A 72,089-nucleotide genomic window follows, 5' to 3' on the forward strand; every position below is an offset into this window, starting at 1 on the left:
AAATGGCAAGGATTAAAAAGGATTTGCCAGTAGACTTGATTCATAATTATGACTGCTAGCTAAGATTGTGAAAGTAAGATGTTGACATGATCAGTCCAATCAAAGCTACTGTACATATAACGTGATTTGACGGCATTTCAGTGGCCAATGACCTTAATATAATATAACTCTATGGTAGGACCCAAAGGGCTGAAATTTTACCATTACTAAAGGACTGAAGCTAGGCGATTGCGCATTGTCCCCATGAGTGAAAGAAAACCGACGCAATGCTCCTATTTTCTGCTTGCCCACCCCACCACCACAGAAAGCACTGAGCTAGGCTGAGACACCTGGATTTTGGAGCTGCTTTAAAGAGACCATGGTTGTATGCAGCTTTATGAACTCAATTATACATATATATATTTTTTACATTGTTTAACAAACTGATATGTGACACGTATTAATGCCAAAATAACATGCAATTGCTGTTGTTGTTTTGTTTGTTTTGTTTTTGTCTTGCTTCAATACACATCTCACCAGAGATGAGGATTAGCCATCTAACTCCCTGACCCTGTAACTCTGCAGTGAGATCGCCAAGATGATAAGCCAATTTGCAAAAATGGTTTCAACTGTGTGTTGTTATTCTCTTTGACATTTGTCTGAGAGTGAGCTGACCTTGGTGCAGCTCGAGGTTGAATGTTTGAAGCGGTACGGGACTATAAAAAGTTTGGGAACCTCTGCCTTACGGGATACAGTTATTTCCTTATGGAGTTATCAAGAGTTGTAATTCTAATTTGATTTGTTATTCTAATTCATTTATTTTTCATTTAACTGACAGGGGTTTTTAAGAATATTGGTAGAAGTAACAATTTGTCATACAGTGAAAAGTTTGTCTGGATTTCCTGAATCAGAACTGCCCTAAACTAAATTATTGTTCTGGTCTGTCTTCTCTGTCTTAATAACAATCTTGTATGCCATCTGTAAATACTAATAAAGTGGTTAAATTACGAGCTTAGTTGGTTTAGCTATGGAAAACGTCAGCAACCTTACCGCTAGCCATAATTGGCTGAGATAATGAGTGGGCTGGACATGCCGAGAGGTGAGTTCGGATTGGTCTGCCATGTAGCAGGTTTCTGTCAATAATATGAGCTGGTCAGTATGTGTATGTAATGCTTTCTAACACGGCTTTTATGAAAGATATCACATAGTAGAACTGCATAAGTGTTGCTATCCACTTTCTGGAGGACCGCGTTTTGAAATATGTGTAATTAGAGTATGATAGCTAAGGAGATGGAGAAAATTATGTTGTTTGGTTGCAATTATGCAGACTGAGTCAAAAATAGAACATACAGAAGGCTCGGGATTATATCTTCAAATTAAGGGCAACAATGGCATCTGTGACACAGAGGGAGAAGCATCCATCCATGTACAGTACCTATTCAACCCACTTGGCCTTTTTCCTATTTTGTTGGTGTCCTGCCCACACCATCCAGAGGATATTCACAGTCTTCCCACGTGGCCCTCCTGTGCCCTATTCTCTCCTGAACTTGGCCTATGTCCCCCCGGTTTCTTTAATACGTTCAGCCCTTTAGTTCCACTTCATATGACCTGATGTGCCAGGACTCCATGTGGCATCCCTGGTGTGAGGTGACAGGAGCACTCTGACAGTGTAACAGTATAATTTTAAACTGTCCCCTCGCCCATACCCAGGCGCGAACCAGGGACCTTCTGCACACAACGACAACAGTCACCCTCGAAGCATCGTTACCCATCGCTCCACAAAGGCCGCGGCCCTTGCAGAGCAAGGGGAACTACTACTTCAAGGTCTCAGAGCAAGTGACGTAACCGATTGAAACGCTATTTAGCGCACACCGCTAACTAAGCTAGCCGTTTCACATCCGTTACAACAGCTTGGCCTTGTTTTATTACAGGCGGATGTTTTGCATGCTGGTCATAGTAATGTTTGGACTTGTCCTGACATGCACAATTCTGTGCCTGAACATCCCTAATGACCTTTGGTGCGAGGAGATTGTGAGTTGTTGGCAACAGAGAGCGGGTGCGTCTAGACATTAAGCGCTGTACAGGACTGCTGCCGAAGCCCTCTGTGGGAGTATTTATACATTCCAAAATGGCTTGCACACATCTGTGCCTTCCTGCATAGCCTTTGTGATGAGAGTCTTTGCTATTTTCAATGCTGACTCAGACTGACCGTTACTCTTACTGTGGTACGGTAAGAAGGTCACATGATGGAACTCCCAGGCTTTGCAAAAAAAGTATTGACTCGTGAACTGGGGCCTGTCATGCCAAATAATGTCCCCGGCCAAAAGTGACCCCCTCTGTGTCACAATGGGATTCAATAAACTATTAGCGTCCGTTTCTATATCAACGGTGTGATGACGTAGTCATTACAGCCTAAATTATGTTATTTTGATCATTGCTATGCTAACAAGGGGGATTGCCCCCACAATCTCACTGTTTAAAAGTTTTGTTTAGCTAATAAAATTAAAACGTTACTTCAAACTACTTTTGGGTACCTTGTTAACATTACAACATTGAAATCCATGTCTTAAACTTTGCTATGTTTCAGACATGGCAAATAAAACGTGTGATCTGCTTGACACTGTAACGAGTGCGCTGAGAGTCGGGAAGCAAGTACAGGGAGTGTTTTAATAAATAAACAAAACAAAACAATAAACACGAAACACAAACAAAACAAAACAAAACAAAACAAAACAAAACAAAACAACGCACCGACATGAAACAGAGTCAGTAACACCTGAGGAAAGAACCAAGGGGAGTGACAGATATAGAGAAGATAATCAAGGAGGTGATGAAGTCCATGTGAGTGTCATGAGGTGCAGGTGTGTGAGACGATGGTGACAGGTGTGCGGGATAATCAGCAGCCTGATGACCTAGAGGCCGGAGAGGGAGTATAATCAGCAGCCTGAAAGTGATAGACACATTAAAGTTACTTACCTTACAGATCACGAAACAGCTAATTTCCTATCCATTCATATGCAAATCCATTTGATTCATAAACTGGCTTGTCTGGCTGTCATGTTTTTATTTTCACCTGCCCTTCCCTTATCTACACTGAAATAATATCATTTCTGTAGTCCTCTTGTTTAAAATATATACTTCTCACATTGCTCATGTGAATACATAGGATACAACAATGAATAATGTGGAACAAATAAATACCATCAAAGGATACCTTACAACTTACAATAATTAACACATTGTGAAACAGTCGTGAAACCCAACCTTGCAATATTTAAGATTTTAATACATAAACGTTGATATTTTTTGGTAAAGTTGTGTCATTCATTTATTTTCACAGATTTTGTTTTACACTTGACAATCATAGACTAAAATACTGAATTCTGGTGTATCGAATTTTGACGAGGTGGTTGCTGTGTCGGATTTTGCTGTGTCGGATGTTCTGCCTGTCACTTGTTGTTGTCACGTTCTGACCTTTATTTCCTGTGTTTTGTATTTAGTTAGTATGGTCAGGGCGTGAGTTGGGTGGGCAGTCTATGTTTGTTTTTCTATGATTTGGGTATTTCTATGTTTCGGCCTAGTATGGTTCTCAATCAGAGGCAGGTGTCATTAGTTGTCTCTGATTGAGAATCATACTTAGGTAGCCTGGGTTTCACTGTGTGTTTGTGGGTGATTGTTCCTGTCTCTGTCTTTGCACCAGATAGGACTGTTTTGAGTTTTCACATTTCTTGTTTTTTGTAGTCAGTTGTTCATGTGTACCTTGACGCATTAAAAAGAACCATGGACAATTACCACGCCGCGTATTGGTCTTCTGATCCGTTTCGCCTCTCCTCTTCGGAAGAAGAGGAAATTCATTACAGAATCACCCACCCAACTCGGACCAAGCGGCGTGGTAAACAGCAGCGACGGCAGCAGCAGCAACAACAGCGGCCAGCATCAGAGCAGAATCTGGACTACACAACTTGGGAGGAGATAGACAGGTGGGCGGTCGACCCAGGGAGAGTGCCGGAGCCCGCCTGGGATTCGATGGAGCAATGCAAGGAAGGTTACAGGAGAATGAGGTTGGCGAAGCCGGCACGGCAGTGCGACAGGTACGAGAGGCAGCCCCCAAATTTTTTTGGGGGGGGGGCACACGAGGTGTGGTACTAAGCCAGGTAGCAGACCTGAGCTCACTCCTCGTGCTTATGATAAGCAGCGCATTACTGGTCAGGCACCGTGTTATGCGGTTAAGCGCACGGTGTCGCCAGTGCGTGCCCATAGCCCGGTGCGCTATAGGGCAGCCCCACGAAAGTGCCATGCGAGTGTGGGCATTGAGCCAGGGTGTATGGTGCCTGCTCAGCGGGTCTGGTCGCCGGTACGCAGTCTTGGTCCAGGTTATCCTGCGCCGGCTCTGCGTGCTGTGTCTCCGGGGCGCTGGGAGGGTGCAGTGCGTCCTCTGCCTGCGCTCCGCTCGTGCCGGGCAAATGTGGGAGTGGAGCCTAAGGGAGAGGTGCGTGTAGTAAGCACTAGATCTCCCGTGCTTACCCACAGCCCGGTTCAACCTGTGCCTGCACTCTGGAGGGTCCGGGCTAGAGTAGTTGTCCAGCCTGGGGAAGTGGTGCCAAGGTTGCGCACCAGAGCTCCAGTGCTCCCCCACAGCCCGGTCCTTCAGGCTCCTCCTAACACCAAGCCTCCTGAAGGTCTCCCCAGCCTGGTGGTTCCTGTGGCAGCCCCACGCACCAGGCTGTCTCTCTGTCTCCTCCCTGCAGGTGGTCCCGCCTGTCCGGCGCCGCTGCCGGAGCGTCCCGCCTGTCCGGCGCCGCTGCCGGAGCGTCCCGCCTGTCCGGCGCTGCTGCCGGAGCCGCTGCCGGAGCGTCCCGCCGGAGCCGCTGCCGGAGCGTCCCGCCTGTCCGCTGCCGGAGCGTCCCGCCTGTCCGGCGCCGCTGCCGGAGCCTCCCGCCTGTCCGGCGCCGCTGCCGGAGACTCCCGCCTGTCCGGCGCCGCTGTCGGAGCCTCCCGCCTGTCCGGCGCCAGTCCCCCTCTGCCCAGAGGCGCCAGTGCCAGTCCCCCTCTGCCCAGAGGCGCCAGTCCCCCTCTGCCCAGAGGTGCCAGTCCCCCTCTGCCCAGAGGCGCCAGTCCCCCTCTGTCCAGAGCTGCCCCTCTGTGGGGTCATTGATAAGGGTGGCCATGGTGAGAAAGCCACGGAGGCGGACAATAAGGCGGACTAAGACAATTGTGAAGTGGGGTCCGCGTCCCGCGCCAGAACCGCCACCGCGGACAGACGCCCACTCAGACCCTCCCCTATAGGTCAAGGTTTTGCGGCCGGAGTCCGCACCTTTGGGGGGTACTGTCACGTTCTGACCTTTATTTCCTGTGTTTTGTATTTAGTTGGTATGGTCAGGGTGTGAGTTGGGTGGGCAGTCTGTTTGTTTTTCTATGATTTGGGTATTTCTATGTTTCGGCCTAGTATGGTTCTCAATCAGAGGCAGGTGTCATTAGTTGTCTCTGATTGAGAATCATACTTAGGTAGCCTGGGTTTCACTGTGTTTGTGGGTGATTGTTCCTGTCTCTGTCTTTGCACCAGATAGGACTGTTTTGAGTTTTCACATTTCTTGTTTTTTGTAGTCAGTTGTTCATGTGAACCTTAACGCATTAAAAAGAACCATGGACAATTACCACGCCGCGTATTGGTCCTCTGATCCGTTTCGCCTCTCCTCTTCGGAAGAAGAGGAGGAAATTCATTACAGTTGTCAACAGGCAGCCAGTCTCGGAAGGGGGACTTGAAGAGGGAGACTGCAAAGTCCAGACACTGCTGCTTTCTTTGTTCTGAGTGTTTGCAGTGCTAGTGTTTTTAGTTAATCTGTGTATCTCACATGTTATGTGCACAGTAAGATAGATAATGACAACATGACGATGATATGGAGCTGTAGACAATGTAATGATAAGTTAGAGGGTGCCTGGTAATGGAGGACATCAGGTGGATCGACATCTGGGTGTTGGGCATAACTCCTAGGTCCCGGAGAACAAGAGCAGAGTTAAAGGGAACAGGGTAGGAGACAGAGATGTAAACAAGCAAACACCCCGGTTATACTTATAAAATTTGATGGCTTAGTGCAGTGTTATAAATGGGAGATTTTTTTTCCAACACTATTTTTCAACACTTTTGGAAGGTATAGTCTACATCAGGCTGGTACCCCTCCGACTCAGAGCACAGAGAATCAGACTGATCCGAACTCACAGGTTCTGGTGGATGGGATACCTCCTGGGGCACTTGGACAGTCGATGGTCCTAAAGCCATTTGGAGCGGTAAACTGAAGAGGTACATTTTTATAAGTTCAGCATAACTACCATTTCTTGCTTTCTCAAATGTCAACCACAGCTTGACATACTTTGTCTATTGGGCTTCACCGAAATGTAGGGCGTCAGTGCTTTCAGTGGTCGACCGTCCAACTGCTCCAACTGGAGAATATTGTTGGCTTCCACCGAGGTAACCCTAGGAAGATAAAGAAAAATATCAGTGTTAAGGAAACTAAAACTAGCTTCAGGTTATTTTGTGTGCAAATGCAAATAGTTATTATCTGAGAGTTGTTATATTCACTTTACAGATGGTGAATCCAGCTAGGAGCGAAAGAGCAGTGAGGTTTCCCAGGTCTCGCCTTCCTTTCGTGCTTCTTCTAAACCAAGTAATTCGCCCAGATGTCGTAGCATATGGTCCCCTTGATTCTGCTCCAGTAGCTCTGTTTCTCCTGCTCCTTGTCGATGTTCAGTCTCACCTTGACTGATAACAGGAATAAATGCAATTATATTTCATATTACAAATACATTTCTTATATTTCTCTTGAAGGGCCGGAAAATAAATGAACAGAGAACAATCCTTTTTACCTGGTCAAAAACCTCCACATCCTTCTCAGTCCGTTTAAAGAGTTAGAGAGAAGATTGCTTTTTTTCTTACCTTTATCTGTGTCATACAGTATGAAGATTTTCATATGTGTAAAGATACTGACACACACACACACACACACACACACACTATAATATTGAACTCAATATATTATATCAGCATTACAAAACAACATCTCAGGGCAAAATTTGAATTGTTACACTTACCGATCATGTGCCATGGTGAAACAACTTGATGGGCTTCAACTCCGGTGCCACTGTGGCAGCTCAGAGGTGAACTTTTACCATTACAATAATTTATTCTCTCTGTGCATTAAACACTGGACTAACAAGAAGTTTCCAAGATTGAAACTATTTTAGGCAGCCAGACAACTTTAAAGCTGATTTCCAAACTGCATAAAGAGTTGATAGAGGCTTTTTCCAGATGACAAAAAACATGTAAAACATACATGTGAGGAAGACCTGGGAGATGCTATTGAAGATGGTGAATGGATACAAATATGTTATATATTCCCAGTCATGTTCATATAATCTCAGACATAAATTACTCCAGTTTAAGACCATCCATAAAACATACTATATGCCAGTGAAACTGAATATCATGCACTCAGAAATGTTATTCTTCTGCTGGAGGTGTATAACACAAAAGGGGACACATTTGCATATGTTATGCTCTTTGTGAAGGCTGGCGGAATTCTGGCAAAGAGTTTATCTCAGCATGTCTACAGATTCTTCCTTCTCCCTGTTTGCTTGGAAATGTTGATACTGGAGACTGTTATCATAATACTGATTATTAACCTAGCATTTATAGCGGCAAAGAAATGGAATGCCATTAATTGGGAAAGTTGGTTATCCTCCTACAATGGATGGAAGAAATGTCAAGTTATGTATCACTAGATCATATTTACTACAAGATTAATGGTATACTGTAAAACCTTCCTAAGGTCTGGGGGCCTTATATGGATTACTGTATGACAAAAGGAGTTTGTGTAGAAAACATGCCCATGTCTATTTAGGAAAGCCCTGGGGGTCTGCCATACTGTTGGTTGTCACTCTGGCCTTGGCCTAACACACCTGTAACCAATAATGAATGTTTCACTCAGATCCTGAAGCTGAGCGGGTGTGTTGGGTTGGGGCACTGCAGGGCCGTGGACCCCTAGGGGTATGATAGGGTGACCCAGCTATATTGTGTACAAGTAAAAAGAGCTCTACAATAGGACTCTACAATAGGACTATGATATGAATTACACTGAACAAAAATATAGTTCAGTCTTATAAACCACTTAAACATATTCAATAATGATCTCTTACCTAGCTTGATGACTGGGCCATTTTTGCATACTTTTTGTCATTCTAAATAGAAACGTTTAGAAGGGCCATGGTTCATATTAGATTGTGTAGAAATTGATGAAATTAGCTTTAGATGCCCACAAACAATGGTAGTTATGTCCATTTCTAAAAAGTTGCACACCTGCTTATATCTATTCAGGCCAGTGTATTTATCTCCTGTATAGCATATTTATTATCTCTCTGTCTCTATACCTTTCCAGAACCATACCCATGTTGCTCTTCATCAGTGTGTGTAAATAAAGTCCCTGGGTGTGTTTACACTTGGGCTGCCTTATACCCCTCTAACCGGGAGCAGTGTTAGTTGGTCACAGGTCAGAAAATACGTACATCTGGGTGTCCTATCACTGTCAACTGCATTTATTTTCAGCAAATTTAACATGTGTAAATATTTGTATAAACATAACAAGATTCAACAACTGAGACATAAACTGAACAAGTTCCACAGACGTGACTAACAGAAATGGAATAATATGTCCCTGAGTAAAGGGGGGGTGGGGGTCAAAATCTAAAGTAACAGTCAGTATCTGGTATGGCCACCAGCTGCATTAAGTACTGCAGTGCATCTTCTCCTCATGGACTGCACCAGATTTGCCAGTTCCTGCTGTGAGATGTTACCCTTCTCTTCCACCAAGGCACCTGCATTTTCCCGGACATTTCTGGGGGGGAATGGCCCTAGCCCTCACCCTCCATCCAACAGGTCCCAGATTTGCTCAATGGGATTGAGATCCGGGCTCTTCGCTGGCCATGGCAGAACACTGACATTCCTGTCATGTAGGAAATCACGCACAGAACGAGCAGTATGGCTGGTGGCATTGTCATGCTGGAGGGTCATGTCAGGATGAGCCTGCAGGAAGGGTACCACATGAGGGTGAAGTTGGTCTTCCCTGTAACGCACAGCTTTGAGATTGCCTGCAATGACAACAAGCACAGTCTGATGATGCTGTGACACACCGCCCCAGACCATGATGGACCCTCCACCACCAAATCGATCCTGCTCCAGAGTACAGGCCTCAGTGTAACGCTCATTCCTTCGATGATAAACGCGAATCCAACCATCACCCCTTGTGAGACAAAACTGCGACTCGTCAGTGAAGAGCACTTTTTGCCAGTCCTGTCTGGTCCAGCATTGGTGGGTTTGTGCACCGCCAACATTGTTGCTGGTGATGACTGGTTAGGACCTGCCTCAGTGTCAGATGTCTGGTGAGGCCTACAAGCCCTCAGTACAGGCTCTCTCAGTCTATTGCGGACAGTCTGAGGACTGATGGGGGGATTGTGCATTCCTGGTGAAACTCGGGCAGTTGTTGTTTGCCATCCTGTACCTGTCCCACAGGTGTGATGATTAGATGTACGAATCCTGTGCAGGTGTTGTTACACGTGGTCTGCCACTGCAAGGATGATCAACTGTCCGGCCTGTCTAGCACTGTCTTAGGCGTCTCACAGTACGGACATTGCAATTTATTGCCCTGGCAACATCTGCAGTCCACATGCTTCCTTGCAGCATGCCTAAGGCACGTTCACGCAGATGAGCAGGGACACTGGGCATCTTTCTTTAGGGTTTTTCAGTCAGTAGAAAGGCCTCTTTTGTGTCCTAAGTTATCATAACTGTGACCTTAATTGCCTTCCGTCTGTAAGCTGTTAGTGTCTTAAAGACCGTTCCACAGGTGCATGTTCATTAATTGTTTATGGTTAATTTTTAAACCCTTTACAATGAAGATCTGTGAAGTTATTTGGATTTTTTATGAATTATCTTTGAAAGACAGGGTCCTAAAAAAGGGACATTTCTTTTTTTGCTGAGTTTACATGTACATATTAACTCAAATACCTTAACTAACCCGTATCCCCGCACATTGACTCGGTACTGGTACCCCATGTATAAAGCTTTCTTATAGTTATTTTATTGTGTTACTATTTTTTCTTTAGTTTGTTAAGCACATTTTTCTTACTTTTTAAAAACACTTCATTGTTGATTAAGGGCTCATAAGTAAGCATTTCACGAACACTTGTTGTATTCGGCACATATTGTATTGGGCTCCCGAGTGGCGCTGCGGTCTAAGGCACTGCATCTCAGTGCAAGAGGCATCACTACAGTCCGTGGTTCGTATCCAGGCTGGATCACATGATTGGGAATCCCATTGGGAGGCACACAATTGGCCAAGGTTTGGCCGGGATAGGCTGTCATTGTAAATACGAATTTGTTCTTAAATGATAAGTCATTTAAGAACAAGTTAAAAAACATTTTTGGGGGAGAAATAAAACATTTGTTTTGATTTAATGTCAATAATTTCTTTGAAAGCGCTATATAAGTTATTATTGATATTAATTGAGAGATTCCACTCAGCAGAGGTCGATTAAACAAGGGAAAACGTTCACAAACGCTAGCTAACAAATACAAAAGAAACGTTGTTAGCTTGCTGTTGGCTGTGAACGTTTGCCAATATTAGCTAACTGTTTGAAAAGGTTGTGTGTGGCGAACAAACATTTTGAAAATGGAGTACAGCGGAAGCGCTACTGGTGAGTAAAGGCACTATTTTCCAATTAACTTGTAATTAAACGCTAGCAAATCTTGCATGTTGTTAGTTATGATGCATTTTATTCTGTTTCTCAATTCACTTTTTTCATATTTAGCAGAGAAACTAGCTAGCTATGTTAGCCAACTATAAACTTTAGCAGCCTCGTCTTACTAGCTAGCTAGCTAGCTAGCTAGCTAGCTTAGCTGGCTAACATTAGCTAACCTAGCTAGGCAAACTGTTATCTAATTACATGTGTTTTGTTGTATTTTAGTATTTAACTAGACCTACTCATCTGTAATGCTGCTGATTGATACATAGAGTAATTCTAAAGACACATTTGAGAGCCACGTGATCAAGAAGAGAGAGGCTTGGGAAATTGTAGCTTGAATGCTGCAAGTGAAAAGTTATACTGCAACCTGTGAGACATGCGATGCGAAGTGGAGGAGTCTGAAGCACATGTGTGTGTTGCTATGTATCATCAACCTTTCTTTGTCTTTCTCCTCTCTTTCCTTTCTCCTCTTTCTTTCCTATTGTTGGCTTGTTCGCTCACTATTTAAATTACACACACACACACACACACACACACACACACACACACACACACACACACACACACACACACACACACACACACACACACACACACACACACACACACACACACACACACACACACACACACACACACACACACACACACACACTGAAAGTGAGATAGCAGCTGGTTTTGCTTAGTGTCAAGTAACTATTGTTACTGTTCACCCATGATGCCAAATTGTGTGTCACACAGGAAAAAGGTCATCATTGATGGGCATCAGAAGATGGGGCAGGGGAGAAGGAAGTGGGAGTTCGACACAATCATGGAGGTGGCCCTCTTTGGTGATCCTGCGTTGACCCCCGCAGTCATTATATCATATTTTCCGACACGTAACCCTCACACTGTCACCCACAACACCCACACCCACCAAAACATCACTACATACACACACAACATACAGCATACAATGCTAATTACACTGTCACTAAACCCAGCACCTCCACAGGCACCCCACACAGAGCTCGCTAACACCGATACCATCTCCATCAACTACAACACACACAACGCCTAGTTAAATAAAGGTAAATAAAAAAATAAAAAACACCACTCCCCACATTCAACCCCAAAAGTAGAACATTGCCATTGAGGCAAAACTGGACAATATCCTCGCACTTCAGAAACAAACACTTCAAGCACAGCATGAGAGGAGCGATATTCTTAAACGGTTTCCCACTGCAACACAGAATTTCGAAAAACAGTAGCCTAAATCGTTTTATTTATTGTACACTAATAATTCATTCTCCTGAGATTTTCCTTGATTGTATGTTTAACTGAATTCTGTAATAACTAATTGTCATGGCTATTGTGATTGGTTAATTGTACACCAATAAATCATTCTCCTGAGATTTTTCTAGATTGTATGTTTAACTGAAATCGTTCATAACTAATTGTTTTGGAACATGTTTTATTCAAATGGAATCTTAAATAACTGGGTTTGTTACCTTGGGTGTGTACACAAACATTTTTGTAATGTATTCCAATATATTATTGATTAAATGTTGTTATGTACCACTAATTTTGATAGGTGAACGTCAGTGATGGGTGGGTGTGTGCAGTTGAGTATAATATGTGTCTTTGATTTTTAGATGTGTATTGTATAGCTCAGGTTGTCTCTCTTCAGCGTTGCTGCCTGTCAAACGGCTGCCATTGGGGGTCTAGTGCATGGTCAGGGAAGGGGTCAATGGGGGCCTCCACTGGTATTTCCTCTGTGATCCCTTCAAGGATCAGGACCAAGTTGTGGAGAACACATGCACTGGCAATCATATAGGGTACTTTGTTTAGAAGGAACATGTCCAAGTGCTGCAGTCTCCTCCACTTGAGTATCCCAAATGCCCTCTCACTGTGTCCACCCGTTGAACTGTGGACCTGGTTGAAATGCTTTATTCGTCTTCAAGGTGGCCGTTGTTTCTGATTGGGACAATTAAGTCCACACTCAGGGGGTACACAGAATCCCCGGGCAGATGGTATTGGGCCTTGAGGTCGATGGTCCTGTACACTTTGGCATCGTGCACAGACCCAGCAATCCCTGTGCAGATGTTTGTAAACATGAGCTGGCTGTTGCACACTGACTGGAGTTGTAAGCTTAAGATTGAGTGTTCTCAGCTGAAAGACAGAGCTAAATTATTCTTAATTTTCTTTGTTCCAGATAGTGTGTGAGGACTTGGCTACTCTAGTTCCTCATAGAGGTAGACCCATTGGATATAGGGTATTGGCCTCCCTGTGGATGATGGCCAACCAAGAACGTTTCAGGGGAGTGGTGGACTGTTTCATCTTCCACAAAGGAACATTGCATCAACACTTCATTCAAGTGGTCACAGATCATACCTAGCTGGTATCTGATTATGTGAAGTGGCCTTCTGTTGAGCAGCTGCCAGTGGTAGAGGCCGCATTTGAGAGAAAGGCGAGGTTCCTTGGGGTGATTGGGTGTATAGATGGCACCCAGATTACCGTCAGGGGATGCCTACATAAACAGAAAGGGCCATGCCAGCAAGTAATCTGTTATTCATTGGTGTTGTTGCATTACTGCACAATTACAATGCAACATTTGCCAGTAGATGGCGTCATTAGCCTATTGATAGGCAGTAGGTTTACAGTGCAGTGTCTTAATATTTTAACTTATGATGATGGTGTTACTAAATTAATGAATTATTGGTCATTTATTGGCAAATCACTACTTTTTACATCTGGAAAATGAAACCATGTATTGATCTATATTTTGATATACACTGCCCCAAAAAATAAAGGGAATACTTTAACAACACAAACCAAACTGTCCACTTAGGAAGCAACACTGATTGACAATACATTCCATATGCTGTTGTGCAAATGGAATAGACAACAGGTGGAAATTATAGGCAATTAGCAAGACCCCCAATAAAGGAGTGGTTCTGCAGGTGGTACCACAGACCACTTCTCAGTTCCTATGCTTCCTGGCTGATGTTTTGGTCACTTTTGAATGCTGGCGGTGCTTTCACTCTAATGGTAGAATGAGACGGAGTCTACAACCCACACAAGTGGCTCAGGTAGTGCAGCTCATCCAGGATGGCACATCAATGTGAGCTGTGGCAAGAAGGTTTGCTGTGTCTGTCAGCGTAGAGTCCAGAGTATGGAGGCGCTACCAGGAGACAGGCCAGTACATCAGGAGACGTGGAGGAGGCCGTAGGAGGGCAACAACCCAGCAGCGGGACAGCTACCTCCGCCTTTGTGCAAGGAGGAGCACTGCCAGAGCCCTGCAAAATGACCAGTAGGCCACAAATGTGCATGTGTCTGCTCAAACGGTCAGAAACAGACTCCATGAGGGTTGTATGAGGGCCCGACGTCCACAGGTGGGGGTTGTGCTTACAGCCCAACACCGGGCAGGACGTTTGGCATTTGCCAGAGAACACCAAGATTGGAAAATTCGCCACTGGTGCCCTGTGCTCTTCACAGATGAAAGCATGTTCACACTGAGCACATGTGACAGACGTGACAGAGTCTGGAGACGCCGTGGAGAACGTTCCGCTGCCTGCAACATCCTCCAGTATGACCAGTTTGGCGATGGGTCAGTCATGATGTGGGGTGGCATTTCTTTGGGGGGCTGCACAGCCCTCCATGTGCTCGCCAGAGGTAGCCTGACTGCCATTAGGTACTGAGATAAGATCCTCAGACCCCTTGTGAGACCATATGCTGGTGTGGTTGGCCCTTGATTCCTCCTAATGCAAGACAATGCTAGACCTCATGTGGATGGAGTGTGTCAGCAGTTCCTGCAAGAGGAAGGCATTGATGCTATGGATTTGCCTGCCCGTTACCCAGACCTGAATCCAATTGAGCACATCTGGGACATCATGTCTCGCTCCATCCACCAACGCCACGATGCACCACAGACTGTCCAGGAGTTGGCGGATGCTTTAGTCCAGGTCTGGGAGGAAATCCCTCAGGAGACCATCCGCCACCTCATCAGGAGCATGCCCAGGCGATGTAAGGAGGTCATACAGACACGTGGAGGCCACACACACTACTGAGCCTCATTTTGACTTATTTTAAGGACATTACATCAACGTTGGATCAGCCTGTAGTGTGGTTTTCTACTTTCATTTTGAGTGTGACTCCAAATCCAGACCTCCATGGGTTGATAAATTTGATTTCCATTGATCATTTTTGTGTGATTTTGTTGTCAGCACATTCAACTGTGAAGAAAACAGTATTTAATAACAATGTTTCATTCATTCATGTTCCCTTTACTTTTTTTTGAGCAGTGTATGTGCAAATATATACACTACCAGTCAAAAATTTGGAGACATCAATTCATTCAAGTGTTTTTCTATATTTTTAAAAACGATTTTCTACATTGTAGAATAGTAGTGAATACATCAAAACTATGAAATAACACATATGGAATCATGTAGTAACCAAAAAAAGTGTTAAACAAATCAAAATATACGTAATATTTTAGATTCTTCAAAGTAGCCACCCTTTGCCTTTATCACAGCTTTGCACACTCTTGGCATTCTCTCAACCATCTTTATGAGGAGTGCTTTTCCAACAGTCTTGAAGGAGTTCCCACATATGCTGAGCACTTCTTGGATACTTTTCCTTCCTCCTTCCTCCAAAGACACAGCGGTTGGAATGAAAAATCTAAAATTTGGACTAATCAGACCAAAGGACTGGTCTAATGTCTATTGCTTGTGTTTCTTAGCCCAAGCAACTCTCTTCTTCTTATTGGTGTCCTTTAGTAATGGTTTCTTTGCAGCAATACGACCATGAAGGTCTGATTCACACAGTCTCCACTGAACAGTTGATGTTGAGATGTGTCTTTTACTTGAACACTGTGATCCATTTATTTGGGCTGCAATCTGAGGCTGGTAACTCTAATGAACGTATCCTCTGCAGCAGAGGTAACTCTAGGTCTTTGGCTGTCCTCACGAGAGCCAGTTTCAACGCTTAATGGTTTTTGCAACTGTACTTGAAGAAACGTTAAAAGTTCTTGAAATGTTCCAGATTGACTGACCTTCATGTCTTAAAGTAATGATGGGCTGTTGATTCTCTTTGCTTATTTGAGCAGTTCTTCTTCAACTGACCAAACACAATGAGTATGGAGATGGCAAAGCTGTGGTTGGCTAGCTAGCTAAATCATTGAGGCTGGGAATTGAGGTTGGGCTGTTTGTATTATGATTGATTTTCTGAAGAAAATCAGACAGTATATCATAAATTATACATCTGATACAAAGTACAATATGCAAATACCCATCTGTATATTGCAAATTACCTGGAAGGTCTCCCGACCCATCTGAAAGTGAGCCCGAAAGGAGAGGTATGTCTGGATCACCTCCTCCATATAATTCAGTATTATCCCGCATTTATCTTCAATCCCCTCAATCCATTGACTGCCAATAGTGGAAGCAGTACTTCAATAGCATCGGGACCAAATAAAAAAAATCTTCCACAATTGCTCAAGGTTCAGCAAGCACAGCTGCTCTTCTTGCAGCATCCATTTCAGTTTTGACAAAAACTAACAAAAATGGAATGTTCGTGTTAAAAACGTTTAACAAACTTTAGTGAAAACAAACATGGTTTGACGCAAGCGTTTGCAAACAGAAGCCTTGTTGAAAGCACCTCTGGTGTCACAAGTCTAAAACAGTTGGCGTTCCAAGCTGCGGCATTGCAGACGTGTTTTGCAAATTATTAACAGACCTGCTACACTTGACATGTGATTTTTGCCCAGTCTGAGCCACTAATTCTGCAATTTTTATTTAGATCTGAGGCTGATCAGATCTGTATCAGATCGCTGCAAATGCGGAAGTAGCGTGACATGGCAGGAAACCGACCTATTAGCGGGATAATGCAACGCGTCTACAGTAGTCACTGCCTCTCACAATAACACACACTCTGTGAGCAAACTAACCGTAACATTTAATAAAGGTAAAATTGTAATCTGCAGTACGATTTATGTTGTAACTTTTCTTAAACTATGTCTATGAAAAGGAGGCATTGTTTAACCAGTTTAAGTAAACAGTGCAATAAAAGTGGTGCACGCAGTGCAATGTTGAGGTGCAGCATTAGGAGTTCCTATCCAAAAGCATTATGGTTCATCAGCGAAAAATGGCTTCCCATGAGTAAAGGTGGGGAACTAGCTGGAGGGACAGATTTGAGTAACCCCATGGAAATAAATGTGTGACCCAATCAGTCTTTCAGACATTCTTACTGACCACACTCTTTGATACCTGTTACTGTACCTCACGACCACAAAAAGTTGGTGGCACCTTAATTGGGGACGACAGGCTTGTGGTAATGGCTGGAGAAGAGTCAGTGGAATGGTATCAAATACATGGTTTCCATATGTTTGATGCCAATCCTTTAGTTCCGTTCCAGCCATTATTATGAGCCGTCCTCCCCTCAGCAGCCTTCACTGCTCACTACGTACTACTACATACCTCCGATACAAATCATTTGATATCTTTGATTTAAGACAATATGGGAGAGGTTTCATCTGTTAGACTTTATAGGTATTGTCACACCCTGACCATAGTTTGCTTTGTATTGTTTCTATGTTTTGTTTGGTCAGGGTGTGATCTGAGTGGGCATTCTATGTTGGATGTCTTGTTTGTCTATTTCTATGTCTGGCCTGATATGGTTCTCAATCAGAGGCATGAGTTAGTCATAGTCTCTGATTGGGAACCATATTTAGGTAACCTGTTTGGTGTTGGGTTTTGTGGGTGATTGTTCCTGTCTTTGTGTTTGCACCAGATGGGACCGTTTTAGGTTTTCTCACGTTTGTTGTTTTTGTTAGTTATCTCATGTGTAGTTTCTTTATAAATTAAAGAACATGAATAACCACCACGCTGCATTTTTGTCCGCCTCTCCTTCAAGTAAAGAAAACCGTTACAGGTATGTAGCCATGATTTCATTAAACTTCAGCTATAAATACTCCAAGTTTCCATACAGCTAATTACCATATTGTACTTGACACCTGTGTGTCACACCTTCATCTGTTTCACTTGTCTTGTGCTTGTCTCCACCCCCCTCCAGGTGTCGTCCATATTCCCCATTATTTCATGTGCATTTATACCTGTGTTTTCTGTTTGTCTGTTGCTACCTCGTCTTGCCTCGTCAAGGACAACAGCGCGTTTTTTTCCCCGTACTCATGGTTTCGCTAGTCCCTATTTTCTAGTTCTTCTGGTTTTGACCATTCTGCCTGCCCTGACCCTGCCTGCTGTTCTGTACCATTCTGAATCTGCCCTGGATTGCTGACCTCTGCCTGACCCGAGCCTGCTTGCTGTTCTGTACCTTACCGACACTGTGCTGGATTTGCCTGCCCCGTTTGGTCAATAAACATCTGTGACTCGAATGGTCTGCATCTGGTCTTATCCGGAGTTGTGATAGTGTGTCAGCTTTGGAGGATCAGTCAAAAGCAAAAGGTGCAAACCTGCACATTGTTTTAATATAGGGAATACAATTATCCTAATCTACACTAATTTGTGTAAGATATGTACACAATGCAACCTTGGTTCATACTGCAGGAAAAAAAGGACAAAAGACAAGTGTAATAGCTAACCCAGACATACTTTTATAAAACCGTAAGCTACACACAAGGTTAAATTGTTCTATCTATATCCATATAAAAACAATTAGGATATTGATTGTAAGATGGGAAAATTGACATTGAAGTGTGGAGGGAGAGCATTGAATACATTCATTCAATTTGGATTGAATGTTTGAGAATAGTGAAGAGAGACAAAGAAACCAAAAAAAAAGCAGCCTTATTGTTTTTTATTTTCTTCACTCAAGTACAGTGCAAGTATTTCTACATTTTCTGTATTCTGAAAGAAAAAGATCGGGAAACGATAACTTATAAGTCGCTTTGGATAAAAGCGTCAGCTAAATGGCATATACTATACTTAACGCCACATTTTGACCAGCGGCATTGAGCTATATTAAGGTATTGAAACATTGAATTAAATATGAGTATGTTGGAAACATACGTTTAAGTTTAAAAAATATAGAGCAGAATGGATTTTTTTTGCCAAATAAATATTGTTCAAGTGATAGTTTTCCAAATTGTAACCCCAGTATTATATGGAACAGTCAAATAAGTCAAACACAGATATTCTTGGGTGATATTGTTGTAATATATGTTAGTTTTTAGGCCAATTTTGAGACATAGCCATGGAGTATTTTTATGTGTATTTCTACTTAAAAAAAGGGAACATAAAGTCAACTTCTGCTGTAAGGTATATATTTGCTACTTCTGTAACCTGTGGGAATTGAATCCGGGTCGCTTGATTGCCAACCACATGGTGAGGGGTCGTTCTTAAACAAACCACTCTTTTTGAATGTGTCTTTTTGGTGAATGTTTGGAACCAAAAAGTGTTTCATTCATTTATCAATATTTTTGTCTTTTGCTTAAACATAATACACATATCAAGATCCAAAATAATTAACTTCTTTCAATTCTGAATGAAACAGCCACTGTTGTAGGTACTGTACATGCAGTAGATGTCAGTAGGATAGATTCTGTGACCCCAACTCTAGACTCAATTCAACAGTATTCAATTCAAAAAATGTTATTTATCTCTGATGGGTAATTACTTTACCACATACAGCAACGTGACACCCATCAGGTGAGATGCAGTGTAAGAGAGTCGTGTCACAGAGTGTAGGATAAATTATGGCAACTTAACCAACTTAAAGGATGCTACACATTGGTAGTGGAAAAGGTGAGAACCTCCAGCACTAGGTAAGCGTTATGTAAATGCAGTCCATCCACTTTAAAGGCAGTAGCACTGAAATCTCTCCCTGTGTGCGAAGTAGCTCTTGATAGCATTGATCAAGTCAATGGAAGTCTGGGTTTCAAGGCTTCTTCCTGTGCATAAGAAACAGTCATATTTAGGCATATTTTATTACATACTGTGAGTATGATGGATGAATGGATGGATAGATAGATCATGGTCTACTTATAAAAAAACATGCACAGATGTGGTAAGATATATTGTCACCATTGTACTGTACAATGGAGTGCAACGGAGCAGAATGTTCCATTTTTTTTATTTTCAAAACTGTCTGGAGGCTGTTTTTACCTCTAGGCACCTGTACTATACCATAGGTGAGATAAATAAATGAGAATCAACACAATAAATGAGAATCATTGCCTCCAAGCTAATTTTAAACAAGGCAACAATAAACTTGTCGTTCCCCACGAATGATCCAGAGCCACCGCCCCCTTGGGCCAATTTAAATATTGTGTGTAACTAACGATTTTCAGTTAATTACTATACTGTAGCTCCCGCCTTGGGCCAATCATTGTAATTTTGTAAATGTCTGATCTCTGTGGCAAGATGTATCATTCACCCAAGTTTCATCAAAATTGGGCTAGTGGTGTCTAACGAACGGATGGAGATCGATCCATTTTCTGGATTTGAAGTGAAAAAAATCTCAATTTCAGTTTAGACATTTTTTGTTGTTGGTACTTTGCTATTGTAAATCAAACAAATGTATTTTAGAAGAAATAGTCAATCATGAAAGGGTGCCAATATATTTGACTGCATCTGTATTTAATTTTTATTGTGAAATGTGAAAACATAACTAAAAAACATCTGGTTCTTGTATTCTGCAGACAAATATATTGGCACCTTTGCACTTTTTTAATTCCCTATTTCTTTTAAAATAAGTTTTAAAAAATTGTTTTGTCTCCATACCTTATGGTATTTTCACACATTCTTATTGCAGCATTGCACTCCAACACACCTTGATAATCTAATTTCACACATTAAAGGCTCTCAGTACCAGTGGCAGAAAAGCTTATAATTGATTGTAGGGAACGTGTTATTTTCTTTGAATGCTTCATTTGGTTGTTGGTAAACATAGGAAGACCCCACTACTGAAGGAGGCACAAGAAAGCCTGAACAAACCCCTCAAAAACTCACTTATAACTAGTCAAATCCCGGGGACAATGTTCTGCAGACCAGTTAAACAAAGTTATAGCTCTTTGGTGATACAAAACAGTGTTTACTGATGAGAAATTAAAGCATTCAATGAAAAGAACATCCTCCCTACATTCAAAGAGAGGGGAGGTTTGATAATGCTGTGGGATTGCTTTGCTGCGTCAGGTACAGGGGGCATTGAATGTGTGCAAAGCATAATAACATAAGCAGATTATCAAGTGTTTTCTAGTCCAATGCTCAAGCCAGTGTCTCCATTGAAGGTTGTGGGTTTTCCAGCTGGAGAACGACCCCAAACAACACACATCAAAAAGCACCCAAAAATGGTTAAGAAGTGATGCTGGACTGTTCTTGTCTCTTATCTGTTTCACCTGTCTCTGTGATTATCCCCACACCCTCCAGATGTCGCTTATTTCCCCCAGTGTATTTATACCTGTGTTTCCTGTCTCTCTGTGCCAGTTCGTCTTGTATGTTTAGTCTAGTCAACCAGCGTGTTTTTCCCCCCGTACTGCTTTTCTATTATCTTTTGTTAGTTCTCCTGGTTTTGACCACTGCCTGACTCTGGACTACTTTCCGCCTGCCTGATCATCCTGCCTGCCCTGACCTTGAATCTGCCTGCCCTTCGGTACCTATTGGACTCTGAACTGGTTTTGACCTTTTGCTTGTTTTTTATTTATTTATTTCACCTTTATTTAACCAGGTAGGCAAGTTGAGAACAAGTTCTCATTTACAATTGCGACCTGGCCAAGATGAAGCAAAGCAGTTCGACAGATACAACGACACAGAGTTACACATGGAGTAAAACAAACATACAGTCAATGATACAGTATAAGCAAATGAGGTGAGAAGGGAGGTAAAGGCAAAAAAGGCCATGGTGGCAAAGTAAATACAATATAGCAAGTAAAACACTGGAATGGTAGTTTTGCAATGGAAGAATGTGCAAAGTAGAAATAAAAATAATGGGGTGCAAAGGAGCAAAATAAATAAATAAATTAAATACAGTTGGGAAATAGGTAGTTGATTGGGCTAAATTATAGGTGGGCTATGTACAGGTGCAGTAATCTGTGAGCTGCTCTGACAGTTGGTGCTTAAAGCTAGTGAGGGAGATAAGTGTTTCCAGTTTCAGAGATTTTTGTAGTTCGTGCCAGTCATTGGCAGCAGAGAACTGGAAGGAGAGGCGGCCAAAGAAAGAATTGGTTTTGGGGGTGACTAGAGAGATATACCTGCTGGAGCGTGTGCTACAGGTGGGAGATGCTATGGTGACCAGCGAGCTGAGATAAGGGGGGACTTTACCTAGCAGGGTCTTGTAGATGACATGGAGCCAGTGGGTTTGGCGACGAGTATGAAGCGAGGGCCAGCCAACGAGAGAGTACAGGTCGCAATGGTGGGTAGTATATGGGGTTTTGGTGACAAAACGGATTGCACTGTGATAGACTGCATCCAATTTGTTGAGTAGGGTATTGGAGGCTATTTTGTAAATGACATCGCCAAAGTCGAGGATTGGTAGGATGGTCAGTTTTACAAGGGTATGTTTGGCAGCATGAGTGAAGGATGCTTTGTTGCGAAATAGGAAGCCAATTCTAGATTTAACTTTGGATTGGAGATGTTTGATATGGGTCTGGAAGGAGAGTTTACAGTCTAACCAGACACCTAAGTATTTGTAGTTGTCCACGTATTCTAAGTCAGAGCCGTCCAGAGTAGTGATGTTGGACAGGCGGGTAGGTGCAGGTAGCGATCGGTTGAAGAGCATGCATTTAGTTTTACTTGTATTTAAGAGCAATTGGAGGCCACGGAAGGAGAGTTGTATGGCATTGAAGCTTGCCTGGAGGATTGTTAAACACAGTGTCCAAAGAAGGGCAGGAAGTATACAGAATGTGTCGTCTGCGTAGAGGTGGATCTGAGACTCACCAGCAGCAAGAGCGACCTCATTGATGTATACGGAGAAGAGAGTCGGTCCAAGAATTGAACCCTGTGGCACCCCCATAGAGACTGCCAGAGGTCCGGACAGCAGACCCTCCGATTTGACACACTGAACTCTATCAGAGAAGTAGTTGGTGAACCAGGCGAGGCAATCATTTGAGAAACCAAGGCTGTCGAGTCTGCCGATGAGGATGTGGTGATTGACAGAGTCGAAAGCCTTGGCCAGATCAATGAATAAGACTGCACAGTAATGTTTCTTTTCGATGGCGGCTAAGATATCGTTTAGGACCTTGAGCGTGGGTGAGGTGCACCCATGACCAGCTCTGAAACCAGATTGCATAGCAGAGAAGGTATGGTGAGATTCGAAATGGTCGGTAATCTGTTTGTTGACTTGGCTTTCGAAGACCTTAGAAAGGCATGGTAGGATAGATATAGATCTGTAGCAGTTTGGGTCAAGAGTGTCCCAGGCTAGTAATAGGGGTGGCAACAATTTCGGCAGATAATTTTAGAAAGAAAGGGTCCAGATTGTCTAGCCCGGCTGATTTGTAGGGGTCCAGATTTTGCAGCTCTTTCAGAACATCAGCTGAATGGATTTGGGAGAAGGAGAAAAGGGGAAGGCTTGGGCGATTTGCTGTTGGGGGTGCAGTGCTGTTGACCGGGGTAGGAGTAGCCAGGTGGAAAGCATGGCCAGCCGTAGAAAAATGCTTATGGAAATTCTCAATTATGGTGGATTTATCAGTGGTGACAGTGTTTCCAATCGTCAGTGCAGTGGGCAGCTGGGAGGAGGTGTTCTTATTCTCCATGGACTTTATAGTGTCCCAGAACTTTTTTGAGTTAGTGTTGCAGGAAGCAAATTTCTGCTTGAAAAAGCTAGCCTTGGCTTTTCTAACTGCCTGTGTATAATGATTTCTAGCTTCCCTGAACAGCTGCATATCACGGGGGCTGGTCGATGCTAATGCAGAACGCCATAGGATGTTTTTGTGTTGGTTAAGGGCAGTCAGGTCTGGGGAGAACCAAGGGCTATATCTGTTCCTGGTTCTAAATTTCTTGAATGGGGCATGTTTATTTAAGATGGTTAGGAAGGCATTTAAAAAAAATATCCAGGCATCCTCTACTGACGGGATGAGATCCATATCCTTCCAGGATACCCCGGCCAGGTCGATTAGAAAGGCCTGCTCACTGAAGTGTTTCAGGGAGCGTTTTACAGTGATGAGTGGAGGTCGTTTGACCGCTGACCCATTACGGATGCAGGCAATAAGGCAGTGATCGCTGAGAGCTTGGTTGAAGACAGCAGAGGTGTATTTAGAGGGGAAGTTGGTTAGGATGATATCTATGAGGGTGCCCGTGTTTAAGGCTTTGGTGAGGTACCTGGTAGGTTCATTGATCATTTGTGTGAGATTGAGGGCATCAAGTTTATATTGTAGGATGGCTGGGGTGTTAAGCATGTTCCAGTTTAGGTCGCCTAGCAGCACGAGCTCTGAAGATAGATGGGGGGCAATCAGTTCACATATGGTGTCCAGAGCACAGCTGGGGGCAGAGGGTGGTCTATAGCAGGCGGCAACGGTGAGAGACTTGTTTTTAGAGAGGTGGATTTTTAAAAGTAGAAGTTCAAATTGTTTGGGTACAGACCTGGATAGTAGGACAGAACTCTGCAGGCTATCTTTGCAGTAGATTGCAACACCGCCCCCTTTGGCAGTTCTATCTTGTCTGAAAATGTTGTAGTTTGGAATTAAAATTTCTGAATTTTTGGTGGTCTTCCTAAGCCAGGATTCATACACAGCTAGAACATCCGGGTTGGCAGAGTGTGCTAAAGCAGTGAATAGAACAAACTTAGGGAGGAGGCTTCTAATGTTAACATGCATGAAACCAAGGCTATTACGGTTACAGAAGTCGTCAAAAGAGAGCGTCTGGGGAATAGGAGTGGAGCTAGGCACTGCAGGGCCTGGATTCACCTCTACATCGCCAAAGGAACATAGGAGGAGTAGAATAAGGGTGCGGCTGAAAGCAATAAGAATTGGTCGTCTAGAACGTCTGGAACAGAGAGTAAAAGGAGCAGGTTTCTGGGAGCGATAAAATAGCTTCAAGGTATAATGTACAGACAAAGGTATGGTAGGATGTGAATACAGTGGAGGTAAACCTAGGTATTGAGTGATGAAGAGAGAGATATTGTCTCGTGAAATATCATTGAAACCAGGAGATGTCATTGCATGTGTGGGTGGTGGAACTAATCGGTTGGATAAGGTATAGTGAGCAGGACTAGAGGCTCTACAGTGAAATAAGCCAATAAACACTAACCAGAACAGCAATGGACAAGACATATTGACATTAAGGAGAGGCATGCTTAGTCGAGTGATCAAAAGGGTCCAGTGAGTGGAGAGGTTGGTTGGGGGTCACTGCGATTTAGACAGCTAGCCAGGCCATCGGTAGCAAGCTAGCATAGGATGGAGGTCTGTTGTTAGCCACCTCTTGTGTTCCGTCAGTAGATTAGTGGGTTTTTGTGTGGTAGAGGGGATTAATCCAAATCACACAACAACAACAAAAATAAAAAACAATAGATTTAGTTATAGAGGCCCAAGAAGAAAACATAATAATAATAAAAATGAATAAATTGTCCGATTGTCTATTCAGATAGCAGCCGATAAGACAGCTAACGGTTAGCAGGCCGCAGATGGGCGTTCAGGTAACATCGCGGAGGAGGAGCCAGCCGGATCTCCTTCGGGTAGATAACGTCGGCAGTCCAGTTGTGAAGGCCCGGTGGGGCTCCGCGTAGGCAGTAAAACGGGTCCGGATAGGTGACTGCAGCCCCGGAGTGATTGATGGAACAAAAGACGTCTGAACTGCTATGCCATCTTGGTTAGCCACGACCATTCTCTTGCCTACGCCTTTTTGGATTAATAAACACTGTAAGACTCCAACCATCTGCCTCCTCTGTCTGCATCTGGGTATCGTCTTGTGCCTTGATAGTTCTGGTGGCCAGCGAAGAGTCTAGATCTGAATCACATCCAAAACCTTCGGCGAGATCTGAAAACAGCAGTTGGTGGAGGGCACCCTTAAAATATTTAAGAATTAGAGCAGTTTGCAGCTGAAAAGTGGGCCAGATTGTCTGTAGAAAGGTGCAGCAAGCTCATTGATGGCTACAAGAAGCTTTTGTCTGTGCCAAAGTCTGTGAAACTAAGTAATTGCTCCGGGGTGCAAATAATTTTGTCTTTATTAAATTAAAATAGTAAACTTAAGTTTGCCAAAATAAAATAGGTTCTCTTATGTTGAAGATCAAATAACAAGGTGTGGTGACCCAGTTTTCAACTTATTTAAGAAGAAATAGGGAATTTAATAAAAGTGCAAGGGTGCCAATATATTTTCCAGCAACTGTATAAGTTATGATTCATATACTGTAGACCATTTTCCAAATGGGTGGTTAGGTAGACAAACAAACATTTTGTTGTTTTACCTGGTTCGTTTATTCCAGGTCTTTGGGCTGTATGAGTTTCTCTTGTGCTTGGCCAGTATCTGCTCAATGATCTTCTTGACCCAGGGAGCGCTGACGTCCAAACAAATCTCCTTACCACTCCCCTTCAGAGTGGCTCTGCAAGACAGGCACACAGTACAGTCAGAAACAGAACTAATATTACCACTACCTGGAACTGACATTATCACAACCTAGAGCTATATCAGCTTTTGTAAATGAAATAGGACATTAGTAAGCAAGGACTCACATAGAATAATTTAAGGTAAATATCTGATTGTGAACAAGGTATAGTAACCATATTTTAGAGTCAGTGTTAGTGTTATAACTCGACTAAAAGCATAATTTAAGATAATCAACATAACATATTTTTGTCAGCACTAACTTAATTAAATATGATTAATATAAGATGTCCATAGTTAATATCAACATGATTTAAAACCCATATCAATCAATATCAACTATATATATATAATAGTCATATTTTAGGGTCAGCATGATTTAAGTCGGTAGTCGGAACTCACATGATCTCAGTGTCTTTGCAGTGCGAGCTGGGAGGAAACATCTCTACCTTGTCGATGAGTTTACCAATCCGACGCCTCTCCATCTGGATGCAGCGACAACGTAAGTCTGACCCCAAGTCACTTAGGCTCATCCCTGTAAAAGGTCAGAGGCCAGTTTTAGACTACATCATATTGGATATGAGGTGGAAGTCACAAAAAATGTGAATGAAAGAAGCATGCTTTTAATTGTTAAAGACTCCAGACACCGACGTCATAGACTGATAACTCTGCTTCCGCACGGCAAGCGGTACCAGAGCAACAAGTCTGACACCAACAGGCTCCTGAACAGCTTCTATCACCAAGCCATAAGACTGTTAAATAGCTAACAACATGGCTACACAGACTATCTGCACTGACCCTAATATTTGATTTTTGCACTGACTGTACGCACACTCATACGCTGGTCCCCTACATTTGAAATCGAGTGCTAACTCTGTCCACCTGTCAAGGACCGAGCATCCCTGCTTGCAAAACGAGCGTGCAGATGCACGGGCTGGGCAATTGGACTGACATGTTAGGAAGCGACATCTTTCAAAGAATTGTCCCACCGTTCAAATGTTCAAATGAAACAGACAGTGCTTGAATCAAATCCTAAATAGCTGAATAAACACTCAGTTTTATTTTTTATTTGAATTACACTTCCATTATAAACTCAGCAAAAAAAGAAACGTCATCAAACTGTCAACTGCGTTTATTTTCAGCAAACTTAACATAAGATTCAACAACTGAGACAAAAACTGAACTGAACTGAAGTTCCACAGACATGTGACTAACAGAAATCGAATAATGTATCCCTGAACAGGGGGGGTCAAAATCAAAAGTAACAGTCAGTATCTGGTGTGGCCACCAGCTGCATGAAGTACTGCAGTGCATCTCCTCCTCATGGACTTCACCAGATTTGCCAGTTCTTGCTGTGAGATGTTCCCCCACTCTTCCATTGTGGTCAAAAGAAAATGTAAAACATTTAATCATGAGTTATTTCTAAATGATTTAGCTGCTGTACCCTGGGAGCTGATTTATCTAGAGGATGATTTAAATCACGCTACAGAATGTTTTATTGATTTGCTCACTGAGGTAATGGACCATCATGCCCCTATAAGAAAGAGAACAGTTGGTGCCCGTCCATCTCTGTGGATTGATGATGAACTGGGTGAAGCTTTTTCTCAAAGAAATATGGCAAAAGTCTTAGCAGCCAAGTCAAAATTAGAAATTGATGAACAGAATTATAGAACATTACGTAATTATGCAGTTAAATTGAATCGAAGGAAAAAAAAGTTATTTTACAACAATTATTTTACTGATTGTAAAAATTATTCTAAAAAGGTATGGAACACAGTTAAGGGCTTACTTGGTACATATATCTCATCATGCCCATCTAGTGTGGAGGTTGACGGGAGAATAATAACAAAACCAGTTGATATTGCCAATCATTTTGCAGATTTTTTTACACAGAAAATTAAATTACTAAGCAACAATGTAGACATAAATTCTTCCAAACAAGCTATTGTCCAATGGATTGATGATCATATTATGAGCAATACGATCTGCTCTTTTAGTCTACAAATAGTGTCAGTGGAGGAGGTGTTAAACCTATTGAAGTCATTACCAGATGGTAAATCTACAGGTTATGGTCTTATGGACAATTTTTTGCTTCGCTGTGCTGCTCCCCAGATTGCAGTTCCACTGAGATACATATTTAATTGATCACTGGAAAAGGGGTTGTTTGCAAATGTATGGAAGCATGCAAAACTGTGTCCTATTCCGAAAGACTGCAAAGAACCCATTACTCCTGCCAATAGTCGACCAATTAGTCTACTCCCTACACTCAGTAAGATATTGGAGGGTATTGTGAGTAGATAAATGTGGGTTTATATGGAAAAGAATGATCTGATTACAGCCAATCAGCATGCTTATCGCAAAAAAACATTCCACTACCACTGCATTGGATGACATGACTGACCAGTGGCTCAATGCTATGGATAATAGCAGGTTTGTAGGTGTACTATTTTTTAGATTTCAGTGCAGCATTTGATTTAGTGGATCATGAAATTATTTTGACAAAATTAATGCATTATGGTTTTAAGGAGGTAGCATTGAATTGGGTACAGTCATATCTAACTGACAGGAAACAGTCCACCTATATCAATGGTTAATTTTCTTCCCCTAATGTGTTAAACTGTGGAATTATCGCAGGGCAGCTGCCTTGGACCACTTCTCTACTTAATATACACCAACGACCTTCCCTATGCCTTGGTTGAAACTCAAGCTACTATATTTGCAGATGATACTACAATTTATGCAGCAAGACAATCGGTTCAACAGGTACAGCAAGCTTTGCAAGGAGATTTGGAGATGATCAGGAAATGGGTTTGCCAAAACAAACTTGCTTTAAACACCAAGAAAACCAAAGTTATGTTGGTCTGTTCAACTAGGAAAAGGCCAAAACAGCATGGGATACAATTAAGTATGGGAGGAGTAAAAATTGAAGAAGTGGCAGAAACCAAACTACTGGAAGTGCAGCTAGACAACTGCTTATCATGGTCGTCTCAAATAACTAATCTATGTAAAATATTGTAAAAAAAATATTAAAACAGCATGCATAATGAGAAGGATAGCTAAATATTTACCAGGGAAAATCCTTCAGAAAACAACACAGGCATTGGTTGAGAGTCAAGTGAACTATTGTTTGGTGGTCTGGAGAAATGCATCATCTAGTGAAGTTAGGAGGCTGCAGAATGCACAGAATAAAGCAGCAAGGATTGTTTTAAGGCGGAGATATGGTTCTTCTGTTGCAGTCATGGGTTGTTTTAAGGTGGAGATATGGTTCTTCTGTTGCAGTCATGGGTTGTTTTAAGGTGGAGATATGGTTCTTCTGTTGCAGTCATGGGTTGTTTTAAGGTGGAGATATGGTTCTTCTGTTACAGTCATGGGTTGTTTTAAGGTGGAGATATGGTTCTTCTGTTGCAGTCATGCGCAGTGTTCTTGGTTGGTCATCAATCGACAAGATAATTGAAAAAAACATGCTTATCTTATTTTATAATATACATAATTTAAAATGGCCAAGTTCTATTCACAATGGTATTCAGTTGGTAAGAGGCAGACATTCCGTAAATACTAGGAATAGATTGTCCACCATCTATGCGTTATCCAGACAGAAAAAAGAAATAGGCAAAAGAACATTTCGAGTTCGAGCAATAAAGAAATGGAATAAATTAACTGAGCAAACTAGAAACCTTTCAATATTTAAATAGTTTAAACATGATTTAAAAACAATTTAAATATAGTATATAGAAATGTTGTGGGACTATAGTAGATGAAGAATCAATATATATATCATTTTTAGATTGAGTATTTATTGGGTCATTATGCTAGTATATTATGTATGTTTGTAACAGTGTGTTATATGTGAAAGTGTGTTTGTATTATAAATTGTATTTTAATGTTAAGGACTCGTGGAAGATTAGTGCAAATGGGGACTAAAAGAGATCCTAATCAAATAAAATAAAATAAAATCCACCAAGGCACCTGCAAGTTCCTGGACATTTCTGAGGGGAATGGCCCTAGCCCTCACCCTCTGATCCAACAGGTTCCAGATGTGTTGAGGGATCGTGCGTTCCTGGTGAAACTCGGGCAGTTGTTGTTGCCATCCTGTACCTGTCCCACAGGTGTGATGTTCGGATCCTGTGCAGATGTACCGATCCTGTGCAGGTGTTGTTACACATGGTGTGCCACTGCGAGGATGATCAGCTGTCCGTCCTGCCTCCCTGTAGCGCTGTCTTAGGCTTATCACAGTATGGACATGACAATTTATTGCCTTGGTCACATCGGCAGTCCTCATGCCTCCTTGCAGCATGCCTAATGCACGTTGACACAGATGAGCAGGGACCCTGGGCATCTTTCTTTTGTTGTTTTTTAGAGACAGTAGAAAGGCCTTAACAACCGTTCCACAGGTGCATGTCCATTCATTGTTTATCGTTCGTTGAACAATCATGAGAAACAGTGATTTTTACTAATTATCTTTGAAAGACAGGGTCCTGAAAAATGCATTTAATTTGATTGTTATGCTTTTCATGATTTAAATCGTGATTATATGATAACTGATGTATGTTTGAAAGGTGAGCATTATTCATTTAATAGACTGGTCAACAATTAGAAATTTGATCTAATGCTTGTTTGTTTCATTCCTTGCTTGTTACTGTAATGAAAAAAAAAACGTGTGTGTTGCAACACTTATAATAGGGAGCCATGATTAGCTTGATAGAAGGTTCTATTTAAATATGTATATGTAGCTGTTACTCAAATACTCACATACTGTACTGTCAGAAATACAAATTCTCTCTAAAAGGTATTTCTTCACTTATTGTTGATATTGTCTACCCTTGACTCTTGCAGTTAGGGCCCGATGCTCCTTAAATGCAGAGAACTTTTAATATTTTTCTATGTTGTGTCCTGGGGTAAATCATACGCTTGCCCCGCTATTGCACTGGAGAACTCTGTGTGTTTTTCCCATTCGACATAGGAGAAACCGCACGCTTGCATGTCTGGATTGTTATTTCGGTACAAAACCATGTATATGGATTGTATACACCTTTTGAAATATGTTGTTTTAAAGACTGGTAACTCTGGACTATGGTTTTAGTACTGTCTGTAAAAATCCGATCTAGACATGCCATTATTTTGCTGCTTTTACTGTCAGGAAATGGGCAATCTTACCCAGGTCCTTACATTTCTACCCAATCTGAATTAAAAAGTCAGAATGGTCTGAAGTTTCTGCACATAAATGTAAGAAGTCTTCTTCCAATTTTGTGACTATTAGGATAAAAACCACAGACCTACATGAATGTATGCTTTCTGAAACCTGGCTCAAAAGATCTATCATTGACAAAAATATTGGCATTGATGGTTACAATGTTTTTCAGTCAGATCGCAAATTTAAGGGTGGTGGTGTTGCTATAAAAGGCATGTTTTCGGCAACCATTCTGACTTCTATTTCCAAATCCAAGCAATTCAAATATCTGGCTTTGAATATAAATCTTTGTGCATCATTAAGTTGAGTTGTCTCCTGTTGTTATAGACCCCATCTGCTTTTGCTAGCTCTCTGGGTTGTATTTGGGAATTGTTATCATAAAATGTCACAGCTGAATTTGTGATTAAGGGTGGCCTGAATCTTGACTGGTTGACATCGAACTCTGATCAACTCATGACTCTATGTTATAATGACCATAATCTTACTCAGATTGTTAACAATGTAACCAGGTTTAATGCAAAGTGTGCGCTAAAATCCTCTTTGGTTGATCTTATTTTAACCAACACTCCACATCATTTTAATACGTCTGTTACCATTTGTTCTGAATTGACTAGCCTGGTTAAAGTTTCAATTAAACAAAATGTATAACATTATATTTTGAAACCTTTACTTATTTTACTGCGCATATTAATTATATTCATGTCCATAGGGTGTCAATGCATTGACTCAAAGTAATAATAGAGTAGATCATAATATAAACTCACCCTCGGTGATGGTCAGGAGGGCCAGGAGCACACCGATAGAGCTGTCTGACATTCTGATGCTCATCTTCATTTTAGCGAAAAACTGGAGTTCCAGTAACTAGATGACAAGGTAGTATGATCCTAAGACAAGCTGGAGTTCCAGTAACTAGATGACAAGGTAGTATGATCCTAAGACAAGCTGGAGTTCCAGTAACTAGATGACAAGGTAGTATGATCCTAAGACAAGCTGGAGTTCCAGTAACTAGATGACAAGGTAGTATGATCCTAAGACAAGCTGGAGTTCCAGTAACTAGATGACAAGGTAGTATGATCCTAAGACAAGCTGGAGTTCCAGTAACTAGATGACAAGGTAGTATGATCCTAAGACAAGCTGGAGTTCCAGTAACTAGATGACAAGGTAGTATGATCCTAAGACAAGCTGGAGTTCCAGTAACTAGATGACAAGGTAGTATGATCCTAAGACAAGCTGGAGTTCCAGTAACTAGATGACAAGGTAGTATGATCCTAAGACAAGCTGGAGTTCCAGTAACTAGATGACAAGGTAGTATGCTGGTCCTGCTGGAAGCCTAAGCTCGAATAACAAAATAAACCATTAGTAGTTTATTAGATATTACTCTGTTTACTATTATGAGATTGAATCATACTAAGAGACAAGGATGCAGTCTCATGATCTGTCTGTCTCCCTGTGTGGAGAGGCACCAGTCCTTTATATACAGGCAGTAAAGTGAGTCACTAGTCAGGTCAGGGCTCTCTTATCTAAACCAGTTGTCGGATTTTGGCAATCAAAGTAAAACCACAGAAATTTCTTCAGTTTACTGTCAATGACCTTCAGAGGTTCATCAGACCAGCTAAACTCCAAGAAAACCATGTTCCTACACCATCTGGTCTGGTATTTTACGCAACCTGGGGAAAGTTGTAGAGGCCCTAGGGGTACTGGGCATTCATCAGGCCAGTTTTAGAAAAGCGAGTTCAACCACAGACAACATTTTACAGTTTTTTCAATCGCTTGAACACTTTTCTCGATTCAGGGATCACTTTTGTGAAACAGTTAACGCAGCCCACTAAACTGCCTTTCTCTTGCAAAATGCACAACACTATCAAAAATGTAAAAAAAAATATATATTTTTTATAACTTCATCAAACAAGTATAATGTGTCATCTAATGAGATTTATTTTGCAATGTGAACTAACACCATCTCAACTTAAAATACATATTACAAAAGCAATGAACTCAATCAAAAATGTATCATTAATCATCAAATGAGATCATCTCACAATTGATTTCATTTTAATTTTAATTTCACCTTTATTTAACCAGGTAGGCCAGTTGAGAACAAGTTCTCATTTACAACTGCGACCTGGCCAAGATAAAGCAAAGCAGTGCAACAAAAACACAACACAGAGTTACACATGGGATAAACAAACGTACAGTCAATAACACAATAGAGAAATCGATATACAGTGTGTGCAAATGTAGTAAGATCTCATTGGTTGCAAACATCTACAATAATCAATAGACGTACGTGTCAGAGTCATCATACCCAGTGTCGGGTAAAACAGCTCTTTGTCCCCCCCTTACATGGGTAATATTCTCCAAGCTGCTCTAAACGTTGATGTTTTGGTGTCTCTAGGTTAATCTCTAGACTGTTGAATGAGGCCTGTTACAACGTTCTTACAAACCCTTGAAAGGGAGTTTGTGAAACCATTCAGTCATGGATGGATGTAAAATATATTTAACACGTATTGCAGGTTACAGAAGACTCCTGTTGTACTATGAATCATATCATCCCTGTTAGATCTTGATGTGTTGGCTCTCTATGTATGTACATGTTTATAATCCACATAGTGTGAATATTGTTTTCCATAAAGTTAATAACCCCCTAAACCGAAATATGAAATTACCTTTAGGATCTCTTACCCCCTATTACTTTGTGGTTCTAATCTCCCTCTTTCAAAATCGCCACTGTGACCAAATCTCTAACATTCCTGATCCTTCTCATATATTTTAACCCTAAACCTCCCACAATAACTATTGTCTATTGTTAGTCTCAGTGACCTTACTGACAAAATCAACGTTTTATACAGATCGAAATACATTGTTGGATACAGTTTTCATGTCTTTCATTATGCAGACATTTGTTTATTAGACTATATTTCTCATTAAGAATACGGTTGTCAGCCACTTGGAGGCTTGGTGCATGTACAAAGAAAAAGTACCAAATTCAACCATTGGTGGATGGTAAACTAAAATAATGGCAATGTGTGTAGTCGTGTTAAGGTTTTCATTGTTTTCTTGTCAGAGTTTTATGGTTTTGTATATGACTGTGCATTATATGCTGTCGTAATAGGGTTGAGGATCAGATCAAGCTGTCATGATCGTCGTAAGAAGTGGACCAAAGCGCAGCGTGGTGTGAATGCAACGTTTTAATGGATGACGAAAACGCGAAGTAAACTGAACAAAACAATAAATGAACAACGACCGTGACTCTTTATACCAAATGTGCTGACACAAGCAACTAATATAGACAATCACCCACAATGACAAAACAGGCTACCTAAATATGGTTCCCAATCAGAGACAACGACTAACACCTGCCTCTGATTGAGAACCATATCAGGCCAAACACTGAAACAGACTAGACATACAACATAGAATGCCCACTCAGATCACACCCTGACCAAACAAAACCTATAAACATACAAAGCAAACTATGGTCAGGGCGTGACACAAGCCTAACCTCTGAGAAACATTATTGAGATGGTTGGTTTATTGTTGTTGAAAGCTTGAAATGTACACATTGAGAAGTGATATTGCAGCAACAGTTTTAAAGGGGGTAATTGTATTACATATATATATCCTTGCATGTTTGAATTAGAGCTCCTTTAAAGTGTTTTCATCACAGCTTGGTAAACACATTCTTGTAAATTGTCTATGTTGACATTTCTGGTTATGTCTCACATGTAACATAGTAATACTAAAGATTATGATAATAATGTTATATTATTTTTTATAATAATACATATCTGCGAACCAAATGTATTTCTGAAAACCCTTTTTTGCATCTACAATAGTTGTAGATGTTCCAATGTTCGTAGATGACCCTCAGGGTCATTTAACAACCAGGGTTGCTGTAGAGTGGGCATAAGTTCAACACTCCTCCTTTTGTCTTTTTCATGGCCTGAGAGAGAGAGAGGATATATTCCACACATAAATAATAGGTCATCATTCACGCACACACCGCCCTGTCTTCATAGTTGTTTATAGTTTATTATCATAGTTTTGTCATAGCTTCTAATTATCGTTTCTAATCACAGATTGAATATAGTTGGCCTTGGTTTCTAATCATACTTTCTAATCAATAAGCGGGTCAAGTTGACCCTAAGAGGGCATAAGCTATTGTTTACAAACAGGTGTGAATAAAAAACATTGTTTCATTGTATAAATAGTCTTCATTTTTAAAAACATACATGTAAATGCCTAGAATTAATACCTATCATTCTTAAATAATATATATCTATATACACACATCACCTTGAATATCACCTTGAATATTCAACTCGCCTTCAAAAATTTCCTGGGACTGCTGCCTGGTGTTTGGATTTAGGATAAGGTCGTTAGTAGAAAAATGTAGAATAGCATCTGTTTCATCTGCTCTTCCGAAGTCGTTCAGAGTGCACACTTTTCGTTTTTTAATTTCTAAATATTCTTGGGTATGTGATTATTTGGACTTACGCCGAAAATTGTGTGATGGCGATTGGCTGCAGGGGTTTTGCTTCTGAGAATCCCCGTCTAACAGTCGCTTCTCAATCACTTATGTCCAGTAGCCTTCAGAAATATCCATTAGGTGGGATTCACAGACTATCTTTTTTTATCTGTCCTGGCCGCTAAATATATTGGGGCTATTGGTCTGTGGGCTTGAAGCTAAAGCTGTGCATAGTAACATAGTGTTAAAGTATGCTCCACTAGACTCGCTCCGCGTTCGTGTCCCTAACTAGAGAAAGTACGGAATGAGTTTACAGGTGGGCATTTTTTCCCCCCGGGACATATCATGTATGCAACACCCTGTATATTTGGTTTAGAGAACAAAGGCAGTGAATTCAAACAACAGGAGGGGATATCGAGACATTTTGTCTACAACTGGTGTGGGGGCACCGAACGCTGATTAGAAATATCAATGTTTAACCCCTGGGGGGTGGTCGGCAGATATCTGGACATGCTGTATGCATGATAGTGCAAACCTTGGTTTCAAACGATCCCCTACAGAGAGGAAGTGCCTTGAGTGCAGATGCCTGGGCACAGTCCTACTGGCCCGTCACACGCACACTCACTCGCGCACCCTGATTGTCTATGTCTTTTTTCTTCGCGACAGACCGGGGTGATGATGTAAAATACATTTTCCTATCGTTAATAAAGGGTGAGATACTGTTTTAAATTCCTTTTATTTAATTCCAAAATATTTAGTACAAACTTTTTTAAGACATGTTAGAATTAATTACCAAATTTTCCTAATATTTAAACATGCATCACGAGTGTTTTATGTAAAAACATTGGAGGTCTACAGTTGTACATCATAACAAACTTTAATAACCAGTAATGTTTATAACATACCATTGTAGGAAAGACTATAAAATAATACATTGTTTTTTTTAAGACATTACATTTCTCTGCGACAGACCAGGGCGTGAGAGAAAAGACAGTTTCCCCTTTCGTTAAAGGGTGAGATACATTTTTAAAACCAATGATTTAATTCAAAATATTTAGTACATACATTTTAACACACGTTATAATTCAACATTTTTACTATTTCTTACAGATAAAGGGGCTGGTTAGCCATGACCATTATCCGTTTCCAATTCACCATCGCAAAGACGCTTGCCTGCTCCATCAAAGCATTTTCCTATCGTTAAAGGGTGAGATACTGTTTTAAATGTATTTTATTTTTAAAAAGTCAATAAACATGTGTGTAAAGTGTACACGTTTGTTTCACTGTAGATTTGTTTAAGCCCACCTAGAAACACCTGATTTATCCCACAGCATTAATGAATAAGCTGGGTAGAAACTGTTTAGCCATAAGTAAAGGCCTTTCATAAAGAGGCTGTCATGATTGACTGTGACACATATTTAACACTTATTGCTTGTTACCGAAGACTACTGTTGCACATTGAATATCCATTCATCCCTGTTACACCTTTATGTGTTGGCTCTCTATGTCTGTACATAGTGTGAAATGTGGTTTCCCTAAAGTTATTACACCCTAAACCTGAATCTGAAATTACCTTTAGGATCTTTTCTTTGGGGTTCTAATCTCCCCGGTGTACATGCACCGAACATCCATAGGCTGGAGCCATCTGGAAGCTCTGTGCATGTACATATAAAGAGAACTAAATAGGAAACTCAACAGTGTGTTCGGCTGAGAAACATTATTTAGATGGCTGTTTTATTGTTGTTGAAAGCTTGAAATGGACACAATGCCAAGGGACCTTGTTTCTAACACACACACACACGCGCACACACACACACACACACACACACACACACACACACACACACACACACACACACACACACACACACACACACACACACACACACACACACACACAATCGCCCTCCCAGACATTCCTGCTTCATAGATAGCAACCATAAGGACAATAAAACTGGGGGTGTGGGGCCATACTCTTTCAAAAGTTCAAACACAAAACCCCCCCAGTTCAACCAGTCCTAGACATCAATCAGCATGACAACTTCAAAGGAATAGATGCAATATAGATATAAAATAACACACCCTCTAACACGTGACAACAGGAACAGGATGTCCTGGCCGGATGCCCATATTTGGACATGTACGCGTCATCTGGACACAGGGCCATAAATCAAAATTTTGACCCGTGCCGTCTACTTTATTCTCTCTTAGGTTCTAGAAATATGTGTTTTATTTCCTTGCCTGTTTGCCTGTGAGCCAATGCCACAGATGTTAGAAAATTGAGACAAGATACTATGTGTAGCAAATCTAAGTAGGTTGATGTGTATGATATTGGATGTGATATAGTGAGAGTGTGTACAATATCTGTATAAGAGTAAGACTATAATGTGTGAAGTCCCAAATAAATAATAACTCTGCCAATTTGCATAGTTGAGTGTCTATGTGTGTAACATGTAGTGTGTATAGCCTTAATATTCATGATGATAATTGTAATCCATATCGTATCACCTTCACAGTTGCATCATAATTACCTTAATAATTGAAAAACACATCCCAGTATTTCCATAGCAATTGACGTTTCACATGATCATGAAAGAGACCTTTCATTGCTCTGGAGACGGCTTCACTACAGTAGAAATGTATTCTGTACAGTATGTTATTATTCCCCAATGTCCCTATTCTGATATCTTCCCCTTGCTTGTTGTAAACATATATACACTTGTAGACAAATACATAAAAAAGACAGACAAACAAACACATTCAATTATAAAACAGTTCGACAATAAAGAGAGGGAGAGATGAGAAAAGCGAGAAAGAAAGAGTGATAGAATAGAGTGAAGGCATCATGTTAATGTTACTACTTAGCTTCGGTTGTTGGAGGTCCTGAAGAACCACGTCCAGATAAAGCGTCCGTAGCGAAAAAGTTGAATGGGAAAACTAAAAATATAAACGGTAATTAAAAAGTAAAAAACGTAAAGTTGTCAGGTAGCAAAGTAAGGTTGGCCTCCACAAGTCTGGTTCATCCTTGGGAGCAATTTCCAAATGCCTGAAGGTACCACGTTCATCTGTACAAACAATAGTACACAAGTATAAACACCATGGGACCACGCAGCCGTCATACCGCTCAGGAACGAGACGTGTTCTGTCTCCTAGACATGAACGTACTTTGGTGCGAAAAGTGCAAATAAATCCCAGAACGACAGCAAAAGGACCTTGTGAAGATGCTGGAGGGAACCGGTACAAAGTATCTATATCCCCAGTAAAACGAGTCCTATATCGACATAACCTGAAAGGCTGCTCAGCAAAGAAGAAGACACTGCTCCAAAACTGCCATATGGTTGCACATTTAACATTCTGATAGAAATTTGGTAAAACGGATTTAAGTTTCCCTGCATTAAAGTCCGCGGCTACTAGGAGTGCCGCATTTGAGTGTGCATTTACTTGTTTGCTTATAGTGGAATACAGCTCATGTCTTCATGCCAGCCTGACTGTGGTGGTATGTAAACAGCTACAAAGTATACAGATGAAAACTCTCTCAGTAGGTAGTGTGGTCTACATCGTATCAGGAGAAACTCTACCTCAGGCAAACAATAGCTTGAGACCTCACCCATCAAACCTATTACAATTTGTTTTAAATGACACTTTGTCTCATAGATTGGGTCTACATGGTCATATATGGTTTCATAATAATTGGTTCATGTTGAAATTTGTCTGTGTTTACTGCCTATGGCGAAGTGAGTCTCTGGCACCATGCATGTTTGTCTGGAGGAATGCAGAGCTTGTACCAGATCTTAATTTTATTTTTCAAAAGATTGTCTTTAACCTCAAAGAGCTCAGGTGCTAAAAGTCAAATTCACATTTAAAAACTGCACATTCAAGTAGTAAGGTCATTCAGGATGTTTATATTTATCCTGACTGTATATTCCAGTATTTGGTTAACAACTATTCTAATCTGAGAGCTCACCCTGCCCGCTGTGTGTTTAACTAAAGCCAATCGTGGTTTTGGGAACACTCTTTTCCTGCAACACATCCAAAGTACTCTTTTTAGTGTGTTTGTATTACGGTAGCACTGGTGAGTAAGATTTCCAAAGAACTTATTTGGTAGATCCACATCCAAGGCTAATGTAAATACTAATTCAGGGCTGGAATGTGTGCAAGTGGTTCAAGTATATACAGTTGAAGTCAAAAGTTTACATACACGTAGGTTGGAGTCATTAAAACTATTTTTTTCAACCACTCCACACATTTCTTGTAAATAACAAACTATACTTTTGGTAAGTCGGTTAGGACATCTACTTTGTGCATGACAAGTAATCTCTCCAACAATAGTTTACAGACAGAATATTTCACAGTATCACAATTCCAGTGAGTCAGAGGCGTACATACACTAAGTTGACTGTGCCTTTAAACAGCTTGGAAATTTCCAGAAAAGTATGTAGAAGCTTTAGAAGCTTCTGATGGGCTAACTGACATCATTTGAGTCAATTGGTGGTGTACCTGTGGATATATTTCAAGGGCTACCTTCAAACCCAGTGCCTCTATGCTTGACATCATGGGAAAATCAAAAGAAATCAGACCAGACTTAAAAAAATAGTAGACCTCCACAAGTCTGGTTCATCCTTAGGTGCAATTTCCAAATGCATCCTGTTGTTGGGGTGCTTTGCTGCAAGAGGGACTGGTGCACTTCGCAAAATAGATGGCATCATGAAGAAGAAAAATGATGTGGATATTTTGAAGCAACATCTCAAGACATCAGTCAGTCAGTTAAAGCTTGATCGCAAATGGGTCTTTCCAAATGAACAATGACCCCAAGCATACTTCCAAAGTTGTGGCAAAATGGCTTAAGGACAACAAAGCCACGGTATTGGAGTGGCCATCACAGAGCACTGACCTCAATCCTATAAAACATTTGTGGGCAGAACTGAAAAAGCATGTGCGAGCAAGGCCTACAAACCCGACTCAGTTCCACCAGCTGTCAGGAGGAATGGGCCAAAATTGACCCAACTTATTGTGGGAAGCTTGTGGAAGGCTACCCGAAACGTTTGACCCAAGTTAAACAATTTATAGGAAATGCTACCAAATACTAATTGAGTGTATGTAAACCTCTGGTCCAATGGGAATGTGATGAAAGAAAAGCTGAAATATCACTCTACAATTATTCTGACATTTCACATTCTTATAATAATGTGGTGATCCTAACTGACCTAAAACAGGGCATTTTTACTCGGATTAAACGTCCGGAATTGTTAAAAACTGAGTTTAAATGTATTTGTTTAAGGTGTATGTAAACTTCAACTGTATCTGGTGTAAACACATTTAATATGACCTCAGAAAATAAACAACCATTTGGCTCTGTACAGATACCAGTATCTGGTTCTTGTAACGATCCGGGTGTCGTGGGTGTGGAGTCAGACGCAGGAAACAGAGAGTGCGATGCTGTGCTATTTAATGCACAAAACGTAACACAGGGTGCTCACAACCAAAAAACACGACCAGGAACAAACACGTTCCTCTACTACAAAACAGAAGGTCACAATAATTAATACCGCACAAAGAACCAGGCGGGCCGGCTGACTAATAAAGCCTCCCTAATTATACCCAACACAAAATAGGTGTACTCAATAAACACATAAGGAGGGGGAGGAAAGGATCAGTAGCAGCTAGTAGGCCGGCGAGGACGACCACCGAGCGCCACCCGAACGGGAAGGGGAGCCACCTTCGGTCGGAGTCGTGACAGTTTTTTTATTTTTTATTTTATTTCACCTTTATTTAACCAGGTAGGCTAGTTGAGAACAAGTTCTCATTTGCAACTGCGACCTGGCCAAGATAAAGCATAGCAGTGTGAACAGACAACACAGAGTTACACATGGAGTAAACAATTAGCAAGTCAATAACACAGTAGAAAAAAAAAAAAAAGAAAAAAAAATGGGCAGTCTATATACAATGTGTGCAAAAGGCATGAGGAGGTAGGCGAATAATACAATTTTGCAGATTAACACTGGAGTGATAAATGATCAGATGGGCATGTACAGGTAGAGATATTGGTGTGCAAAAGAGCAGAAAAGTAAATAAATAAAAACAGTATAAAAACAGTATGGGAATGAGGTAGGTGAAAAAGGGTGAGCTATTTACCTATAGACTATGTACAGCTGCAGCGATCGGTTAGCTGCTCGGATAGCTGATGTTTGAAGTTGGTGAGGGAGATAAAAGTCTCCAACTTCAGTGATTTTTGCAATTCGTTCCAGTCACAGGCAGCAGAGTACTGGAACGAAAGGCGGCCAAATGAGGTGTTGGCTTTAGGGATGATCAGTGAGATACACCTGCTGGAGCGCGTGCTACGGATGGGTGTTGCCATCGTGACCAGTGAACTGAGATAAGGCGGAGCTTTACCTAGCATGGACTTGTAGATGACCTGGAGCCAGTGGGTCTGGCGACGAATATGTAGTGAGGGCCAGCCGACTAGAGCATACAAGTCGCAGTGGTGGGTGGTATAAGGTGCTTTAGTGACAAAACGGATGGCACTGTGATAGACTGCATCCAGTTTGCTGAGTAGAGTGTTGGAAGCCATTTTGTAGATGACGTCGCCGAAGTCGAGGATCGGTAGGATAGTCAGTTTTACTAGGGTAAGCTTGGCAGCGTGAGTGAAGGAGGCTTTGTTGCGGAATAGAAAGCCGACTCTGGATTTGATTTTTGATTGGAGATGTTTGATGTGAGTCTGGAAGGAGAGTTTGCAGTCTAGCCAGACACCTAGGTACTTATAGATGTCCACATATTCAAGGTTGGAACCATCCAGGGTGGTGATGCTAGTCGGGCATGCGGGTGTAGGCAGCGATCGGTTGAAAAGCATGCATTTGGTTTTACTCGCGTTTAAGAGCAGTTGGAGGCCACGGAAGGAGTGCTGTATGGCATTGAAGCTCGTTTGGAGGTTTGATAGCACAGTGTCCAATGACGGGCCGAAAGTATATAGAATGGTGTCGTCTGCGTAGAGGTGGATCAGGGAATCGCCCGCAGCAAGAGCAACATCATTGATATATACAGAGAAAAGAGTCGGCCCGAGAATTGAACCCTGTGGCACCCCCATAGAGACTGCCAGAGGACCGGACAGCATGCCCTCTGATTTGACACACTGAACTCTGTCTGCAAAGTAATTGGTGAACCAGGCAAGGCAATCATCCGAAAAACCGAGGCTGTTGAGTCTGCCGATAAGAATTTGGTGATTGACAGAGTCGAAAGCCTTGGCGAGGTCGATGAAGACGGCTGCACAGTACTGTCTTTTATCGATGGCGGTTATGATATCATTTAGTACCTTGAGTGTGGCTGAGGTGCACCCGTGACCGGCTCGGAAACCAGATTGCACAGCGGAGAAGGTACGGTGGGATTCGAGATGGTCAGTGACCTGTTTGTTGACTTGGCTTTCGAAGACCTTAGATAGGCAGGGCAGGATGGATATAGGTCTATAGCAGTTTGGGTCCAGGGTGTCTCCCCCTTTGAAGAGGGGGATGACTGCGGCAGCTTTCCAATCCTTGGGGATCTCAGACGATATGAAAGAGAGGTTGAACAGGCTGGTAATAGGGGTTGCGACAATGGCGGCAGATAGTTTCAGAAATAGCGGGTCCAGATTGTCAAGCCCAGCTGATTTGTATGGGTCCAGGTTTTGCAGCTCTTTCAGAACATCTGCTATCTGGATTTGGGTAAAGGAGAACCTGGAGAGGCTTGGGTGAGGAACTACGGGGGTTCTAAATAGTAGTCATTGTGTATGTGAAAATAGTACATTTGTGACCGATCACCTTGATTAGGTCTTAGCAAAATGTAAAAGTGTTTTTATTTTACATTGGATAACAGCAGAGACACAGAGCTACACAATGATATATCATACACTGCATTTGAGGAACAATGGGAAAGTCATTCTGCTTTGAAAGTTGATAAACTTGTAATCCCACTTGAATGTTTTGGTACACCTACTGGAGAACTCCTTTTTGTCTACACCCATTCAGCATCGTTCACAACCTCTTAAGCCAGCCCCACCCATTTCTATAAGGATTCACCTGTGAGGTCATGTGCTTAACAGTGAGTAGTGTAGTAGAGATTAACACAAAGTGGTAAAAGTTGTAGCCTACATAAATGAACAATTCCAGGCAAGCAGAAAGTGTCCAGAAAAATATTTTTATAAATATTTGATGAAGCTTACCCAGACACACTTGTTTAAATTGATGGGTCATGTGAAAAAAATGCTATAATCTCCAGGCACATCTTGCTTAGTGGATGGGTTTCTACAGAAGGGTTAAACGGTATAGAGAAATGGTTACTTGCATAGTAGCAATCTCAAAAATAGATTATTCTTTATATTGACACAATTTTCAATGCCAGTAGAGAAAGAACCAAATTATATATTGTGTGTACATGAATATCAAAAATGATCATTGATAGAGGTAGTTATATGCATATAAATCAGGGGTAAAGTGCTTGAGTAGCTTGATAAAAAAAAAAAGTAGAAGCAACATATGGCGTTTGTTAGTAGAGAGTCACTTGAATAAAGGCACTGCAGAGTGCTGATTACTAGAAACTCGCCCCCAGTGATGAACTGGTCCGTCCGAACCACGCATGAACAAGGGAATCTACAGTCGGAGCCTGTTTCTGTCCTGCTCTTGACTATGGTGAATGGCATGTGATGTCCATAGCTTCTTCGTCACAAAACTCTGATCTTCTCAGAAAGATTGGGTTTTGTCTAGCTGTATACAGTCCGGGTGGTGTTGTACAGGCAGACCACCAATAGGAGGGAGGATGTCAGCGCTGCAGCTGAAACCTGGCCCCACCTGAGTCCGAACGCTCCTTGGCAACAACACCAGGCTCCAGAGCATCTATCCTGTAAAACAGGGAATAATGAAAAAAATGAAGACATTACAATCTTCAAAACATAAATTCACCTCCCAAGTTTAGATAAGAAGAATAACCTCATACAATGCAATGACAATGATTCACCTGAAGTGCTGGTACTGCTTGAGTTGTGGCAGCTGCCTGAAGTACAGAGTCAGGTGTTGTTGCCAGCCATTGCGTTCCACCAGAATCATCATCCAGTCCAACCAGCTGTAGGATGTTGACCTATCACAGTGCTGTCCTTCACAACACCAGAAATCTCAGACAAAGAGTTCACTCTGGTCTTTCTGAAGGACTGCTTGATGAGGCCCGAAGCACCAGTCGGGGGCAAACTTGGTGTGTACTGTGATCAGGAAGCGAAGGTCCAGACCATGGTGGAGCTTGTGCATGGTCCACCAGGCACAATACCATAGCACAAACTTGTCTTGTTTTGGCCACTGCAGTTATCATAATGACAAAGCAAAAACAAATTTTGAACACTTGCAAATATTCTAGTGGATTTCCCACGCTGGCGGCGGGAGAATGAACCCACTGGCTGGGTCAAATATCCATAGCCCAACCTCAATTACCCATCAGCAACAACAACCCAACCTCCCAATACAGCCTCTCCCAACACCACGGGTATGGGAAGTCAATCCATCTGCAAAAGTAAAGTTTTGCTCTTATGTCAAATCAACTCATATTGTTGCTAGCTGCAGTACCTTAGCTGTTGTGCTAGCTAACATAATACTGCATATTGACATGCATATTGGTATTAAAAGACAGCAAATTAAGTTAAAAGTGTTCAAGCAAGTGTTAAGTTCGTTAATTAACTACCTATCACAAGAATTGTGAAGCAAACAAATCTGATAGCTCAGATTAGCTATTAGTTGGATGTGTTGTACTTACCAGTACCCAGTGATTGTGGGGTCCATTTTAGTCATACTATATTAGGTGCCAATTAAGTGTCATTGTTAACAGGGTTCATTTGAAATCAGCCATAAATCCCCTTCACCGCACCAAATACCATCGTTTCAGACTCCTAATTATCCTTACACCTCTGAAGACTCTATCCCAGGGATCATCAACTCGATTCAGCTGTGGAATGTTTTTTGTTGTTGTTGAGCGGATGGTCGGGAGGCCAGAACATAATTGAAAATCAGTTGCACACTGCAACTTGACCGCAAGAAGCCCAAACGGATAAAATATTTGACTAAAACATCAATTTCAAACCTTATATTTATACAGTATATGATCACGTGTCTCTCTATTATGCGTGGGAATACTTGGGAACAGATTTCGAAAATTAAAATCACTTGTGCCTGATTTCCTGGTGCTTGTACAGTCTTATGTTCAACAATAAAAAATAACAAGAACATTATAAAACATTTTTGTCTTAGAAAACTTGGGGGGGGCAAATAACACCACCCGAAGGCCACCAGTTGGGGAACCCTACTCTAGCCACTTCCATACCAGTCCAAAGAAGGTGTTTTATCTCAACACTCAAAAGCTGGTTTCTCCATAAGGGGAACCATGGGGTGCTAACTACATTTACATTTAAGTCATTTAGCAGACGCTCTTATCCAGAGCGACTTACAAATTGGTGCATTGACCTTATGACATCCAGTGGAACAGCCACTTTACAATAGTGCATCTAAATCTTTTAAGGGGGGTGAGAAGGATTACTTTATCCTATCCTAGGTATTCCTTAAAGAGGTGGGGTTTCAGGTGTCTCCGGAAGGTGGTGATTGACTCCGCTGTCCTGGCATCGTGAGGGAGTTTGTTCCACCATTGGGGGGCCAGAGCAGCGAACAGTTTTGACTGGGCTGAGCGGGAACTGTACTTCCTCAGTGGTAGGGAGGCGAGCAGGCCAGAGGTGGATGAACGCAGTGCCCTTGTTTGGGTGTAGGGCCTGATCAGAGCCTGGAGGTACTGAGGTGCCGTTCCCCTCACAGCTCCGTAGGCAAGCACCATGGTCTTGTAGCGGATGCGAGCTTCAACTGGAAGCCAGTGGAGAGAGCGGAGGAGCGGGGTAATGTGAGAGAACTTGGGAAGGTTGAACACCAGACGGGCTGCGGCGTTCTGTATGAGTTGTAGGGGTTTAATGGCACAGGCAGGGAGCCCAGCCAACAGCGAGTTGCAGTAATCCAGACGGGAGATGACAAGTGCCTGGATTAGGACCTGCGCCGCTTCCTGTGTGAGGCAGGGTCGTACTCTGCGGATGTTGTAGAGCATGAACCTACAGGAACGGGCCACCGCCTTGATGTTAGTTGAGAACGACAGGGTGTTGTCCAGGATCACGCCAAGGTTCTTAGCGCTCTGGGAGGAGGACACAATGGAGTTGTCAACCGTGATGGCGAGATCATGGAACGGGCAGTCCTTCCCCGGGAGGAAGAGCAGCTCCGTCTTGCCGAGGTTCAGCTTGAGGTGGTGATCCGTCATCCACACTGATATGTCTGCCAGACATGCAGAGATGCGATTCGCCACCTGGTCATCAGAAGGGGGAAAGGAGAAGATTAATTGTGTGTCGTCTGCATAGCAATGATAGGAGAGACCATGTGAGGTTATGACAGAGCCAAGTGACTTGGTGTATAGCGAAAATAGGAGAGGGCCTAGAACAGAGCCCTGGGTTGACACCAGTGGTGAGAGCGCGTGGTGAGGAGACAGATTCTCGCCACGCCACCTGGTAGGAGCGACCTGTCAGGTAGGACGCAATCCAAGCGTGGGCCGCGCCGGAGATGCCCAACTCGGAGAGGGTGGAGAGGAGGATCTGATGGTTCACAGTATCGAAGGCCAGTAGATGCCAGTAGATCATTGCGTTTACTTGATAGCTACCTACACAAATAGCTAGCTAGAACAAAGTGTTAATAAGATAAATTCATTTAAAAAGATTAAAAGCAATACAAATAAGTTATCCAGTAGGCATCTACTGCGCGATAGGTCTAGAAGGATGAGAGCAGAGGAGAGAGAGTTAGCTTTAGCAGTGTGGAGCGCCTCCGTGATACAGAGAAGAGCAGTCTCAGTTGAATGACTAGTCTTGAAACCTGACTGATTTGGATCAAGAAGGTCATTCTGAGAGAGATAGCGGGAGAGCTGGCCAAGGACGGCACGTTCAAGAGTTTTGGAGAGAAAAAAAAGAAGGGATACTGGTCTGTAGTTGTTGACATCGGAGGGATCGAGTGTAGGTTTTTTCAGAAGGGGTGCAACTCTCGCTCTCTTGAAGACGGAAGGGACGTAGCCAGCGGTCAGGGATGAGTTGATGAGCGAGGTGAGGTAAGGGAGAAGGTCTCCGGAAATGGTCTGGAGAAGAGAGGAGGGGATAGGGTCAAGCGGGCAGGTTGTTGGGCGGCCGGCCGTCACAAGACGCGAGATTTCATCTGGAGAGAGAGGAAAGAGGTCAGAGCACAGGGTAGGGCAGTGTGAGCAGAACCAGCGGTGTCGTTTGACTTAGCAAACGAGGATCGGATGTCGTCGACCTTCTTTTCAAAATGGTTGACGAAGTCATCTGCAGAGAGGGAGGAGGGGGGAGGAGGGGGAGGAGGATTCAGGAGGGAGGGGAAGGTGGCAAAGAGCTTCCTAGGGTTAGAGGCAGATGCTTGGAATTTAGAGTGGTAGAAAGTGGCTTTAGCAGCAGAGACAGAGGAGGAAAATGTAGAGAGGAGGGAGTGAAAGGATGCCAGGTCCGCAGGGAGGCGGGTTTTCCTCCATTTCCGCTCGGCTGCCCGGAGCCCTGTTCTGTGAGCTCGCAATGAGTCGTCGAGCCACGGAGCGGGAGGGGAGGACCGAGCCGGCCTGGAGGATAGGGGACATAGAGAGTCAAAGGATGCAGAAAGGGAGGAGAGGAGGGTTTAGGAGGCAGAATCAGGAGATAGGTTGGAGAAGGTTTGAGCAGAGGGAAGAGATGATAGGATGGAAGAGGAGAGAGTAGCGGGGGAGAGAGAGCGAAGGTTGGGACGGCGCGATACCATCCGAGTAGGGGCAGTGTGGGAAGTGTTGGATGAGAGCGAGAGGGAAAAGGATACAAGGTAGTGGTCGGAGACTTGGAGGGGAGTTGCAATGAGGTTAGTGGAAGAACAGCATCTAGTAAAGATGAGGTCGAGCGTATTGCCTGCCTTGTGAGTAGGGGGGGAAGGTGAGAGGGTGAGGTCAAAAGAGGAGAGGAGTGGAAAGAAGGAGGCAGAGAGGAATGAGTCAAAGGTAGACGTGGGGAGGTTAAAGTCGCCCAGAACTGTGGGAGGTGAGCCGTCCTCAGGAAAGGAGCTTATCAAGCTCATTGATGAACTCTCCGAGGGGACCTGGAGGGCGATAAATGATAAGGATGTTAAGCTTGAAAGGGCTGGTAACTGTGACAGCATGAAATTCAAAGGAGGCGATAGACAGATGGGTAAGGGGAGAAAGAGAGAATGACCACTTGGGAGAGATGAGGATCCCGGTGCCACCACCCCGCTGACCAGAAGCTCTCGGGGTGTGCGAGAACACGTGGGCGGACGAAGAGAGAGCAGTAGGAGTAGCAGTGTTATCTGTGGTGATCCATTGTTTCCGTCAGTGCCAAGAAGTCGAGAGACTGGAGGGAGGCATAGGCTGAGATGAACTCTGCCTTGTTGGCCGCAGATCGGCAGTTCCAGAGGCTACCGGAGACCTGGAACTCCACGTGGGTCGTGCGCGCTGGGACCACCAGATTAGGGTGGCCGCGGCCACGCGGTGTGGAGCGTTTGTATGGTCTGTGCAGAGAGGAGAGAACAGGGATAGACAGACACATAGTTGACAGGCTACAGAAGAGGCTACCGCTACGCTAATGCAAGGAGATTGGAATGACAAGTGGACTACACGTCTCGAATGTTCAGAAAGTTAAGCTTACGTAGCAAGAATCTTATTGACTAAAATGATTAAAATGATACAGTACTGCTGAAGTAGGCTAGCTGGCAGTGGCTGCGTTGTTGACTTTGTAGGCTAGCTGGCAGTGGCTGCGTTGTTGACACTACACTAATCAAGTCGTTCCGTTGAGTGTAATAGTTTCTACAGTGCTGCTATTCGGGTGTTGATTACGTTACGTTGCGTTAAAAGAACGACAATAGCTGGCTAGCTAACCTAGAAAATCGCTCTAGACTACACAATTATCTTTGATACACAGACGGCTATGTAGCTAGCTATGTAGCTAGTTACGATCAAACAAATCAAACCGTTGTGCTGTAATGAAATGAAATGAAAATGTGATACTACCTGTGGAGCGAAGCGGAATGCGACCGGGTTGTTGAGTGCGGAAGTTCTATTCAGTAGACGTTGGCTAGCTGTTGGCTAGCTAGCAGTGTCTCCTACGTTAAGGACGACAAATAGCTGGCTAGCTAACCTCGGTAAATTAAAATAATCACTCAAAGACTACACGCTCTAAACTACACAATTATCTTGGATACGAAGACAGCAAAGACAACTATGTAGCTAGCTAACACTACACTAATCAAGTCGTTCAGTTGAGTGTAATAGTTTCTACAGTGCTGCTATTCGGTAGACGGTGGACGTTTGCTAGCTGGCTAGCTGCTGGGCAGATAGCAGTGTAGACTACGTTAGGACAACGAAATACGAAGTTGCAATAGAAGTGCTGACTGTTTCACTTTGTTGTCCTCTTTCTTTTCCTTTTTCTTCTGTCCTTCTTTTGTCCTTATTTTGTCTTCCTTTCTTCTGTTAACTAGATATTTTTACTACACTTGGTGGATACTATAGATCCTGACTGCAAATGTGTCCAGCCTGAGACATGCCATGTAGTTATCCTGACACTCACACCTCACCATTGTCACAAATACAAGATCTGTAATGAAATAAAAAGAAGTGTAGAAGATAAGCAAAGACAATATTCCCAAGCCCCCTTCCAAAAAAGAAGCAAAAATAAGTCAAATTAAATACAAAAACCCCCACAAATAAATTGTATTGCCCCCCCACCTCCCAAAAAAAGAACACGTTTTCAAAAGTCTAACAAATTAAAAAAAATATCAAACAAAATAAATCTAAAAATAATCAAATCAAATTTTATTTGTCACATGCGACGACTACAACGGGTGTAGACCTTACCGTGAAATGTTTACTTACAAGCCCTTAACCAACAATGCAGTTCAAGAAATATTGCCTAAATAGACTAAAGTAAAAAATAAATAAAAAAGTAACACAATAAAATAACAATAACGAGGCTATATACAGGGGGTACCAGTACCGAGTCAATGTGCGGTCCAAGTGGTCCAAGTGACTATGCATAGGTAATAAACAGCGAGTAGCAGCAGTGTAAAGAACAGTCGATGACTAGGCTGACTGGAGTCTTTGACAATTTTGGGGCCTTCCTTTGACACTGGATGGCCGGAAGCTTGGCCCCAGTGATGTACTGGGCCGTACGCACTACCCTCTGTAGTGCCTTATGGTCGGATGCCGAACAGTTCCAATACCAGGCGGTGATGCAACTGGTCAGGATGCTCTCGATGATGCAGCTCTAGAACTTTTTGAGAATCTCTGGACCCACGCCAAATCTTTTCAGTCTCCTGGGGGAAAGGGGTTGTTGTGCCCTCTTCACGACTCTCTATGGTGTGTTTGGACCATAATAGTTTGTTGGTGATGTGGACACCAAGGAACTTGACACTCTCGACCCGCTCCACTACAGCCCTGTCAATTTTAATGGGGGCCTGTTCGGCCCTCCTTTTCCTGTAGTCCACAATCAGTTCCTTTGTCTTGCTCACATTGAGGGTGAGGTTGATGTCCTGGCACCACACTGCCAGCTCTCTGACCTCTTCCCTGTAGGCTGTCTCATTGTTGTCGGTGATCTGGCCTACCATTGTTGTGTCGTCAGTTATGCTTGGCTACGCAGTCGTGGATGAACGTGGAGTACAGGAGGGAAAAAAGTAGGTACTCCTGAGGGGCCCCAGTGTTGAGGATCAGCATGGCAGATGTGTTGTTGCCTACCCTTACAACCTGGGGGCAGCCCATCAGGAAGTCCAGGACCCAATTGCAGAAGGGAGGTGTTTAGTCCCAGGGTCCTTAGCTTAGTGGTGTAGCTTTGTGGGCTTTGTGGGCACTATGGTTTGAACACTGAGCTGTAGTCAATGAACAGCATTCTCACATAGGTGTTCCCTTTGTCCAGGAGGGGTAGGGCAGTGTGGAGTGTTTAACACTCACTCAACTTATTGTCATTAAACTTTTTCACTCCGTACGCTTTATCTGGTCATGGTTCGTCAGGACTTCCAACAGCCGAATCTAAGTAGTAACATTAACATGATGCCTTCTAATTGAAGTCACTGTACTCATAATATACAGGAGAACGATCGCCTTACGGCGAGGATAGCTGTGCTTCAAGCACAGCTTCAGACGCAATCTTTAGGCAAGGGTAATTTCAGTGTAGGAAAGGATGAAACAGCGTCTGTGCCACCAGTAAGGACAGATAGTATAGTTAGTACATATCCCCTCGCACGGTCCCCTCAGCCGGACAACTTTCTCATTGCTTCTGGAGGGAAATGCTGTAGGAATGCTCAACCGGTGTTGCTCATTCAGCCGACAGAAACTTTCAACCAGTTTTCCCCATTAAGCAGCGAGTCAGAGTCTGAGGCCGAGCCTTCTTTGGTCTCTACTCCTCCTGTTATGGGGTCTGAGACGCCAAAGCTTCCCACCGTTAGCTGTGACAAATTGAAAACCCTAGTCATTGGCGACTCCATTACCCGCAGTATTAGACTAAAAACGAATCATCCAGCGATCATACACTGTTTACCAGGGGGCAGGGCTACCGACGTTAAGGCTAATCTGAAGATGGTGCTGGCTAAAGCTAAAACTGGCGAGTGTAGAGAGTATAGAGATATTGTTAGTCACCTCGGTACCAACAATGTTAGGATAAACAGTCAGAGGTCACCAACCAAATCTATGCAGCCTACTCAATCACTTTTTATAGCTACTCTTTACAGGCCTCCTGGGCCATATACAGTGTTCCTCACATTTTTGGTGATTTTAATATTCACAAGGAAAAGTCCACAGACCCACTCCAAAAGGCTTTCAGAGCCATCATCGACTCAGTTGGTTTTCTCCAACATTTCTCTGTACCTACTCACTGTCCCAGTCATACTCGGGACATAGTTTTGTCCCATGGAATAAATGTTGTGGATCTTAATGTTTATCTTCATAATCCTGGACAATCGGACCAACATTTTATTACGTTTGCAATTGCAACAACTAATCTGCTCAGACCCCAACCAAGGAACATCAAAAGTCGTGCTATAAATTCTCAGACAACCCAAAGATTCCTTGATGCCCTTCCAGACTCCCTCTGCCTACCCAAGGACGTCAGAGGACAAAAATCAGTTAACCGCCTAACTGAGGAACTCAATTTAACCTTGCGCAATACCTTAGATGCAGTTGCACCAAAAAACAAAAAACATTTGTCATAAGAAACTAGCTCCCTGGTATACAGAAAATACCCGAGCTCTGAAGCTGGAACGGAACGGAAATGGCGCCACACCAAACTGGAAGTCTTCCGACTAGCTTGGAAAGACAGTACCGTGCACTATCGAAGAGCCCTCACTGCTGTTCGAGCATCCTATTTTTCCAACTTAATTAAGGAAAATAAGAACAATCCAAAATGTATTTTTGATACTGTCGCAAAGCTAACTAAAAAGCAGCATTCCCCAAGAGAGAATGGCTTTCACTTCAGCAGTAATAAATTAATGAAATTCTTTGAGGAAAAGATCATGACCATTAGAAAGGAAATTACTGACTCCTCTTTAAATCTGTGTATTCCTCCAAAGCTCAGTTGTCCTGAGTCAGCACAACTCTGCCAGGACCTAGGATCAAGAGAGACACTTAAGTGTTTTAGTACTATATCTCTTGACACAATGATGAAAATAATCATGTTGTAACGGTCGTCATATGAAGGAGAAAAGGAGGACCAAGGTGCAGCGTGGTATGTGTCCATATTTATTAAAATGAACACGAAAATAACAAAAATAACAGAGAAAAACAACCGAAAACAGTTCTGGCTGGTGCACACACACAACAGAAAACAAACACCCACGAAACACAAGTGGGAAAAGGCTACCTAATTATGATTCTCAATCAGAGACAACTAACGACACCTGCCTCTGATTGAGAACCATACCATACCAGGCCAAACGCAAAACACAACATAGAAAACGGAACATAGACAACCCATCCAACTCACGCCCTGACCATACTAAAACAAAGACATAACAAAGGAACTAATGTCAGAATGTGACAGTACCCCCCAAAGGTGCGGACTCCGGCCACAAAACATGAACCTATAGGGGAGGGTCTGGGTGGGTGTCTGTCCGCGGTGGCGGCTCTGGCGCGGGACGTGGACCCTACTCCACCATAGTCCTTGTCCGCCTCCTCAACCCGCGACCCTCGCCGCCGACCTCAGACTGGGGACCCTAGCAATAGGTCCCAAATGGACGGGAGATTCCGGCAGCACCGGACAGGCGGGAGACTCCGGCAGCTCCGGAGTAAAGGACGGCTCATAGCCCGGTGCGCACCGGGGACACCGAGCGCCTCACGGCATAACACGGTGCCTGCCGGTCCCTCTCTCTCTCCACGGCGCAGGTCTCCTACCTGACTTCACCACACTCCCCGTGTGCCCCCCCCAATACATTTTTGGGGCTGCCTCTCGGGCTTCCAGCCGCGCTGCCGTTCTGCCTCCTCATACCACCGCCTCTCGGTTTTCGCTGCCTTCAGCTCAGCCTTGGGGCGGCGATATTCTCCAGCCTGTGCCCAGGGTCCCTTGCCGTCCAGAATCTAATAGAAATAGAAAACAGGCTCCCTAAATATGGTTCTCAATCAGAGGCAGCTGTCAATCGTTGTCCCTGATTGAGAACCATATTTAGGGAGCCTGTTTTCTATTGTTTTTCGTGGGTGATTATTTTCTGTTTAGTGTGTGTTGCACCTGATGGAGCTGTTTCGTTTGTTCTCTTTTGTTACTTTGTATTTAGTATTCAGTTCAGTTTATTAAAAGGATGAACACTTACGACGCTGCGCATTGGTTTGACACTTCTTACCCCTCGTCTGAGGAGGACGAAGACAAGCGCTACACATGGCCTCTAAACCTTCAAGCTGAATACTGGACCCTATTCCAACTAAACTCCTGAAAGAGCTGCTTCCTGTGCTTGGCCCTCCTATGTTGAACATAATAAACGTCTCTCTATCCACCGGATGTGTACCAAACTCACTTAAAGTGGCAGTAAAAAGCCTCTCTTGAAACAGCCCAAAATTGACCCAGAAAATATACAAAACTATCGCCCTATATCGAATCTTCCATTCATCTAATATTTTTTTGAAAAAACTGTTGCGCAGCAACTCACTGCCTTCCTGAAGACAAACAATGAAAACAAAATGCTTCAGTCTGGTTTTCGACCCCATCATAGACTGCACTTGTGAAGGTGGTAAATTACCTTTTAATGGCGTCAGACCGAGGCTCTGCATCTGTCCTCGTGCTCCTAGACCTTAGTGCTGCTTTTGATACCATCGATCACCAGATTATTTTGGAGAGATTGGAAACACAAATTGGTCTACACTGACAAGTTCTGGCCAGGTTTAGATCTTATCAGTTTGTCTCTGTGAATGGTTTGTCCTCTGACAAATCAACTGTAAATTTAGTTGATTCTCAAGGTTCCGTTTTAGGACCACTATTGTTTTCACGAATTATTTTACCTCTTGGGGATGTCATTCGAAAACATCATGTTAACTTTCACTGCTATGCAGATATGACACATAGCTGTACATTTCAATGAAACATGGTGAAGCCCCAAAATTTCCCTCGCTAGAAGCCTGTGTTTCAGACATAAGGAAGTGGATGGCTGCAAACTTTCTACTACGACAAAACAGAGTTGCTTGTTCTAGGTCCCAAGAAACAAAGAGATCTTCTGTTGAATCTGATAATTAATCTTGATGGTTGTACAGTCGTCTCAAATAAAACTGTGAAGGACCTCGGCGTTACACTTGACCCTGATCTCTCTTTTGACGAACATATCAAGACTGTTTCAAGGACAGTTTTTTTTCCATCTACGTAACATTTCAAAAATCATAAACTTTCTGTCCAAAAACTATGCAGAAAAATGAATCCATGCTTTTGTTACTTCTAGGTTAGACTACTGCAATGCTCTACTTTCCGGCTACCCGGATAAAGCACCAAATAAACTTCAGTTAGTGCTAAATATGGCTGCTAGAATCCTGACTAGAACCAAAAAATGTGATCATATTACTCCAGTGCTAGCCTCACTACACTGGCTTCTTGTTAACGCAAGGGCTGATTTCAAGGTTTTACTGCTAACCTACCAAGCATTACATGGGCTTGCTCCTACTTATCTTTCCGATTTGGTCCTGCCGTACATAACTACACGTATGCTACGGTCACAAGATGCAGGCCTCCTTGTCCCTAGAATTTCTAAGCAAACAGTTGGAGGCAGGGCTTTCTCCTATAGAACTCAATTTTTATGGAATGGTCTGCCTACCCATGTGAGAGAGGCAGACTCGGTCACAATCTTTAAGTCTTTACCGAAGACTCATCTCTTCAGTAGGTCATATGATTCAGTGTAGTCTGTCCCAGGAGTGTGAAGGTGAACGGAAAGGCTCTGGAGCAATGAACCGCCCTTGCTGTCTCTACCTGGCTGGTTCCCCTCTCTCCACTGGGATTCTCTGCCTCTAACCCTATTACAGGGGCTGAGTCACTGGCTTAATACTGGTGCTCTTCCATGCCGTCCCTAGGAAGGTTGCGTCACTTGAGTGGGTTGAGTCACTGAGGTGATCTTCCTGTCTGGGTTGGCGCTCCCCCCCCTTGGGTTGTGCCGTGGCGGAGATCTTTGTGGGCTATACTCTGCCAAGTCTCAGGATGGTAAGTTGGTTGTTGAAGATGGTGTGGGTCTGTGCTTTGGCAAAGTAGGTGGGGTTATATCCTGCCTGTTTGGCCCTGTCCGGGGGTATCAGGACCCCTCCTGTCTCAGCCTCCAGTATTTATGCTGCAGTAGTTTATGTGTCAGTTTGTTATATCTGGAGTACTTCTCCTGTCTTATCCAGTGTCCTGTGTGAATTTAAGTATGCTCTCTCTAATTCTCTCTTTCTTTATTTCTCTCTCCGTCCGCCTAGGACCATGCCTCAGGACTACCTGGCATGATGACTCCTTGCTGTCCCCAGTACACCTGGCCATGCTGCTGCTCTGTTCTGCCTGTTCTGCTATGGAACCCTGACCTGTTCTCCGGACGTGCTACCTGTCCCAGACCTGCTGTTTTCAACTCTCTAGAGACAGCAGGAGCGGTAGAGATACTCTTAATGATCGGCTATTAAAAGGCAACTGACATTTACTCCTGAGGTGCTGACTTGTTGCACCCTCGACAACTACTGTGATTATTATTATTTGACCATGTTGGTCAGTTATGAACATTTGAACATCTTGGCCATGTTCTGTTATAATCTCCACCCGGCACAGCCAGAAGAGGACTGGCCACCCCTCATAGCCTGGTTTCTCTCTAGGTTTCTTCCTAGGTTTTGGCCTTTCTAGGGAGTTTTTCCTAGCCACCGTGCTACACCTGCATTGCTTGCTGTTTGGGGTTTTAAGCTGGGTTTCTGTACAGCACTTTGATGTAAGAAGGGCTATATAAATCAATTTGATTTGATTGCATCATCTGTGGATCTGTTGAGGCTGTATCTGAATTGGAGTTGGTGTAGGGTTTCTGGGATCATTTTGTTGATATGAGTCATGACCAGCCTTTCAAAGCCCTTCATGGCTACCGACGTGAGTGCTACGGGGTGGTAGTATTTAGGCAGGAAACCTTTGCTTTCTTTGGCACAGGGACTATGGTGTTCTGTTTGAAACATGTACTGTAGGTGTTACTGACTCAGTCAAGGAGAGGTTGAAAATGTCAGTGAAGGCACTTGCCAGTTGGTCCACGCATGCTCTGAGTACACGTCCTAGTAATCGGTCCGAATGTTGACCTGTTTAACGGTCTTGCTCACATCGGCTACGGAAAAGGTGATCACACAGTCATCAGTAACAGCTGGTGCTCTCATGCATGCTTTAGTGTTGCTTGCCTCGAAGAGATCACAAAAGTAATTTTGCTCATCTGGCATGCTCGCATAACTGAGCAGCTCATGGCTGGGTTTCCGTTTGTAGTCCGTAAAAGTTTGCAAGCCCTGCCACATAAGATGAGTGTCAGAGCCGGAGTAGTAGGATTCAATCTTATTCCTCTATTGATGCTGTACCTGTTTGATGGTTCGTCTGAGGGCATAACGCGATTTCTTATAAACGTCCGGATTAGTGTCCGCTCTTTGAAAGCGGCAGCTCTAGCCTTTAGCTAGGCACGGATGTTGCCTGTAATCCATGGCTTCTGGTTGGATACGTACGCACGGTCACTGTGGGGACGATGTTGTCTACGCACTTACTGATGAAGCCAGTGACTGAGGTGATATACTCCTCAATGCCATTTTATGAATCGCGGAACATATTCCGGTCTGTGCTAGCAAAACAGTCCTGTAACGTGGCATCCATGTCATCTGACCACTTCTTCATTGAGCGAGTTACTGGTACTCCCTAGTTAGTTTTTGCTTCTAAGCAGTAATCAGGAGGATATAATTACGATCAGATTTGACAAATGAAGGACGAGGGACAGCTTTGTATGCATCTCTGTGTGTGGAGTAAAGGTGGTCTATAAATGTTTTTCCTCTGGTTGCATATGTGACATGCTGGTAGAAATTTGGTAAAACGGATTTAAGTTTGCCTGCATTAAAAGTCCCCGAAAAATTAGTAGCGCTGCTTCTGGATTAGCATTTTCTTGTTTGCTTATGGCCGTATACAGCTTGTTGAGTGCGATCTTAGTGCCAGCATCGGTTTGGTGGGAAATAGACGGCTATGAATAATATAAATGAAAACTCTTTTGGTAGTGTGGTCTACAGCTTATCATGAGGTCATGTGGTCCTTCTGTAGCTCAGTTGGTAGAGCATGGCGCTTGTAACGCCAGGGTAGTGGGTTTGATTCCCGGGACCACCCATACGTAGAATGTATGCACACATGACTGTAAGTCGCTTTGGATAAAAGCGTCCGCTAAATGGCATATATTATTATTATTATTATTATTATTAGGTACTCTACCTCAGGTGAGCAATACCTCTAGACATCTTTAATATTAGTTTACTTTCCAAAGATTGCACGTTAGCCAATAGAACGGATGGTAGAGGTGGGTTACACACTCGCCGACGAATTCTGACACGGCACCCCGATCTCCTTCCCTGTATTTTCTTACGTCTTTCCTTCACACAATTGACAGGGATTTGGGCCTGGTCTTGGTATGCAGTATATCCTTCACGTCGGACTCATTAAAGAAAAAAATCTTCATGCATTTCGAGGTGACTGATTGCTTTTCTGATATCCAGAAGCTCTTTTTGGTCTAAAGAGCCGATAGCAGCAACATTATGTACAAAATAAGTTACAAAGAATGTGTAAAATGGCAGCCTTCCCCTACAGCGCCAATACTCAGTGTACAACATAAGAAAACAAGAAAATTCCCAAACCCCCTACCCAAAAAATAAGTCATGAAATAAGAAAACAAAACATTTGCAATTTCTCAACGGTGCAAGACACACACTGTAAATGTGAAGTTTATTCAAATGGTTTGTGGAAACCGAATGCATTGAACCATTTGAGTTAGAAAAATCTATAATTTGAGTAAGCCTTACTGTCATGTTTGAGTAAGCACCACAAGTGTTCTTGTTAACTGTACTTGAATAAGCAATGTAAATGTAAGACAATACTATTGAGAGAAGCTAACTTAAATGTTGTTGACTTTACTTGAATAATTGAGTGAAGTGTACTTAAATGATCTTGTTGACTTTACTGAAATGTACAATGTTATTTGGAGGATATATATCCTTTATACAACGGGTTACCAATAATGGTTTACGTAATTTCATTAAAAACATTAATTTGATTAATTTATTAATGTTTTATCCTTCCAATAAATATAGTCCCGGCACAAATCTAGGGTTGTTACCCAAGCCAGCTGGTCGTTCGTTCTATCGGTTCGGTTGCCAGACACGCCACCCAGTCGTTAAGGCTTTATGTTCTAAATCTATGGACGCGACCGAGTCTTTCGTTCTAAATGTTCCAATGCCAAGATGGCTGGCAATGTTCTTATCCCTTGCTTGCCAGCAAGCCAACTTCGGCCAACACAGTCACTTCAAACAGTGCAGCCAGGATAACATCAAAGTAGCTGCATTTGTGTAAGCTGTTTTCTAGTGATGTTTATTTGGATAAATCCATAACAATGAGCTAATCATGCACGACTTTACCTGTCATAGAAAATGTGCTTTCTCGTCAGCACACTTGTTCTGAGGAGCTAGCCAACAATACAGCTAACACATTCACTTCAAACAGAAACTGGAAAGACTGAAAACTAGTTTCATTTGACCTGTTTTCTATTGACATTTCTTTGTATATATCCATAAAAATGATGCTGATTCATGATTTAGATTGGCTGAGAAAAGCTGCCTGCCTGTCTGTCTCAACCCGACCCCACACATTTATTACTATGGGACAGCTGTAGATAAAATTTCAATATTGAAACAATGTTGCAAAGGTCAGAGAGACAGACAGCAAGGTTTATACAAATCTCCACTATTGCAAACCAATTGCTAGTCTAAAAGAAATGGGAGATAATGTCTAGATGCTTTTTACAGTGGAGATCAAGTTTATAATTTGTCTGAATGGGCTGATGACACAGTGGGTTGCGCAGTGAGATGGAACAGAGTAAATAGGCATTTCAACATCATAGCTTTAGCCGGTGGTAACTTGTGGAATAAACCCTGGCTGGAATGCGGTTTTAACCAATCAACGTCCAGGATTAGACGCACTCGTTGTATAATTAAGCAATAAGGCCTGAGGAGGTTTGTTATATGGCCAATATACCACAGCTAAGGGCTGTTCTTATGCACGATATTGCACTTATACCAAAAACCCCAGAGGTGCCATATTGCTATTATAAACTGGTTACCAACATAATTAGAGCAGTAAAAATAAATGTTTTGTCATACCCATGGTATATGGTCTGATATACCACAGCTGTCAGCCAATCAGCATTCGGGGCTCAAACCACCTAGGGTATAATGTAACATAACCCTTTTGAGTGAAGTTGACTTACACACAAATTAGTTATTCTTACTTAAAACTCAAATGGTTTAAGGAAACCTAGTGCACTAATCCTATTACCAAGTGTACTAATCCTATACTCAACCAGCTTTAAACCAATTACGTTGTGGAGCTCAATATACAGTAATTTCATCAAAAATGGTCTTACTGGTCTTAAATCAAACTGTTTATTAGGAAACAATATTATCTTTTTCAGAAATTACTTTGAAGACATGCTTCTACGCTTCTAAACATGAATAATATACAAGTATTTGTTTCAGTAACAATAAGAAATTATCAAATAAGATGTGAACAGTATTTCCTGAACAAGCATAGAGCGCAATGGTTAACATTTAAAGAGAACTCACAGTGCAAAGGTTCACATTTAAAGAGAGCACAGTTTACTTTAGCAAACCAGTAGGTTGGGATCAATTCCTTTTCAATTCAGCCAATTTTCCTCATTGCCTCCTGAGAGACATTTTCTTTCTTGGAATTGAACTTTCAGTTTACTTCCAGAATTGACTGAATTGAAATTGACCTCAACCCTGACTTCCACTGATGCATTGCCCCATATGTAAGACCCCAAAATCAACTTGGCATTGGTTGGTCTATCTGTGCAGAATAAAAGATCATGGTGACAATGCTTCTCCTATTGTTCTACACAGGCCCGCATATAATCTGTGCAATACCAACATAGACAATATTCATAGGGAGAATCTCAACTGCATTTCCTTGATTCTTTGCATCCTCCATCCTTGATGCCTTGCATCCTTCAATGGGTTTTGAGAAGGAGATGAGGAGAGAGGACACAAGGAATCAAGAAAATACCATTGAGATTCTGCGATTGAGGCACATTAAATACAGTTGAAGTCGAAAATTTACATACACCTTAGCGAAATACATTTAAACTCAGTTTTTCACAATTCCTGACATTTAATCCTAGTAAAAATTCCGTGTCTTAGGTCAGTTAGGATCACCACTTTATTTTAAGAATGTGAAATGTCAGAATAATAGTAGAGAGAATGATTTATATCAGCTTTTATTTATTTCATCACATTCCCATTGGGTCAGAAGTTTACATACACTCAATTAGTATTTGGTAGCATTGTCTTTAAATTGTTTAAACTGGGTCAAATGTTTCAGATAGCCTTCCACAAGCTTCCCACAATAAGTTGGGTGAATTTTGGCCCATTCCTCCTGACAGAGCTGGTGTAACTGAGTCAGGTTTGTAGGCCTTGCTCGCACATGCCTTTTTAGTTCTGCCCACAAATGTTCTACAGGATTGAGGTCAGTGCTTTGTGATGGCCACTCCAATACCATGGCTTTGTTGTCCTTAAGCCATTTTTCCACAACTTTGGAAGCATGCTTGGGGTCATTGTCCATTTGGAAGACCCATTGCGACCAAGCTTTAACTTCCTGACTGATGTCTTGAGATGTTGCTTCAATACAGTATATCCACATATTTTTTCTTCCCCATGATGCCATATATTTTGTGAAGTGAACCAGTCCTACCTGCAGCAAAGCACCCCCACACCATGACTGTGCTTCACGGTTGGGAAGGTGTTCTTCGGGCTTGCAAGCCTCCCCCTTTTTCCTCCAAACATACGATGGTCATTATGGCCAAACAGTTCTATTTTTGTTTCATCAGACCAGAGGAGATTTCTCCAAAAAATACAATTTTTGTCCGCATGTGCAGTTGCCAACCGTAGCCTGGCATTTTTATTGCGGTTTTGGAGCAGTGGCTTCTTCCTTGCTGAGTGGCTTTTCAGGTTATGTCGATATAGGACTCGTTTTACTGTGGATATAGATACTTTTGTACCGGTTTCCTCCAGCGTCTTCACAAGGTTCTTTGCTGTTGTTCTGGGATTGATTTGCACTGTTCGCACAAAAGTGCGTTCATCTCTCGGAGACAGAACGTGTCTCCTTCCTGAGCGGTATGACGGCTGCGTTGTCCCATGGTGTTTTTACTTGCGTACTATTGTTTGTATAGATGAACCTGGTACCTTCAGGCGTTTGGAAATTGCTCCCAAGGATGAACCAGATTGGTGGAGGTCGACAATTTTTTTTCTGAGGTCTTGGCTGATTTCTTCTGATTTTCCCATTATGTTAAGCAAAGAGGCACTGAGTTTGAAGGTAGGCATTGAAATATATCCACAGGTACACGTCTAATTCACACAAATGATGTAATGGCTTCTGAAGCCATGACATCATTGTCTGGAATTTTCCAAGTTGTTTAAAGGAACAGTCAACTTAGTGTATGTAAACTTCTGACCCACTGGAATTGTGATAAAGTCAATTATAAATGAAATAATCTGTCTGTAAAATAATTGTTGGAAAAATTGCTTGTGTCGTGCACAAAGTAGTTGTCCTAACCGACTTGACAAAACTATAGTTTGTTAACAAGAAATTTGTGGAGTGGTTGAAAAACTAGTTTTAATGACTCCATCCTAAGTGTATGTAAACTTCCGACAAACTGTAAGACAGGACATGTTAACAGTTCTATAGGCCAGACTGTGGAAAAGAGCTGAATCAGTTTAATCTGTTAAACACTTAATAGAAAGCAAATAAATATGATCTATTCTCTTCTGAATCCCAAATCAACTTCTTGGAGGAATGTCAACTGCATTTCCTTGATTCATTGTGTCCTCTCTCCTCGCCTTCTTCTCCCTACCCTTCTCATCCAATGGGTTTTGAGAAAAAGACGAGGAACGCAAGGAGACAAGGAACCGCAATTGAGATTATCCCTTAGGCTCTCCTCCCTATAGGCACTTATTAAAGTATAGATGTAGGCATTAATTTATGGGGCAGGAGAGCCTAGCGTTGGGCCAGTAACCAAAAGGTAGCTGGTTCTAATCCCCGAGCCGACTAGGTGAAAAGAAATCTGGCGATATGCCCTTGAAAGTAGCTGTTGAGAAGAGTGTCTGCTAAAATGTAAATGTAAATTTTTGACAAAGGCTTCAGAAAGACTTCATACCCCACTCACACTAATTCTATTAATTTCAGTCCTTCGGCCAATCCTAATGGCATTAGCTATTTTTAGGCATATGCTGTTGGCCACTTTAATTATACAACTACTTGGGATACATAATCCACGACAAACAGCACATCTCAGTGTCATAGGCTATAGTTCATTATTCTATGGTAGACCGATCTGTAAATTCTGATACATCCTGACAAAATGCACCATATGAGTGGCCTAACGTAATTTTCTAGACCTTGTAAACTGTCGAGAATAAACCCATAACTGATCCAAATGGTTGTATAATCAGGGCTGTATTTCGGCATGAAACACAAAAAGATGTTTGAGCGGTTATTCAAATTAGCCTACATCACTGCAGTTTACAGCCTAGACAATAATTGTGTACTAACAATAATAAATGCATCATTGCACTGTGTCGTAGCCTAGAAGGTAGAATATATATATAGTTTTTAAATGTAGGCCTAATGATAACAATAGTGGAGCGTGCCCGGCGACCACAGAGCACAGCCTGGAGGAACGCATATGCCTAGATCTTCCATTTGATAATCTGCTACCTAGGCTGATGCATGTTAAATGTGGCAATAGCCTATTAAACTGTTCACATTTTGTCTATAGTCTATTAAAATAGCTAAATAAATAATGACCATGACGGTCAATGGAAAAAATCATGGTGCTAGGAACTTCATGATTGTGGGGTCGATTCATGAACAGAAAATTAATGCATGCATACTGTCGCTTTGGATAAAAGCGTCTGCTTAATGTCACATATCTTATTTGTGAGACATCAAACATTTTCCTGAGACAGGAGGGGTCAGGAGACACTGTGGCCCCATCCGAGGACACCCCCGGACAGGGCACCCCCGGACAGGGCCAAACAGGAAGGTGGTTGAAGATATCCCTCTAGTGGTGTGGGGGCTGTGCTTTGGCAAAGTGGGTGGGGTTATATCCTTCCTGTTTGTGCTTTGGCAAAGTGGGTGGGGTTATATCCTTCCTGTTTGGCCCTGTCCGGGGGTGTCCTCGGATGGGGCCACAGTGTCTCCTGACCCCTCCTGTCTCAGCCTCCAGTATTTATGCTGCAGTAGTTTATGTGTCGGGGGGCTAGGGTCAGTTTGTTATATCTGGAGTACTTCTCCTGTCCTATTCGGTGTCCTGTGTGAATCTAAGTGTGCGTTCTCTAATTCTCTCCTTCTCTCTTTCTTTCTCTCTCTCGGAGGACCTGAGCCCTAGGACCATGCCCCAGGACTACCTGACATGATGACTCCTTGCTGTCCCCAGTCCACCTGGCCATGCTGCTGCTCCAGTTTCAACTGGCCTGGGCCCTAGGACCATGTCCCAGGACTACCTGACATGATGACTCCTTGCTGTCCCCAGTCCACCTGGCCATGCTGCTGCTCCAGTTTCAACTGTTCTGCCTTATTATTATTCGACCATGCTGGTCATTTATGAACATTTGAACATCTTGGCCACGTTCTGTTATAATCTCCACCGGCACAGCCAGAAGAGGACTGGCCACCCCACATATGCTCTCTCTAATTCTCTCTTTCTTTCTCTCTCCCGGAGGACCTGAGCCCTAGGACCGTGCCCCAGGACTACCTGACATGATGGCTCCTTGCTGTCCCCAGTCCACCTGACTGTGCTGCTGCTCCAGTTTCAACTGTTCTGCCTTATTATTATTCGACCATGCTGGTCATTTATGAACATTTGAACATCTTGGTCATGTTCTGTTATAATCTCTACCCGGCACAGCCAGAAGAGGACTGGCCACCCCACATAGCCCGGTTCCTCTCTAGGTTTCTTCCTAGGTTTTGGCCTTTCTAGGGAGTTTTTCCTAGCCACCGTGCTTCTACACCTGCATTGCTTGCTGTTTGGGGTTTTAGGCTGGGTTTCTGTACAGCACTTTGAGATATCAGCTGATGTACGAAGGGCTATATAAATACATTTGATTTGATTTGATTTGAAGGATATAACCCCACCCACTTTGCCAAAGCACAGCCCCCACACCACTAGAGGGATATCTTCAACCACCAACTTACCATCCGGAGACAAGGCTGAGTATAGCCCACAAAGATCTCCGCCGCGGCACAACCCAAGGGGGCGCCTACCCAGACAGGATGACCACAACAGTGAATCAACCCACTCAGGTGACGCACCCCTTCCAGGGACGGCATGAGAGAGCCCCAGTAAGCCAGTGACTCAGCCCCTGTAATAGGGTTAGAGGCAGAGTATCCCAGTGGAAAGAGGGGAACCGGCCAGGCAGAGACAGCAAGGGCGGTTCGTTGCTCCAGAGCCTTTCCGTTCACCTTCCCTCTCCTGGGCCAGACTACACTCAATCATATGACCCACTGAAGAGATGAGTCTTCAGTAAAGACTTAAAGGTTGAGACCGAGTTTGCGTCTCTGACATGGGTAGACAGACCGTTCCATAAAAATGGAGCTCTATAGGAGAAAGCCCTGCCTCCAGCTGTTTGCTTAAAAATTCTAGGGACAATTAGGAGGCCTGCGTCTTGTGACCGTAGCGTACGTGTAGGTATGTACGGCAGGACCAAATCAGAGAGATAGGTAGGAGCAAGCCCATGTAATGCTTTGTAAGTTAGCAGTAAAACCTTGAAATCAGCCCTTGCTTTGACAGGAAGCCAGTGTAGAGAGGCTAGCACTGGAGTAATATGATCAAAATTTTTGGTTCTAGTCAGGATTCTAGCAGCCGTATTTAGCACTAACTGAAGTTTATTTAGTGCTTTATCCGGGTAGCCGGAAAGTAGAGCATTGCAGTAGTCTAACCTAGAAGTGACAAAAGCATGGATTCATTTTTCTGCATAATTTTTGGACAGAAAGTTTCTGATTTTTGTCCAAAAATGTTGCGTAGATGGAAAAAAGCTGTCCTCGAAATGGTCTTGATATGTTCTTCAAAAGAGAGATCAGGGTCCAGAGTAACGCCGAGGTCCTTCACAGTTTTATTTGAGACGACTGTACAACCATTAAGATTAATTGTCAGATTCAACAGAAGATCTCTTTGTTTCTTGGGACCTAGAACAAGCATCTCTGTTTTGTCCAAGTTTAAAAGTAGAAAGTTTGCAGCCATCCACTTCCTTATGTCTGAAACACATGCTTCTGGCGAAGGCAATTTTGGGGCTTCACCATGTTTCATTGAAATGTACAGCTGTGTGTCATCCGCATACCAGTGAAAGTTAACATTATGTTTTCAATTGACATCCCCAAGAGGTAAAATATATAGTTAAGTGGTCCTAAAACGGAACCTTGAGGAACACCAAAATTTACAGTTGATTTGTCAGAGGACAAACCATTCACAGAGACAAAATGATATCTTTCCGACAGATAAGATCTAAACCAGGCCAGAACTTGTCTGTCCGTGTTGACCAATTTGGGTTTCCAATCTCTCCAAAAGAATGTGGTGATTGATGGTATCAAAAGCAGCACTAAGGTCTAGGAGCACGAGGACAGATGCAGAGCCTCGGTCTGATGCCATTAAAATGTCATTTACCACCTTCACAAGTGCAGTCTCAGTGCTATGATGGGGTCTAAAACCAGACTGAAGCATTTCGTATACATTGTTTGTCTTCAGGAAGGCAGAGTTGCTGCGCAACAGCCTTTTCTAAAAATTTTGGAAGATTCGATATAGGAAAAAGTATAGGAAAATATATAGGAATAGGAAAAAGAGGATATAGGAAAACGTTTTTTATATTTTCTGGGTCAAAGTTTTGCTTTTTCAAGAGAGGCTTTATTACTGCCACTTTTAGTGAGTTTGGTGCACATCCGGTGGATAGAGAGCCGTTTATTAGGTTCAACATAGGAGGGCCAAGCACAGGAAGCACCTCTTTCAGTAGTTTATTTGGAATAGAGTCCAGTATGCAGCTTGAAGGTTTAGAGGCCATGATTATTTTCATCATTGTGTCAAGAGATATAGTACTAAAACACTTGTGTGTCTCTCTTGATCCTAGGTCCTGGCAGAGTTGTGCAGACTCAGGACAACTGAGCTTTGAAGGAATACGCAGAGGAGTCCGTAATTTGCTTTCTAATAATCATGATCTTTTCCTCAAAGAAGTTAATTAATTTATTACTGCTGAAGTGAAAGCCATCCTCTCTTGGGGAATGCTTCTTTTTTGTTAGCTTTGCGACAGTATCAAAAAGGAATTTCGGATTGTTCTTATTTTCCTCAATTCAGTTGGAAAAATAGGATGATCGAGCAGCAGTAAGGGCTCTTCGATACTGCACGGTACTGTCTTTCCAAGCTCGTCGGAAGACTTCCAGTTTCGTGTGGCGCCATTTACGTTCCAATTCTTTGGAAGCTTGCTTCAGAGCTCCGGTATTTTCTGTATACCAGGGAGCTAGTTTCTTATGAGAAATGTTTTTAGTTTTTAGGGGTGCAACTGCATCTAGGGTATTGCGCACGGTTAAATTGAGTTCCTCAGTTAGGTGGTTAACTGATTTTTGTCCTCTGGCGTCCTTGGGTAGACAGAGGGAGTCTGGAAGGACACCAATGAATCTTTGTGTTGTCTGTGAATTTATAGCACGACTTTTGATGTTCCTTCGTTGGGTCTGAGCAGATTATTTGTTGCAATTGCAAACATAATAAAATGGTGGTCCGATAGTCCAGGATTATGAGGAAAAACATTAAGATCCACAACATTTATTCCATGGGACAAAACTAGGTCCAGAGTATGACTGTGACAGTGAGTAGGTCCAGAGACATGTTGGACAAAACCCACTGAGTCGATGATGGCTCCGAAAGCCTTTTGGAGTGGGTCTCTCCTTCCATTGAAGGAGAGGACCAAAACGCAGCGTGGTTAGTGTTCATCTTATTTAATAACAAATCCAAACTGAACACTTTAATTTACAAAAACAACAAAGGTGAAAACCGAAACAGTCCTGTGTGGTGAAACAAACACAGACACGGAAACAATCACCCACCAAACAACAGTAAAACCCAGGCTACCTAAGTATGATTCTCAATCAGAGACAACTGACGACACCTGCCTCTGATTGAGAACCATACTAGGCCGAACACAGAAAAACAACCTAGACACACAAAACATAGAATGCCCACCCAACTCACGTCCTGACCAACTAAAACAAACAATTAACACAATAACTAGGGTCAGAACGTGACAGTACCCCCCTTCCAAGAAGCGAACTCCGGCTGCAAAACCTGAACCTATAGGGGAGGGTCTGGGTGGGCATCTGTCCGCGGTGGCGGCTCTGGCGCTGGACGTGGACCCCACTCCACCATAGTCTTAGTCCGCCTCTGTGGTCTCCTAGGAACGGCAACCCTTGCCGCCAACCCTGACCTGGGAACCCTAAACAACAGGCCCACCGGATTGAGGGACACCTCTGGACCTAAGGCGTAGCTCAGGACTGAGGGGTAGCTCAGGACTGATAGGTAGCTCAGGACTGAGGGGTAACTCAGGGCTGAGGGGTAGCTCAGGACTGAGATGTAACTCAGGACTGACAGGTAGCTCAGGACTGAGGGGTAGCTCAGGACTGAGAGATATCTCAGGACTGAGAGATAGCTCAGGCTGGTTGACGGCTCTGGCAGCATCTGGCTGACTGACGGCTCTGGCAGCTCCTGGCTGACTGACGGCTCTGGCGGCTCCACGCTGACTGGCGGCCCTGGCGGCTCCACGCTGACTGGCGGCTCTGGCGGCTCCATGCTGACTGGCGGCTCTGGCGGCTCATGACAGACTGGCGGCTCTGGTGGCTCTAGCAGCTCTGGACAGACGGGAGACTCTAGCACCTCTGGACAGACGGGAGACTCTAGCAGCTCTGGACAGACGGGAGACTCTAGCAGCTCTGGACAGACGGGAGACTCTAGCAGCTCTGGACAGACGGGAGACTCTTGCATCTCTGGACAGACGGGAGACTCTAGCAGCTCTGGACAGACGGGAGACTCTAGCATCTCTGGACAGACGGGAGACTCTGATGGCGCTGAGCAGACGGGCAGCTCAGGCGGCGCTGGACAGACGGGCATGCCCACCCAACTCACGTCCTGACCAACTAAAACAAACAATTAACACAATAACTAGGGTCAGAATGTGACACTGTGGACTTTTCCATGTGAATATTAAAGTCACCAAATATTAGAATTTTATCTGCTATGACTACAAGGTCCGATAGGAATTCAGGGAACTCAATGAGGAATGCTGTATATGACCCAGGAGGCCTGTAAACAGTAGCTATAAAAAGTGATTGAGTAGGCTGCATAGATTTCATGACTAGAAGCTCAAAAGACGAAAACGTCTTTTTTTTGTAAATCAAATTGAAATTTGCTATCGTAATTGTTAGCAACACCTCCGCATTTGCGGGATGCACGGGGCATATGGTCACTAGTGTAGCCAGGAGGTGAGGCCTCATTTAACATAGTAAATTCATTAGGCTTAAAGCCATGTTTCAGTCAGCCCAATCACATCAAGATTATGATCAGTGATTAGTTCATTGACTATTATTGCCTTTGAAGTAAGAGATCTAACATTAAGTAGCCCTATTTTGAGATTTGAGGTATGATTATCTCTTTCAATAATGACAGGAATGGAGGAGGTCTTTATCCTAGTGAGATTGCTAAGGCGAACACCGCCATGTTTAGTTTTGCCCAACCTAGGTCGAGGCACACACACGGTCTCAATGGGGATAGCTGAGCTGACTACACTGACTGTTGTAGTGGCAGACTCCACAGCCTGCTGCCTGGCCTGCACCCTATGTCATCATCAGCCTTCCCCATTGCTTGAGGAACAATAGAGGACCAATAGAGAACAAACGAGCAAAGGCCAACCTCCTCCTCCCCCCTTGTGCCATGTCATGTCTGACCTGGACCACCTATTGAGATGTGCCTTCTGTTAAATAAATCAGATGTTAAAGTAACTGTCCAGTGAAAATCTCACTTTTAAAAGTTTGTAATCTGTTAACGCATACCCAAATAATGTTTTTGACTCATCCTATACTTATACTTCAAAAACCCCACCTGAAATTTGTATCTCAAACAGACCGTTTCAAAGCTGGTGATCTACTCGTATGATTTTTTAATGACTTGTATATGCCCACACCATTCTGTTGTTGGAGTATGCCCACAAGATTCCATCACAGAAAAGCTGCTTTTTAACATACTTAATTACAATTTCTTTGAAAGGAAAATTATTTAACTCATATTGTAATTACTCGTAGGTTATATTTAATTGAAATCTGAAACACTGGACAGTTACTTTAAATTAGTTGAAAAGTAGACTGGAGAGGACTTTAATCTTGCCTTCAGGTGGTTAATTGAATGGTTGCAAATGTTGTCATATTGTTTCCACCCACCCAGTCCTCTCAGATCTATTTTTGGCTAGGAGGTAGGAGCTAGGGTTCAATTTGAAATTCGGACCTGGGCCTAGATTCAATAATAATAATCAGATAAGAGTATGAGTGTTTGGATAAAGATACAATGTAAAAAAAAACACAAATATAGTTGTTTCAGCTAATTACACTGAAGATGCAACAATTCAAAAGGTTTTACTGAGTTACAGTTCATATCAAATCAAATGTTATTTGTCACATGCGTCGAATACAACAGGTGTAGTAGACCTTACAGTAAAATGCTTACTTACAAGCCCTTAACCAACAATTCTTTGGTTATTATTATTTTAAGGAAATCAGTCCATTTAAATAAATAAATTAGTGCCTAATCTATGGATTTCACATGACTGGGAATACAGATAGGGAGGGGTGTGGATCAGAAAACCAGTCAGTATCTGGTGTGACCATTATTTGCCTCATGCAGCGCATAGAGTTGATCAGGCTGTTGATTGTGGCCTATGGAATGTTGTAATGTTGTCTTCCATGGCTGTGAGAAGTTGCTGGATATTGGCAGGAACTGGAGCACGCTGTCATACATGTTGATCCAGTGCACCCCAAACAGGCTCAATTGGTTGACATTTTCAGCTTCTATGGATTGTGTATAGATCCTTGCGGCACTGGGCTGTGCATTATCATGCTGATACAAGAGGTGATGGTGCCGGATGAATGGCACTACAAGGGGCCTTAGGATCTCCTCACGGTATCTCTGTGCATTTTAAATGGCCATCGGTTAAAATGCAATTGTGTTCATTGTCCATTGGCTTATGCTTGCCCATACCATAACCCCAATGCCACCATGGGGTACTCTGTTCACAACGTTGAACAACTGGCCATACACGCCACCTACCATCTGCCCGGTACAGTTGAAACTGGGATTCATCCATG

At 42.8% G+C, this 72,089-nt stretch overlaps 1 protein-coding gene and 1 long non-coding RNA gene across 2 annotated transcripts; one reads left to right on the forward strand and one right to left on the reverse strand.

The window, feature by feature from the left end:
• Positions 1-18,372: 18,372 nt before the first annotated feature.
• On the reverse strand, positions 18,373-32,858 carry LOC118396910 (interleukin-8-like). Its single transcript, XM_035791302.2, has 4 exons — positions 32,187-32,858; positions 26,637-26,769; positions 26,098-26,232; positions 18,373-19,654 (listed from the first exon to the last, which is right to left on the reverse strand). Exons 1-4 carry the CDS (start codon positions 32,254-32,256, stop codon positions 19,642-19,644), a joined length of 351 nt encoding a protein of 116 aa, XP_035647195.1. The 5' UTR covers positions 32,257-32,858; the 3' UTR covers positions 18,373-19,641.
• A 3,430-nt stretch (positions 32,859-36,288) lies between these two features.
• LOC127908588 (uncharacterized) lies at positions 36,289-38,524 on the forward strand. Its single transcript, XR_008067613.1, has 3 exons — positions 36,289-36,601; positions 36,839-36,903; positions 37,001-38,524. It is a non-coding gene; the product is annotated as an uncharacterized LOC127908588 (long non-coding RNA).
• Positions 38,525-72,089: the final 33,565 nt, after the last annotated feature.

This window comes from Oncorhynchus keta, chromosome 18 (genome assembly GCF_023373465.1).
Source record: "Oncorhynchus keta strain PuntledgeMale-10-30-2019 chromosome 18, Oket_V2, whole genome shotgun sequence".
Classification (NCBI taxonomy): Eukaryota; Metazoa; Chordata; class Actinopteri; order Salmoniformes; family Salmonidae; genus Oncorhynchus; species Oncorhynchus keta.

Bases quoted from the DNA above. Each gene is read 5' to 3' on its own strand.
- LOC118396910 (XM_035791302.2), bottom strand. From the start codon at position 32,256: ATGAAGATGAGCATCAGAATGTCAGACAGCTCTATCGGTGTGCTCCTG. The intron at 26,770-32,186 runs GTGAGTTTATAT...GACCTTTTACAG, and splicing joins CCTCCTGACCATCACCGAGG to GGATGAGCCTAAGTGACTTG. The intron at 26,233-26,636 runs GTGAGTTCCGAC...CCTGTCTTGCAG, and splicing joins TGCAAAGACACTGAGATCAT to AGCCACTCTGAAGGGGAGTG.